General features: G+C 41.0%; 1 long non-coding RNA gene across 1 annotated transcript; it reads left to right on the forward strand.

Moving 5' to 3' along the window:
• The first annotated feature begins 16,412 nt into the window (after positions 1-16,412).
• Positions 16,413-45,683, forward strand: LOC137445455 (uncharacterized). Its single transcript, XR_010988410.1, has 3 exons — positions 16,413-16,667; positions 19,527-19,651; positions 45,349-45,683. It is a non-coding gene; the product is annotated as an uncharacterized lncRNA (long non-coding RNA).
• Positions 45,684-72,089: the final 26,406 nt, after the last annotated feature.

The following is a 72,089-nucleotide window of genomic DNA, read 5'->3' on the forward strand; positions in this document are numbered from 1 at the left end:
TTATTTTGACCATCATACTTAATTGAAATAAGAAAGGGTAAATTTTCTGTAAGACTAAAACTGATGGAAATACCATAATATAGCTGCAATTTTGTCTGTGTTAATTCTCCTTTATAAGCCTGAATCTCCACCTCATTACTTAACATTAATGTGTCAATGCCACACAAGGTTCAGCTAAGAGAAATGATAAAGAAATAAATGAACAAACTAAAGCAGCAATGAAATTGTCATCTGAAGAAAAAAACTTACATAATTCACCATGTCAGGGAAGGTAAAGGAATAATTGGTTATATGGGTCACTGCTCCTACTGTGATGTATCAAAAATCCCTGGATCAGTCTCATGCACACACATCACTGGAGTGAGTGTAACTAGAACAGTGACTTTCCTGGGAGAAAAAACAATGCTGAGAACATTTGTCTCCATACATTGTCAGTTCCACACATAATGACAAGTCTTCGGAGCATGTGGATTAAAATCTTTCATTGTAAACTACATTCAGTTATTCTTTTATCACATCAAATTCTGTTAATTTTAGCAACTCAGGCTATAGTTATAGTGGATGGTAAAAAATGAGAATGCTGTAAATGGAAAAAGAGGGTGATAGAAACATAAAAACTCCCATCCTTGGAGATGCTCAAGATCAGATTTCTTATGGAACGGAGCAGCCTGATTTAGTTGGAGGTATCCCTGCACACTGCAGGGGAGTTGGACAAAAAGATCTTTGAGGGTCCCTTCCACCCCAAAGCAATCTGTGCATCTGTTGGAAGCATTAAAAGTTGGTGGGACTGATGATCTTGGAGGTGAGTGTCTTTTAATTTTATTGGTGCCAGTAGCCTCCTGATTTAGGCACCAGGTATGTACTGAGTTTAGAAGGATAAATCCAGACTTGGCCTTCCTAACTTAGATGCTAAATATGGAGTTTGTAAGTATGAAATGACATCCCAACCCCCCTGGAATATGTCTGAGTTTGCATGTGGAAATATGCTGCTTTAGTTCCTAAGGAAATGTGGAGCTGAGAATGACCCTTTGAATCTTGTCATCATCAGTGCATGACGCAGACAAATATTCCTTCCTTCACTAGAACCATTACCTTGTACCCTAAAGGCCAGTCTCAAAACTGCTGGGCTAATGGAGGCCTCTTTGGTCTTCTAAAGTTACAAGATTTGCATTGGGAATGCTTAACTGAAATTTCCTCTTACAAATCTCAGGTCTGATAGAAACTGTAGTTGAAAAGATGGTTCTACGTGCCTGCAAGGAGAAAACGAAATAGCTCAGAAGAAGCAGAAGGGGTTAGTTTTCACTGAAAACCAGGGCAAGGAGCTCACTTCTTTTCACATATCTCCCATGAACTGAAAGGAACACTTTTTGTTTATAAGTAATGTGAGAAGAGAGGCTGAGTGCTTTTCTACATTAACCATTTAGCCAAAGTGACAGAAGAGAGTCAAATCATTAATACTTGTGAATTTTTTTTTAAAGACTAGTGACTAACTCTCTAGTACATTGTGGCACTTGTGTCAGCTTCTGTTAGACTTATCAGAGGTATAGTAAAGCATTAAGAATACTAGCTGAAGCTGTGATTTACCCTCCTGTTACAATCCTCTGTACCTATACCCCAATGGAAACCTTATTCTGCTGAGCATTTTATACAAAAAATATCAATCAGCTATGCACAATTTGATTTTAACACTGTTCCTTCTCGATTCCATAACTGCAGATTCAAAAGGTCATGGAAGGGTTGCTTAAGATCTAAATTACACATCTTCTGGCTATTTTACCATAATTTTAAAACCAGCTGTAAAAGTCTTGTGATGGGTACAGAGAAGCCTGAATCATTTTCTGTGTGTTTGCTTGTACTTTGCTTTAGTTTGTGTAAAAGTGAGTAGTGCAAGTATTGCATAACTTCTAAGTGATAGTAAACCACAATTGCAGTACTTAAAATCCAGCAATTAGTTCAACAAGTAATTTTTGCTTAGGTTTTAATAAGCATACAATGAACAAGAGAACAATGAAAGAGGCTCATGAGACAGAAGAGCTAAAATGAATGATCCATCAAGTCTGTCAAACTTTATGTACTATGTTTCTCATTTGCTACTTCTATTTATGTTCCAATCAGAAATAAAAGGGATTTCTCTCTCTCTCTCTCTCTCCACTCCCCCCTCCCTCCTAAACTAGAGTAGAACACACAGATTGTTATTGTCCTGTGTTGAACAGCTACACTGAAAAGCCAAGAGTTGATTTTTATGGTGTATTTAAATGTATAAATCATCTTTATCTCTCTAACAAGTCACCCTTTCTTCCTCCCATTCACCCAGCTTTATGTCAGTTATTTCACATGAAGGTCAGGATGCATTGTAAATTCATTGCTATCACGCACAGATACCTAAGGTACTACCTTAGCTCTGTGGTCTTACAGGGTGGGCAGACTAGCATGTCACATGCCAACATGGTTTGGGAGAGGAGTGGCTGCTTTTTAGTTCCACAGTTGTATCCTTTTTCTGATTTACATTCAGCTCTTGTGCACACTTTCTGCAGAAGCACTACATAATTTAGTGTAGGGAAGACAACACCAGGCTAGCTCTACATACGGTAAAAATCTGGTGTGTTATTTTTCCTCTGCCTAGGAGAGGGTAGGGTTGCAGAGGGGATGAGATAGGAACATGATTATGTCTTGCCACTCATTTGATTTTTTTTCCTCATCATGAATATGTTTTTTCCTTATGACCCCTGCAAAATGGCATTACCATTAGATGGTAAGTGAGCAGGCCTCTCTAAAAATATAACACTTTAACAAATTGTTTAGCAATGACTGCATGCAGCCATCAGGCAAAAACACTGACAGAATTTCAATACAGAATGTGAAAGTATTAAAATAATCTGAGGACTGACTGGAAAAGAAAAGCCTGATTAAATTTTCTTGATAGCTTCTGAGGCAGAAAAGAAACTAGACGGCTCTGTGTCTATATTTATTACTGGAACCTCTGTTCATTCTTTCTTGCTACTGTAATAGAGGGGGGATATTGTCGCCTCTTGGTAACTGAGAGTCTCAGCCTGGAAGATATTGCCACTGTTCTGCTACTGAGTCTGAATTTTTGTTTTTATGAGACATTGGGAAAAGTCTTCTCAGCCTTTGCCCCAACTAAGATAAAATCTGCTAACTATTTCCCCCCTATTTGCAGAGATGAGAAGCACTGAAATACCATAAAAGTGGCAGTTTTGAACATTCTGAAGTCCAGGCCAAACAGTGTTAAGGAAGATGAAGGGGTGTCTAAACCTGATTCCTGGAAGAAAAAGAAGTGGAAGCATTCAGATAAGTGTCCAAGTTATCTTTTTAATTTTAATTAGAGCAAGCATTTTAAGGTTCACTCATCACTAGTTCCCATGAAACATCTTAACAGCCACCTCAAACTCATCTTAAAGCATATTTGATATTTTTTTTTCCTTTCATTTCCATGGTTTCAGCCAGCCTTTGCACTAGCCAAAACTGTGTGAAGAAATGACAGATGAAACATATAATCTCATATTTCAGCTTTAAACAGTTTTTATTGAAGGGTATGGCAGAGGAAATGAGAAAAATCAGTAAATGATCTAGATAACTGCTAGAATATCAGCTAAATGGAGACAAAAATGTTGTAAAAATTTTTCTATGGAATAATATTTAAATTGAAATCTAAGCCACATAGTGTAGGACTCCATTTTCTTACCTTTTAGGCATATACAATGTGGATGGCTAATTGGAGTCTGATGCTCTCCTCTAGCGTATATTAGATTGGTATTTTGCCTGCCATTTTTACCAATCTTAATATATAAGACTTTACTAGTCTTAAATGTAAGACTATTATAATTTTTCAAGTGTAAACCTGCCCTTTGTGTGAGAAAAAGAAAAGCTTACAGTGACAGCTGAGGCATAGGAGAGACACCTCTGGAAGCATCTGCGTTTAATGAGATTAATCTTTCTTGTGATACTTATTTGACATGGACTTGTGGCACACACACTTCCAATCTTTCAGGACTCTTGAGAGCAGCTGAAAAAGGTGCCATAATATTACCAATATAGTGGAGTCTAAAACCATCTGTGTTAGCATTTTTTTTCATTATGGCTATGCCAGTTAGAGGATTAATGTTTAGTGACATTTTTATACTGACAAAACCAGCAATATAAGCAACTATATTTGCAACTTCAACTGTTGTGAACACAGTCAGCACAAAATTCTTTCCAAAATATCACTTTTGCTGGCAAGAGATGAATCTCTGCTAAGAGGAGTTTCCAATTCATTGAGAAGCCCCTTGTAATGGAGGAAAGATCTAAGAGAGGGAGAAGATAATGCTTTCTCTAAAATGTAGTTTGTTATGATTGTTTTGTCCTCAAGCTGACCATCTTGAAATATTCTGTCTAATGTTGTGTGGTTCCTCTTTGCTGAGGGGAAACAAAACAGAACAAGAGATACTGACAGGTCTGAGAAGCAGCATGAGTGAAAATCACAGGGAGGAATATGCTCCTGAATGTTTTGCAGAAAAATATTCCATTTATTAAACTGCTTCTTAAAAGAAAGCTTCTAAGACCAGGGGAAAAAAAAGGTTAAATAGCCTTATGCTTCTTGGAGGAAAAAATATCAGAAATTGTTCTGATTTTCTCTCCTAATACTGAGCTAGTCTCATGTTTCCAAATATTAGTGTAATTTAATTATGGTAGGGTTGAATTTATGGGGTGGAAAGATATCAAATTCCTAAAATGAAGAAATCCACCAAATCCTGAATAAAGTGAATAGAGCCAGCTCTAATCTTTTCAGTCAGTATTTGCTATTACCATAAGAAGATGCTAAACGTGCTGAGACTGTTCTCTAACAGTGGCCAGTTGCACAGAGCAGTCAAATGTGCACATTTTCAAACTCTCTTACTCTACAAAGCAAAGGGCTGCACAAAAATTACTTGTTGGATATGATCTCTAGTGTTGGATTTATGCCTTTAACTGTTTGTACAGCACTTGATGACGTGAGTCTATGCTGTTCCAGTGAACATGCTTAAACAGTACAGCTATTTGGGTGCCAGTATCCAGCAAGGACCTTATTGCTTTTTTATGTAGATTATTTTGCTATCTCCCTTCCTCCCTGCCTATCTATCTATCTACCTACCTACCTACCTACCTACCCACCCACCCATCCATCCATCCATCCATCCATCCATCCATCCATCCATCCATCCATCCATCCATCCATCTATCTATCTATCTATCTATCTATCTATCTATCTATCTATCTATCTATCTATCTATCTATCTATCTATCTATCTGTCTATCTTATCTGTCTATCTGTCTATCATCTATGTAATCTATCTCTTTATCATCTATTTCTCTGAGAAAGTTTTCACATGAAGTGATGTTTCTGGACTTGGTGATTTTGCAAACAGCAACAGTGTTAACTGATTCTTACTTGCACAGATAGGAACACTTTTAACAGCTGTGGAAAGCTGTTTGCCTAAATGGACATCATCTTTCTCATTGTCCCAAGTGTGCAGAATTTCAGGGTGGTTTGCTTCAAAACGTTGAATGTGAGAGAAGCTAGGGAAAAGTAGATGTAAATGCCAGAGTCTACTATGAAATCAGACAATAGTGTGAAAGTGTAAAACCAATTGAGGGTGAATGGAATGTGATCTGCCTTCCAGCACTTTACCAACACACTAAGGCAGTGTTGTGTGTTTTGGGCCCAATGCCATGAAAATTTTAACAGTTCAAATGATGTGTTTTCATTTTCATATCTCACAAACAAACAAAATCAAACAACTTTCATACATATGAAATAGAAGCTAGATTTTTCTATTGACACAGAAGGAAGACTGCAATGTAATGTCTCGTCTCCTGCAACAGATTCTGTCTCTGTAGAATTTCTAAGTTCTAGTTGATGCTATCATGGGATTTCTTTGCTTTGGCAATGTCTTCAGGTGAAAAAACAGTCCAGTATATCTGAAATGTTTTTTGTAGAAGCTCCTTGTGCTTTAAAGACAATATTGGGTTGCTGGTCATATGGGTTTTTTGTTGTTTTGGTTTTTTTTGGGGGGTGGAAACAACTTACAACTGCAGATTAAATGCATCTTATGAAAATCAGAGATAGTTCTGGATATCTCTGTGGATGGCTGATATTTGAGCACTAAGAAAATATCTAGAGACAGAAGAAAAGCACATAAATACTGACATATAAACTGTAGAGATTCATTAAGACATGGGGGAAATGAAAGAGGTGATGAATAAAGAGGTTTCATAGTAGAAAATGGATAAGGAGAGAAGAAGGTGAACTGGTGAAGTAATGAACATGACCATGCAAGATCCAAAGGAAAGATCTGAGATCTGTTCAAAAGAAAAACCCTAATTTAGAGGAAAAGGATCACTGACAACCTTGGAGAATGTGTAAGGGTGCTGGGAAAGGAGAAGGGTAAGAAATCAAAGTCAGGGATTGTGCAGATACACATATTTCTTATGCTGCTAAATAGAGATTGACGGAGCTTCAGACTTCACTGTGTGCATCACACCTGTGTGTGAAATGCGTATGAATATCAAATGTGCATGACAATGCCAGACTACAGACAGGACAATTAATTCCCTCACTGGACTCTGCAAAGAGAGTGTACAAGCTTCTTGGGAACATGGGAATAGAAGAAAATAGCATTTTGTTTAACTCCTACATACCTACAGCTCAAGTTAGTGCCTGAAGTCTTCCTTTCTCCAAGAAATTAAGGGCAGGTGTGAGTCTGCATTTGGCTCCCTTCACAGCAATATTTATCAGGGAGAGGTCAATGACATGTGTAACTACCTGCTGGCCACTTATTCCTCCATCCATGAGGCTCTGCTTTTCCTGTAATCTCACAGCTCGGAGGGGTACAGTTGATTGGCTCTCCTTCTGTTCAGTTCCTTTTCTTTGATTTACAGCCGTCTCACACATCTTTTTCACAGGCCCTTTTCTGACTTCGCTGATAAGGAATTTCTCTGTGTCCAATTAGTAAGGGTAGTGTATCAGGCTGGAACTAGATAATTAAAAGAATGAAAAGAGGCAGAATGACCTTGGTTTGCAAACCTCCATGGGCAATTTATAAAACTTTAAAGACTTCAAGAAAATATATTAATACTGTTATTATACCTCTTCATCAGAAACAGTCCAATTGTTCTTATATAACTTCAAGGCCTCTCTAAACTCAAGAAAAAAGTAAATGATTTTATTTTTTATTTTTATTTAAACCATCATTTTGATAATTATTGATTTCTAGGACAAGAGTTCACTCTTCAGGTTTTCCAATGAGGGGTAGGCTTTACAACATTTTGTTTTTAAAGCATATTGTTTGTCTTGAAGACACAACAGGTTAATATGTTTCTTACCTGCTAGCTAAAACATGATGAATGGCACCATTCAGGCAGAGGTTGGTCTCTTCTCCCAGGCAACCCAGCACCAGAACAAGAGGACACAGTCTCAGGCTGCACCAGGTGAGGTTTAGGCTGGAGGTTAGGAGGAAGTTCTACACAGAGATTGTGAGTGCCCATTGGAATTGGCTGCCCGAGGAGGTGGTAGAGTCACCATCACTGGAGGTGTTCAGGAGGAGACTTGATGGGGTGCTTGGTTGCATGGTTTAGTTGATTAGGTGGTGTTGGATGATAGGTTGGACATGATGATCTTGAAGGTCTCTTCCAACCTGGTTTATTCTATTCTATTCTCATGATAAATCCAGAGCAAAGGTAACCACAAGAAGCAGGAAATCTTACACTCATTTCATCTTACACTTCATATTCCTGTACTCAGCACTGGTTAGGCCACACCTTGAGTACTGTATCCAGTTCTGGGCCCCTCAGTTTAGGAAAGATGTTGACTTGCTGAAACGTGTCCAGAGAAGGTCAACAAAGCTGGGGAGGTGTTTGGAGCACAAGCCCTCTGAGGAGAGGCTGAGGGAGCTGGGGTTGTTTAGCCTTGAGAAGAGGAGACTCAGGAAGGACCTCCTTGCTCTCTACAACTACCTGAAGAGAGGTTGTAGCCAGGTGGGGGTTGGTCTCTTCTCCCAGGCAACCAATAACAGAACAAGAGGACACAGTCTCAAGCTGCGCCAGGGGAGGTTTATGCTGGAGGTGAGGAGAAAGTTCTTCACAGTAAGTGATTGGCTATTGGAATGGGCTGCCCAGGGAGGTGGTGGAGTCACTGTCCCTGGACATGTTGAAAAGGGTATTGGATGTGGCACTTGAAGCCATGGTTTAGCTGTCATGAGGTGTTAGGTAATAGGTAGTAAGTTGGACATGATGATCTCTGAGGTCTTTACAAACATGGTTGGTTGAGTCTATGATTCTATTGCTTGCCCTCAAAGATTTCTTTCAGAGGAACAAGAGAGAGAAAGATGTGCTACCTAGGGTAAAAGAAACCTTGTGGTGCAGTATATATTTGGCTCTTCTACGTATGCAATTTAAACAATGGAGTATTTGTGCCTTCAGCAAAGAACAAGTGTGTGATGATACAAATTGCCAAAGAGTAATAAGGGGGGCGTAATGTTTAGGCTGGGAATTACTCTTACCTAGATGTAACCAACTAGAAGAGAGAGATGTGGTTCAGGCTTCAGTGATAGTTGGAATAGAAAGATAGGCAGCGCTATGCAGAGCTGTTTTATCACAAAAAGAGTTGTCTGGGAAAGACTTTGTAGATGTGCCCTTCTCTGCTTGGCTGCTTGTCTCTCTTTTGGTTATAAATGTGGGCCAGATGGCTAGCGTAGACTAGATGCTTCATTTTTGTTTAGTTGTCTAAACTCAGGGAAGATAGAAGATTGGGCTGATACACCACTCTGTTTGCATACAAGTTTAAAGAGATATTTTGATTAATGGAGTGTGTGTGAATTCTCTTAAAGTCATGTGTTTGAGCATTTGTCACCAATTTTTTTTATACTATAAGCACATAACTAATACAAGTAATCTCTTGTTATCAGAGGTGTAGGTCAACAGATGTGAAAGGAGGAAGGAAAATACTTATTACTGAAGGCACATCCTTGGCTTTTAGAAATCTTAAGTTTCCCGTAGAATTGGATTATTTAGTCTCTCTTTGTGTGTCCATTTGATTGCAGGTATCATGTTGTGCTCTATTTGCTGGGCTAAATTATTTTTCTTTCCTCTGTGTATGTGTCTCTGTGTGTGTGTGTCTCTCCTCTGTGTGTGTGTTTTCACTTGTGTTTGCTCATAGGATGAAGTCTGATCAGTAAACTAAGTCTAGATATCTTGGGTGAAAACAAATAGAATGATAGAACGGTCTGGGTTTGAAGGGGCCTCCTTAGGTCCAACACACCCTGCAGACAGCAGGGACAAATACAAGTGTAAATATAAATATTTCTGTTCTCAAAAAGAAAAAAAACAACAACCCACAAATCAAACAAAAAACAACCCCAAAAAACACCCCCCAAAAAAAACCCCCACAAACCCACAAACAAACAACAAAAAACCCCAACCCACAAAAATCCCACAAAACCCAACCAACCAAAAACCAAACCAAAACAACCCCCCCAAACCAACCAAACAAAAAACCCCAAACCCAAACAACTGAGACTAATCTCTTGATCATTACACAAGAACTGCCCATTACATGAAAGTTGTCTCATTTCAGCTGCAGAGGAATGGAATTTATCCATTTCCAGAAGCAGCACTTAACTCACAAATGTAAATACTTTTGCTGTCTTAATTCCTTATAAAAGCCTCTGAAAATAGATACTGTGCTAAAAAAAAACAGCATGAAAATACTCACATCTCTATTTAGATGTCCCTGTGTGTATGTACCTCAAGGCTGAAGCCAAAATGGTTTGCAAAAGCCCTTCCTTGAAATATTTCGAGAAATAACCCCATCATCATTAAAATGGTTATGTTTCATTGTCCAGAAATAAGAACAATTTTCAGTCATGTGTCTCACCTCTGGGGTTTTGTTGTCGCTCGTTCTGATTTTTCACATCTGCTTACTTTCAAGACATATCACAAATCTTGGACAGAAGGGTTTTGCTATGGTATGCAGGCATAGTGTGTGTCCCAGATTTTTAGCACCAAGCATCATTCTACTACTAGAGAAAAGTAACAGCTGATTTCTTACAAACAATGAAGTATCAACATTTTACTGGTAGGTACTGTTTAAGGTTCCACTTAAGACTTAATGGCAGACATAAAAGTGTGCCTTTAAAAACCACTGCTGCTCCTAAATCTTCCCTACAGCTTTCAAATTTCCTTCCCTGTAGGTTAACACTATTTCTTTTAGTGTTACAGTCTCTCTGTGCAGTTTTTGCTGGTTTTGAAATAAACCTTCCAATTTGCAATCTGTCTATTACTGGCACTGAATTATTAAATCCTTCTCAATTAAGTCATTCTGGTGTCTTGAGAGTTTATTAGCTAGGCATTAACTCTTTGTTCACACATTTGCTATCTGTGCCACAGTCCCCAGAGACTTTCTTCATAGATGTTGTTATTCCATAATGCTAATTGGTGCCAGTGGAGGATACTTAAATGCCAAGCTATTTTCAGTTGATCTACAGCTATTTCACTAATGAACTTGTACCATAAGCAGTATAAAGCTACAGCTCCAGCAGAAATGTATGTATTTGGATTTCTCACAAATGCTTCTGTTGAATTGGCGAAAGAGTACACTTACAAAACGCATGAACAAATTTCAGCTGGCCAATCAACATCTGCTATAGGGATAAATGTGAGCCAAAATTTCTCATTTTAATACTCAGTATTTGGCCCAGAAAGGATGATTATTTAAACTTTTCATGGCTGGGTCCCAAATGCAATCTCAAAGCCAGCTAAGCCAGCTACCAGAAAGGTAGGCCATGTTCCATGTCCTGCTGGAAGAATACTTGCTAACATCTTGGGTTTCTTTTAGTTCTGCCTTTTTGGTTTTTAAACCTGAATTCTCACTGGCAGCATAATAGCACTTTGAAGGCTTAATAGATGGCATTGTGTCGATTACAAATTCTGTATAACAGAATATGCAAGTAGTCAGATTCTTTGCTGACGTTTGGGTATAGGTCTTTGTAGAAGCTATGCATATGAGAAGTTCGATAACAAATTCTGACTAAAAGCAGGGTTTGAATGAATAACATATTTCCAGGAGAGATACTGATTTCAATGTTTGTGTTCAAAATATTAATATTTCAGAAGAAAAGCTCAAAGATGATAAAATATCTTCTTCAGTACTTTTTCTCATGTGACAATTTTAAAACTCTCCAATTTCATGACAAAGGCCTGTATCAAAATACTGTCATTTTCTCTGGATACAGTTTCGATGTTCTGAGCTGATCCTCTATAAACTTTTTCATTTCCTGTGCCTCTCATATTGGAACAATAGGTTAGATACCGAGTTGCTTTTTCCTGAACAAACTAAGAAAGAAAAACATTTCCACTGGGAGACACTGCACTGCCTGCAGTGCTCTGTCCTGCAGCCTACATTAAATTATCTTTGAAGGTTATCAGTAATATTCTGAATATCAAGAGGTGTCACTGTTGAGCAGTAAAATGACTTCCCCTTAGCTGAGTGAGCTGCCCTTGAGAGGTTTCAATTTTAGCTTTTTTCTTGCAGCTGTAGAAAATGGTCTCCAAACCAACTGCTTATTAATTCTGAAACAACTTCACTTATTGTTGAAAGCACCCATAGAACACAATAAACAAATTACCCTTGCTATAGTGGTCAAGGGGCAAAAAACATCTGAGGTCTTTAGTCTAACTTCAACATTAATGTCATTTTAAAAGGGTCAAAGTGTAGTTTATATAGAGAAGTATGGGTAGAGACATTCTTATTGAACCAAACAGACACATAGAGATGACCTTCTAAGAACTCTGAAACTGTCTGTTTTTATGAAAAGAACAGTCCAAAGCAGAACAGAATGTAAGTGGAGATTGCAGTCCAACCTCTGGGGTGCTAGAAGCCCCAGGGCAGACTATGGGTTAGATCCTGAACATCATGACATGTTCATGTAATTTGGCACCATTGGCTTTTACAAAGAGATTTCCTTTTTGTCCCTGGAATCTTAGCTAACACTACCCAGACACTCTATATTTTGAGATTTCACTTCTCATTTATAAGAATAAAGAAAATTCTCCCATATTCATTATGCCAACCCTTAGGTCCCATAAGATTGGATTTTAGCTCATGTTATGATCTTAATTTTTCTCCACAGAAGCAGGTGATGGGAGAAATGGAATATGACCCAAGTGCATTCTTCTTTCATTTCCTGACTTGAAAAAAGATGAATCTTTGCCCTTAAGTTTCCCATAGGATAGATTGACTAGAACTGGAATCCTGGAATCTCGGGGCCAAAACCACTTTCAAGTACAGAAGGACCAGCCAGTGTTCCAATTCTCAGCCAGTCTGAATAGTTTCATAGTTTCATTCAGGGTTGGAAGGGACCACAAGGATCATCTAGTTCCAACCCCCCTGCCATGGGCAGGGATACCCCACACTAGATCAGGCTGGACAGAGCCTCATCCAGGCTATTTCTTTGATTACTGTCAGATTGATGCAGTTGCTGAACACTCACTTGCACTTCACTTTGTTTACTTTAGGCTTAATGTTTTTCAAAGCTTTCATGTTACCGATAGGATCTCTTTCATCTGCCGTGGCGTAAATATAAAGTTTCTCATTGTTCAGTTCAAAATCATGTTCCTTTTTGAAGGGCTTCATTGAAGACTCTCTTAGCTTGAGGTTATTCTATACCAAACAGCACATGTAGAAGCTTAAACAGGATAGAATAATTATTATTAATGTATTAAAATCAGCATCTAAATGTTCCATCCTTACTCCCTTTAGACTGACATGGAAACAAAGTGAAGTAGGCTTGTCTGAAAGTATATTGAGCCATTGATGTATGAAAATTTTATCTTGATGGGGTATCTTCAAAAGGAACAAAATCTTCCTCATGGGAAAAAAAGTAAAAGGTTTTTGCCTTTTAATATAGTTATGAGGAAGGACAGCAGTCAAATGTTTTTCCTTATATGTATACAGTTATGGAGCCACAAGTCTTTCACTAAATTTAAATCTTAGAGTGGAAAGTCTTTGATGAGCATACAGAGTTGCTTTCAGATTTTTGCCACCTTTTTGACATGGGAGATTGTGTACAGCTGAAGATCTAAAGACTGAGAAAACTCAGAATAAGATCAGCCACATACAAAGGCATACATATCTCCCTGTGAGGAAAAGCTTAGTCCTACTGACCTAGCAAGGTCCAGTCAAACTGTAAGACAAATACTCTAAGAGCTAAAGGCTAACTCTGTGTCAGGGAGGTTTTTCACCCCTTTGTGGCTTTGTGGCCCCTGGTATGACAGCAGATTTCAAGGCACACTGACCCTGGAACCTGGGAAAACACTGGCAGAGGGAGCTGAGGGGCAAACAGCCAGTGTTTCATGGCATCACTGCCCAGATTTATGAAAGGAGATAAAGTCAAAATACTTCCATACAAATGTTTCTGTTTTGTTTTTGTTCTAAGAAATTTTGGCCTCTGGACTTTTGTATATGCAAGGGGCAAGTGGCAGGGGATTTTCAGGATGTTTTCTCCCCTCTGTCCCAATTGTATATTTAAATTTTCTCTCTCTTCACACTGGTGAGAGATGCCTTATGAACTAAGGCTCAGTAATGTAAGGGGGCTTCCCAGACGTGCTTACCACCAGTTCTGTGCCGGAACTTTACAGTGAGTTGCTTGGATAACACAGTACTTACACAAGTTTCCCTGTCTGTGTGGATTTAATTCTTTGGCCCTCTTGTGGGAGATAAGGCATTCATCTACAATTTCCACAGCATTTTTTTGTTTTGAATGCGTAGGCTGATTCGGATGGTCTGCTTCTCTACACCGGCAGCTTCAGCCCTCTATCCTGCAAGCCCAGAGAAGCTGATGGCATTAACTAACTCTTCTGTGCTGTCTTTTGGGGCTGAGGTCACCTGGGTTTTTCTTGTGACAAAGGAAAAGAACTTGCTCAAAGTTTGTCTAGGTTTCTTTGACAAACAGAGACCTTCTTACACTGCATAACTTGTTCAATAGAGACAGACAAAGCTGTGATACAAGCTTATAAAAATACTAATAAAATCCCAGGACCGTTTCCTACCTCTTTACATGTACCTCTGCTTTGACCTGGGTTTTCATGTTATTCTGAACCCTGGGAAGCTTAAAAGGCCACATCACTGAAGTAAGATTGCCTTCCTTTTGTCCATTTTTATCAAAAGAATAGGGTTAATGCACTGATACAACTTCTCCTGCTGGAGTCTGCATTAATAATAAATCAAGCATCACTAACATATGTTCAAGAATGTTTGGGAGTATTTAAATTCCTTTTTAGATGAAGTGACAGATCATCTGAAGTCACTACTGTAAAGGATACTGCTACACCATACAGGCATCGATCAAAGTGGGGACTGAAAAATAAACCATCAGGTATGTCATTATGTTTAGAAGTACATTTTAAATATAGAAATCCTTAACATAGGGTTCATGGTCTTAGTTAAAACCAGACTGAAGTAGTGGTCATGGATTTAAGTATCTAATCTGAAGAGTCCATTTCTGAAAAAATCTTTTCTTGGGGTCATCTTAATATTATGACAAAACAGGCATTATGTGAACCTGCATGTGGAAACAGGTTAAGCTGTAAATAGAATTAAACAACTGGCTCTGCATTTCAGTGTATGGATTACTGGCTGCATTTCACAGTGTTGGAAACTGAAGAGTGTGAAGGGAAAAATCACAAATATGGTCTGTGGGAAGAAATTGCCTGCAAGGAAAGACCTGAAGGCTTTAGCCAGTTTGAGCTCTTGAAAAGGAGTCAGAGACAACTTGCTTACAATGTTTACTGGTGATTTAGGAAAACAAACCAGAGAAAGACCAAAATATGAAAGCAAAAGGAGAAGATATAATAAAGAAAATAAATTCCTAAAATCTTCATAACATTGTTATTAAGCTGAAGGAAATATTAGATTCATGGTTTAGTAGATAGTTTTGGATGATAGGTTGGACTTGATGGTATCAAAGGTCTCTTCCAACCTAGTCTGGTCTATTCCATTCCATTCCATTCCATTCCATTCCATTCCATTCCATTCCATTCCATTCCATTCCATTCCATTCCATTCTTCACAGCCTCATGTAAAGGCTGGATGTCTTTCCAGAAAGTATGTTTCAGTCAAGCATAACAGCAAGTGTAGCTGGCTGAAGCTTAATGGCCTATGGACTACAAGATACCCAGTTGTTTGTTAGCTTTTTATGTATGCACAAATCTGCAATGAATGGTGAAACAAGGATTTCATAGATACCCCTTTGATTTCAATGGACCTTCATGAATGAAGGTTAACAAAAAATATAATAATTGTATTCTAAGAATAGGACCTTGCTTTATGATTATCTATGGTGCTATGGAAAAATGGCAAGGATTATTAGAAACCCTTATAAAATAGAGGGTCCTATAGTTAATAAAAAAAATAAATATGTGAAGTAGGGCCTGATTTTAAGGAAGGTGCCTTCTGCTCTGCATGAATGCAAACTTCTAAAAGGCCTGTGAATGTAGACCAGGGATATGGGGACACCTACATAATCTGGAAAATCTCAACTGTAACATTAAACAACCATTCCTCCTAGACTATTTTGGAAGAATGTATATCAGAAGTCCTGTGGTGCAGTTTCTTTTTACGACTTCATGAGCCATTATCCAAGAAACTGATACCACTTAAAGCAATATATGTATATTGCATAACTTGGAAAGCCAAGCAATCCAACATCTCCACCACAGCTTGCAAGCAGGAGATCCAGTGGCTCCTGAGGGACTCATTGCTCCCCTTCATGAGAGGCAGAATGGCTCTGAATGTGCCGCAGTTTAAGTGACCCACAGACATTGAAGTTGCACTGTGTTGGCACCCTTTCTTCCACTGCTCATCACACAACAGCTGTTATAACCGATCCTGAAGTTTCTCCACTAAGCAAAGGACCAAAGAGCATATAATTTTGTAAATTTAACCTGGGATGCAGTATAGAGACAGTGCCAAGGCACTAGAAACTTGGCTGTTGTGTTTAGTACAGACTGTAATATGGGGAAGCTACCTTATGTATCCTCAGAAATTATTCCCTTTCATCAAAATACCAGACAAACAGCCCCTAAGCACAGAAGTAAGAAAGTTCTTTATCTAAGACTGAAAAAAAGAATGAATGATTGCTTGAATGTGCAACTGTTGATGATGGCATAGACATAGAAAAAATTGTTATCCCTTTAGTGAAGAAAAATTGGTCTTATCTCTGAGAATATCTACTACATATATGCCTTCATTGTGATTCCTTTCAAAAAGTTTAATGGAAAGTTTGAGTGTGCTTTCTGCTTTTTATTCTCTTACTTTTTCAAGTCCAGTAATTTATTTGTTTTTTTCATGTGTTTTTCTTCTAATTAGGAGAGAGATTCTTCTCCTCCCTTCTGCACTGTTTTCAAAAGGACTAAGAAAAGGCCTGTTTATTTCTGTTGTGCTAATCCCTTTTTCATATGGTTGTGCACAGTGCCTAAAATGATGAGAGCATCTGCATGCAGTCTCTGAATATATTTATTTTGACAAGCTCTCAGGAGACGAAACATGGAAATTACCATATTCTACTTTCTTATCTGTTCTGAGTTTCCAGTTTCAACATTCATCTGCACCAACATCAGATCTTCATTTCTAATGGTAAAACTTCAATCAGCTGTATTTATTTATTTTGTAATGGGCAAAATATTCTGTTCTTGCTTCCCTAGGGCTCATGTTTGTGGGAAAGGTACAATCACACAATTGTAGTCTGTGAGGGGTCCCAGGGGCACCTTGTGTGAAGAGCTGAGAACCACTTGCTGCCTGGTTGTGTTACTTTAGATGCAGGGCTATGAACTAAATGCAGTTTTAGCTGAAAGTGATTTGCCCTGCATTGAGTTTAGTGGGGAGAAAGAAGAGAAAATAAGTTACTCAGAAGGATGCTTTTGGGGGGCCATGGAGGTGGAATATCTAAGCATAAAAACAGAGAGCCCTAATATGTTGCATCTTTTTTCTACCTTGGACAGAGACTAAGGCCTCAACCTTGTGAATGATGGTCTCTTACACTGAGGTTTCAGACAAGCCAAAGTACTTTGTATAGTAGTATGGGCTCTGGGGCAGTTACTGTTGGAGTGAAGCTAAACTACGGATTTGCAATGAAACATGAAGTACTTGCAACTGACAGATAATAGTAAAGGCCTTTGATTTAGAGGAAAACAGGTAGATTGATCTGAGACTTACCTGTTGAGGATCAACCTACTTGCTAATTAGTGTGGACTCATTTTTTAGAGCAATTCTCTTGCAACACTTCTCACCATGATTAATAGGTTCTCCTTTGGTCTCCTCTCTTCTCTACTCTTGCTTTACAAGTCAATGCCAGTCATCTAATATGAATGGACAAATATGTGTCCATGGTGCTCTTTGTCTTCTCTTCCTTTCTTACAACATTGTGCATCTGATTTTTTGCATGGAATTTTGCATCTGAGTTTTTGACTGCCTCTGAAGGCTATAATATTGCCATCCCATTACAGACATTCTGTCTATCCATTCTTACCTTCTGCCAGAGGTTCCATCCATGTAATAGAAATAGTAAAGAGCACTATTCCCCAAGTTTCAGTTATTTCAAACAGTGGTGGTGAAGATAAATGATATGCCTTCTACTGTCTGCCACTCTGCCATAATAGAAATATCTTGAAGCAGATAAGCTAAGAGGAATGGAAATACCTTGAAAAAGTTAGCTGCAGTGGCACATGTTAGTAACTTCTATGTGTACTTAACATTGTCATCAGCTGGAAGAAGAATTCAGTTCCTTCAGCCTACCGTCTTGTTGGAAGTAGAGGATGGAGATCCATGCAACAGCAGAGATGTAAGCATTATTGATGTGTTAGAAACCACCAACGTGGTTACTTTAACAATATCAACAACAAAAAAAGGGCTAAGGAAAATCTCCATCCTTTATTGGATGTAGGGGGAAAAATGACAAAGACTGAGGTAAAAGGCTGCAGCACTTAGTGCTGGCTTGAATTCCATCTTTAGTAGTAAAACCACTGATGTTTCTTTGTTGTTGTTTGGGACCCAGACCCCTGAGCTGGAAGACACAGATGGAGAGTGGAATAAATCCCTCATAATCCAAAATGAAATGGTCAGTGACCTACTACACTATGTGTGTGTAAGTAGTGTAGTCTATGTTAGTTTATGAGGCTGGATAGGATTTACCCAATGGAACTAAAGGAGCTGGAGGAAGTTTTCAGACAAGCCATTTTCCATCATTTAACAGCATACATCCTAGATAACTGGGGAGATCCCAGAGATGATCTCTTGAGTGTCAAACAGGACAACTAGGCAATCACACTCAGTCACCATGCATTTATGAAAGGCAAGGCTAACCTGATTTCCTTTTATGACAAGGTGATCTGCTTAGTGGATAAGGGAAAAGCTGTGATTGTTGTCAGCCTAGACTTTAGAAAAGCATTTGAAACCATTTTCCAGAGCATTCTACTGGAGAAAATGGCTGTTTATGGCTTGAATGAGTAAACTCTTTTCTGGATAAAAAAGTGGCTGGATTGTTGGGCCCTAAGAGAAGTGATAAATGGAGTTAAATACAGCTGGTGGCTGGTCACAAGTGGTGTTCCCCAGGGCTCAGTACTGGGGGCAGTTCTTTTTAATATCTTTACCAGCAATTTGGATGAGGGGATCTAGTGCACCCCTAAGAAGTTTGCAGACAACATCTGGTTGGGTGGGAGTGTTAAGCTGATTGAGGGAAGGCTCTACAGAGAGATCTGGACAGGGTGGATTGATGGGCTCAGGCTAGTTGTATGAGGTACATGAAGGCCTAATGCCAGGTCCGGCAATTGAGTCACAATGTTGGGCAATTTTACATGTTTGGGGAACAGTGCCTGGAAAGCTGCTTTGGTGTTGATCACCTCTGAAAATGAGCCAGTAATGTGCTCAGGTGGCTATGAAGGTCAAAAACACCCCAGCTTGTATGAGAAAAAAATGAGGCCAGAAGGTCTAATGATGTGATTAGTGCCCTAGTGAAGCTGCATCTCAAATCCTGGGTTCAGTGTTGGGCTCCTCAACAAAACAAAGACATTGAGGTGCTAGAGTATGTCCAGAGTGGGCCAATGAGGCCTAGAGAACAAGTTTTAAGAGCTGGAGCTGAGGGAACTGAGGTTGTTTAATCTGAAGAAAAGAAGGCTGAGGGGAGAGCTTATTGCTCTCTATGACTATCTGAAAGGAGGTTGTAGCTAGGTGTCCTCTTCAAGTAACAAGCAATAGCCAAGAGGAAATGGCCTCAGGTTTTATCAGGTTGGATATTGTGGTAAAATTTCTTCACTGAAATAATTGTCAAACATTGGAATTAGCTGCCCATCCCTGGAGGTATTTAAAAGACCTGTAGATGTATCATTTTGGGACATAGTTTTGTGGTGAACTTGGCAGTGGTAGATTAACAGAAAGACTTGATGACCTCAAAGGTCTTTTCCAAACTAAAGGATTCTATGATTCTCTAATTCTCTGTAGATTAATTGCAAATATGCTTGAAGAAGGTGGAAGAATACAGGCCCAGGCATGTATCCTTATCTATGCCAGAGTGTTGGGACTAGAAATAAGATCAAATCTGGAAAGGGTCACCATCAAGAAGGCAGGTAAGTTCCTGTTCTTATGAGAGCTCATGAATCTAGGTAATACTTTGGTCAATCTAACCTGCTTTTCTTGCATATGGAGAGGTCAAGTTCTATCATCAAATTCTAGTTTTCATTAAGTGTGATTCTGGTGAAATAAATGGATGCACACAATTCTTAATGACATCAAACTGCATTCTGAAATCCTCTTACTCTATGACACCTGGGGACTCTGACTCATTGCATGAAGAGGATGATTCCTTTTTCCCATAACATCCTTTCTAAGGCTGCATTCACCCCTGTGGATGAAACATTGGACAGGAAATAGGAATGCATTGAGAAAAAGCAACAGGAAAGTAACACATCTGCAAATGCATCAGAAAACCACTTAAAAAACATACCTAGCTGAGCAGAAATCACAACATTTGATATTAAAACAGACTATTGCCTTCAAACTCTTGGAGTCATTTACTAGGAATGAGAATATTGTCCTTTTGCTACAGAGAACAATCCAAGATAGTGATCTGCCCTGGAGCACATGCAAGGCAACGGTAAGACAAAAATACTATTAAACACTGTTTCCTGGGACATGTGGATGCATCTTGCTCCATCTTCTTATTCTGAGATGCCAACAAACTTTGTGGCTGCTTTGTAGGAAAAGGAGGGAACAAAGAATGTAATGAATATTAACAGGAGACAACTGCAAAAATGTGTGCTTACCTTTTTTGAAAGCCTAAATTTGGGATTGACAAGAAAGGAACCTGTGTCAAAAACCCCACATAATTGTAGTCCCTCTCCAAAAATGACTTTGTGAGCTGTTCTTCCAGTGGTGAACTAAAAGGGAGTAGCCAGATGTGAAGAAGCTCACAAATAAACAGAAGAGAACTAAAAGTGGAAAAGACTGAAATTCAACAGAATTTTGTTGAACTAGAAGAAAATCACTGGGATATGAAATGGTATTTACAGAGTGAGCAGCAGTAAAGAATAACAAATGTACTCTGGATTCCAGGGTTGTCTGAACTGGAACCATAAATTAGCAGGCTGTTTTAAGCAGTCTGGATCACTTTTTCACTATAGAAGGGCTTCCTCCCAGAAATATTTTCTTTTTGTTTGCTAGTTTGGAAAAAAATAGAATAGAATAAACCAGATTGGAAGAGACCTTCAAGATCATCGTGTCCAACCCATAAACCAATCCAACCCACCTAAACAACTAACCCATGGCACCAAGCACCCCATCAAGTCTCCTCCTGAACACCTCCAATGACGGCGACTCCACCACTTGCTTGGGCAGCACATTCCAATGGCCAATCACTCTCTCTGTATATAATTTCTTCCTAACATCCAGCCTAAACTGGCTGCCTTCTCCCAGGCAGCCAGTAGCAGAACAAGAGGACACAGTCTCAGGCTGCACCAGTGGAGGTTCAGGTTGGATGTTAGGAAGAAGTTCTACACAGAGAGAGTGATTGCCCCTTGGAATGGGCTGCCCAAGGAGGTGGTGGAGTCGCCGTCATTGGAGGTGTTCAGGAGGAGACTTGATGGGGTGCTTGGTGCCATGGGTTAGTTGTTTAGGTGGGTTGGATTGGTTAATGGGTTGGACATGATGATCTTGAAGGTCTCTTCCAACCTGGTTTGGTTTATTCTAAATAAATAAAGGTTTGGTTTATTCTAAACCTCCCCTGGTGCAGCTTGAGACTGTGTCTTCTTGCTCTGGTACTGGCTGCCTGGGAGAAGAGACCAACATCTGCCTGCCTACAACCTCCCTTCAGGTAGTTGTAGAGAGCAAGAAGGTCACCCCTGAGTCTCCTCTTCTCCAGGCTTAACAACCCCAGCTCCCTCAGCCTCTCCTCATAGGGCTTGTGTTCCAAACCCCTCACTAACTTCGTTGCCCTTCTCTGGACATGCTCCAGCAAGTCAACATCCTTCCTAAACTGGGGGACCCAGAATTGGACACAGTACTTGAGGCCACTGTTCCTGCTGGCCACACTGTTCCTGATGCAGGCCAGGATGCCATTTGCCCTCTTGGCTGCCTGGGCACACTGCAGGCTCATGTTCAGCCTACCATCAACCAGCACCCCCAGGTCACTCTCTACCTCGCTGTTCTCCAGCCACTCTGACCCCAGCCTGTAGCACTGCATGGGGTTGTTGTGGCCAGTGTGCAGAACCCGGCACTTGGATGTGTTCAATCTCATGCCGTTGGACTCTGCCCATCTGTCCAGCCTGGCAAGGTCCCTCTGCAGATCCTCTCTACTCTCCAGCAGATCAACTCCTGCCCCCAGCTTGGTGTCATCAGCAAATTTACTGATGATGGACTCAATGCCCTCATCCAGATCATCAATAAAGATGTTAAAGAGCACAGGGCCCAGCACTGATCCTTGGGGCACACCACTAGTGACTGGCCACCAGCTGGATGTGGCACCAGTGTGTGCTTCATGAATCCCTATGGCTCTTCACTGGAATCAAATGTGCAAAGGAACAGTTATTGCTCACAAGGAATTATTGAATTTCAAGGTGTATCAACAGCTGCATAGCTACTGCATTTTCTTTTTGCAAATAGGGCATAAAATGCTAAGTTCCTTTATGTGTAGGGTGGTAAAATGTCATCTTTGAAAATAACAATGTAAGAGTGGTTTTGAATTACAGAATTATAAAAAAGAAAAAAAAAAAAAAAGAAGGAAAAAATTCCATGTCTACAGAAGTTTGGTTGCTTTTTTTTTTCACCTGGTCTATGTTCTCTGGGGGAAAAGAATTTCGTTTGAGCTGAAACCTTGTAGGCTGTTTCAACTTGAGGTGAATTTGTTCAGCCGCTCAGAAGGTAAAGGAGTTCCAAAGTGGATTTAAAATGAAAAAGTTGGTAGATCCTTAACTTCAGCAGTTCATATAGACACTTCTAAAAGATGGGAAAAAGTTATTTGAAAGAGTTTTTGTGAAGCAAATTTGTAAGTGAAGTTCAAATAGAGCTTTTTTTTTTTCTTCATTCCATCTTCCCTTGATGGCTCACATCTAACTAGCTAATTAATCAGCTCTACCTGGTTGCTAATTAAACAGTTGGAGAAATGGCTTTGAAAAATAATTTGGTTCAAAATGATACAAGGAAAGCATAATAGGTGAGCTGTAAAGCATCAGTAGTAGTTAAGGCCCAGTCCTCTGAAATATTGCTTATTATGAGCAGGTGGTAATGTGACATAAAAGCCAAGTTGTACTCAGAACAACAATTACAAATGCTGAAGTTCTCAGCCATTATGCAGTAGAGAGAAGAAAATAACCTCAGTACTCAGAATGATTGTGGCTCTTGTGACAGTGTGGATGTGATTTTTAGTATTGTGAGATCACAATACTAAAAACACAACTAAAACACTTGGAACACAAGCCCTATGAGGAGAGGCTGAGGGAACTGGGGTTGCTCAGCCTGGAGAAGAGGAGACTCAGGGGTGACCTTATCACTCTCTACAACTACCTGAAGGGAGGTTGTAGACAGGTGGATGATGGTCTCTTCTCCCAGGCACCCAGTACCAGAACAAGAGGACACAGTCTCAGGCTGCGCCAGGGGAGGTTCAGGTTGGATGTTAGGAAGAAGTTCTATACAGAAAGAGTGATTGCCCATTGGAATGGGTTGCCCGGGGAGGTGGTGGAGTCGCTGTCATTGAAGGTGTTCAGAAGGAGACTTGATGGGGTGCTTGGTGCCATGGGTTAGCTGTTTGGGTGTGTTGGATTGGTTGATGGGTTGGACACGATGATCTTGAAGGTCTCTTCCAGCCTGGTTTTGTTTATTCTAATAAAGGTTTATTCTAATCAAGGTGTCAGACCCAATGAAGTGGTTGCTAATGAATATATTGTAAAAAAATAATCCAGTTTTCCCATTTAAACTATTTTTCCCCCAAGTCACTATTTTTTGCTAACTGTTGTTTGATACTTCTTGTGACTTTCTGAGCACTGCAGAATAATCCTGATGACCTTCCTTTTAATATACAGTGTTCATCCTGTGGTGGATGGCATTGCTCTCTACCAGGTAGGGTGTGGCGTGTGGCTTTTGCTCATGCAGTGCCATGGTCTTTAACTTTGACTAACCTAACAACAGTAAAAGCTCAGAGGAACACATACCAAATCCCTACTCTTTAGCTGGTATATTTTGAATGCTTATATTTCCTTTACCTACCAAAACTTGCAAAAATCTAATATGCAGTAGAAGATTGTCAGATAATTTGGGATGATTACAGGATCACAGGATGTTAGGGGTTGGAAGGGACCTCTGAAGATCATTGAGTCCAACCCTCCTGCCAGAGCAGGACCATAGAATCTACCACAGGTCACACAGGAATACACCCAGCTGGGTCTTAAAAGTCTCCAGAGACGAAGACTCCACCACCTCTCTGGGGAGCCTGTTCCAGTGCTCTGTGACCTTCACAGTGAAGAAGTTCCTTCTCATGTTGAGGTAGAATCTCCTGGGCTGTAGTTTATATCCATTGCCCCTTGTCCTATCACAGGGCACAAGTGAGAAGACCCTGTCCATTCCTCCTTGACACCCAGCCCTCAGATATTTACAAACATTTATTAAATCCCCTCTCAGTCTTCTCTTCTCCAGACTGAAAAGCCCCAGGACTCTCAGCCTCTCCTCACAGAGCACATGCTCTAGTCCCTTAATATTACCTTGCTGCACAAGTGTATGTTCAGTCTTAATGAATTTGTTTAGCTAAACAGGGCCTAGGCAACTTTATTTAAGTTTAAAGTCAGTCCTTTTTTTGAGAAGAGGATTAGAATAAATAATTCATAGAGGTCTAACCTCATCTAACTCTTTCTATCATTCTGAATTACTTGTACATGTAGCTTTGTTGGAGAGTGACCGTATCAGTAACGTTCTTTTTGAAGACACTTTTATGATGTCAGGCCCATTCTAATTTTTACAGTCTGTTGTACTAATCAGGACTGAAGAAGACATAGCCTATTTTTTATTTTCTTTTATTGGTTTTGAATATCTGCCAATTAGATGGCTGAAACCGAAGAATCTGTACTTCTCTAGATTCATATCAGATATCTGTAAGTGTTGCAAACCAGATATCATGCATTTTAAGCAAGCTTAGCTAGGAAACATATGTGAAAGTGTCTTCATGCATGAATTACAATATTATTAATAGGAGTCTTGTTACAGTTATACAATACAGAGCACTGCTTAGGCTGGTAGTCAGGAATTCCTGGAGAATGCAGTTACAGCTTTCTTCAAGTGCTTCTAGTTATCAGCAAAAAACAGATGGGGAATTATTTTCTTGAGCCTTATTGTCTGAACTGCAACAGGTTTTATATAACCTTTAACTAGAACAGCGATCAGATTATTTTAAATTAACTAGGCTTACGGTGCAAAACTCCTGTTTGCCCCTGCTGATTCTGAAGCTGAATGCCTTGGCACCCTGTTTTGAGAAATGCCTGCCCTACAGCTTGCTATGGTCATCATCCCTGTTGCACCGTGATGCATAGGTTGAGATTGTTAAGAATATTTACAAGTTGTTCTACTAGCTAGTGCAACATATGCTTCACTTGATGCCAAGGACTTGCTATCACCGGCAAAAATATGTTATGTTAGAATATGTAGATGTGTGGTCTAAGTGAAAGAGGGTACAGTGTCAGTCGAGCTTCAACATTTAAAACAAGCAACAAAAAAATTATTAAAACCTCATGTGTCAGTCTAGTGCCTTTTACCCTTCCTGAATTCTTCAACTCTTTTGATACAAATTTAATATTTTCCTGTTTGACCAGACCCTCACTGACAGCACATCAATGGTGTAGCATGCTTGTACCCTTTGTGGTAAAATGCTTCTAATCTAAAATCTAGAAATCTAAGTATGTATATTACTTTTATTCCCCTTTCCCTTCTCCCTTTCCCTTTCCCTTCTTCCTTTCCCTTTCCCTTCTCCCTTTCCCTTCTCCCTTTCCCTTCTCCCTTCTCCCTTTCCCTTTCCCTTCTCCCTTTCCCTTCTCCCTTTCCCTTTCCCTTCTCCCTTTCCCTTTCCCTTCTCCCTTCCCCTTCTCCCTTTCCCTTTCCCTTCTCCCTTTCGCTTTCCCTTCTCCCTTTCGCTTTCCCTTCTCCCTTCTCCCTTTCCCTTCTCCCTTTCCCTTTCCCTTCTCCCTTCCCCTTCTCCCTTCCCCTTCTCCCTTCCCCTTCCCCTTCCCCTTCCCCTTCCCCTTCCCCTTCCCCTTCCCCTTCCCCTTCCCCTTCCCCTTCCCCCTTCCCCTTCCCCTTCCCCCTTTCCTTTCCCCTTCCCCCTTTCCCTTCCCCTTCTCCCTTTCCCTTCTCCCTTCTCCCTTTCCCTTTCCCTTCTCCCTTTCCCTTCTCCCTTTCCCTTTCCCTTCTCCCTTTCCCTTTCCCTTCTCCCTTCCCCTTCTCCCTTTCCCTTTCCCTTCTCCCTTTCGCTTTCCCTTCTCCCTTTCGCTTTCCCTTCTCCCTTCTCCCTTTCCCTTCTCCCTTTCCCTTTCCCTTCTCCCTTCCCCTTCTCCCTTCCCCTTCTCCCTTCCCCTTCCCCTTCCCCTTCCCCTTCCCCTTCTCCTTCCCCTTCCCCTTCCCCTTCCCCTTCCCCTTCCCCCTTCCCCTTCCCCTTCCCCCTTTCCTTTCCCCTTCCCCCTTTCCCTTCCCCTTCTCCCTTCCCCTTCTCCCTTTCCCTTCTCCCTTTCCCTTCCCCTTCTCCCTTCCCCTTCCCCTTCTCCCTTCCCCTCCTCCCGTCCCCTCCTCCCTTCCCCTTCTCTCTTCCCCTTCCCCTTCCCTTCCCTTCCCTTCCCTTCCCTTCCCTTCCCTTCCCTTCCCTTCCCTTCCCTTCCCTTCCCTTCCCTTCCCTTCCCTTCCCTTCCCTTCCCTTCCCTTCCCTTCCCTTCCCTTCCCTTCCCTTCCCTTCCCTTCCCTTCCCTTCCCTTCCCTTCCCTTCCCTTCCCTTCCCTTCCCTTCCCTTCCCTTCTTCAGGCTTTTCAGATCCATATTCTTAAATGTAAATCAGTAGTAATTAATATATTAACGATTTCAGACTCATATTGGATATTTAAAAATATATTTAGGGACCACTTAGTGCATAAGAAATTGATTGGATGGTCACAAGAGTTGCAGTCAATGGCTCAACATCCAGATAGGGACCAGCAGTGAGTGGTGATCCTTATGGGTCAGTACTAGGACTGGTGCTGTTTAACATCTTTATTGGTGGATGTGGACACTGGGTTTCAGAGCACACTCATCAGGTTTATCAATTATACCAAACTGTGTGATACAGTTGACATGCTGGAGTGTCAAGAAGCCATCCAGAGGGACCTTGAGAAGCTTGAGATGTGGCCCTGTACAAACATCATGAAGTTCAACAAGGCCAAATACAAGGTCCTGCATCTGGACCAAGGCAATCCTAAGAATGAGTAAAGGCTGAGTGATAAGCAAATTGAGAACAAATCTTCAGAGAATGACTTGAGAATGTTGATAGATGAAAAACTAAATATAAGCCATCAAAGTTCACTCATAGCCCAGAAAATCAGTTGTACCTTGGGCTGCTTCCAGAGAAGTGTGGTTAGCAGAGGAAGATGGGGGATTCTGCCCCTCTACTCCACTTTTGTGAGACCCCCATCTGGAGTCATGTGCTCAGCTTCGGTGTCTCCAGCATCAGAAAGATATGAACATGCTTTAGTGGACTTTGAGCCTCCTGGTCTTTTGGAAGGTGTCCCTAACCTCATCAAGGGGGCTGGAACAAGATGATATTTAAGGTCTCCTCCAGCACAAACCATTCTATGATTCTGTGATCTAGGGACTTTCTAAAGCATTTTGGCTAAGAAACTAAAAAGTAAACATGTTGAAGATGGGTGTGTAAGACTGAAAAATGTCTCCAGGAAAGCTCTTTTGAATCTACTCATGCACTTGCAAAGCTACAGGCAGAAGCAACCAAAGCTTTGTCGAAAAGTTAATTTAGGTGACAGAAGTCCTACTACTGAACATATTGAGATGTACTGCTCTTTAACTAAGCAGTGCACCTGGGTGTGTGTCTCTGGATGATGCCCTTTAGAAAAGTAGTAATCAGGGACTCCTTTGCAGCTATCTGCTTGGCAGCCTGGACACGTGTTAATAGCATTCACTTCTGTCCAAAGCTTGCAGGCTGATGGTGATGCTGTTAGCTGGCTTTTATGCAGCATCTATGAGGCTGGAGCATTTACCTTGGAGGCAGGAGACTCACTTTTGCTGTTGACCTCATTTTGAGATTACTCTCTTGAAAAACAGCCCTGGCTTCCTGGTCAGTTAGTTATCGTAGGCTGAGCACAGCCATGACTAAATTTCATTAAAATGCCTGAGCTGTAGTTCATAAAAGCCAGAAGTGAAAACAGATGATCATGAGGCTGGGGAAAAATTGCTAGGTCTCAGTGATCTGAAAAATGAAAAGATGGTGCAGATTATTATAAATTCTCAGGCATTACCTGTGTGGGATTATACTTCTATGTACAGCCACAGTGAAACTTTGACTTCCCTCCTCTCTTGCTGGTTGGTCACATTTACAATCCCTCCAACTGCCACGGCTCCCAAATTTGTTTGTAAAGCATGAACTTGAATGCTGCTGCTCACTAGCATCTCCTCATCTTGAATCACAGCAGCTGTAGGTCTTGGAGTTAATGTACTTTTACCCTCCTTTGACATTTCCATCAGAAGAATGCTCCATGCTGTCTGTAGCTGTGCTCCCACCAGTACTTTGCACTCCAGGGAATTTGCTTACTACCTTATATATAAACTCCAATGTTATGTTTTCAACCAGTCCAACAAGTTAAACTTAGTTACCAGAGTAATGGGAAACTTGAGCTTTTACTATATTAAGTAAGCAACAAAAGGAGCATATGTTTTACTACACTGAATTAGACTTGGGCAATATTTCATCTAGGAAAAAAAGTAAAAGAATTTTCAGAGAACAGCATCAGCAGTGTTGTAGACAGCTATGGAATAACCCATCAAAACAATAACTTTTCTTGTAAGATCAGGACACACAACATCCCTTATCTAAGAGGGAACCTCTTCTTATATAATAGTATTCCACATAGACACAGGTATTTTGCAGGGTGAGCCAAACACCTCCCTTAGATCCACCATTGATGGGTAGAACTGCTTTAGCACTTCTCTTAGGAAGATGGATGAGGGGGTAGACTCAGTCATCAGTAAGTTTGCAGATGACACCAAGTTAGGGGCAGATGTTAGTCAGTTAGAGGGTTGAAAGGCTCTGCAGAGGGACCTCGACCGACTGGACAGATGGGCAGAGTCCAATGGGATGGCATTCAACAAGTCCAAGTGCCGAGTGCTGCACTTTGGCTACGGCAATCCCATGCAGAGCTACAGGCTGGGGTCAGAGTGGCTGGAGAGCTCCCAAACAGAGAGGGACCTAGGGGTGCTGATTGACAGCCACCTGAATATGAGCCAACAGTGTGCCCAGGTGGCCAGGAGGGCCAATGGCATCCTGGCCTGCATTAGGAATAGTGTGGCCAGCAGGAGCAGGGAGGTCATTGTGCCCCTGTACTCTGCTTTGGTTAGGCCGCACCTTGAGTACTGTGTCCAGTTCTGGGCCCCTCAGTTTAAGAAGGACATTGAGACACTTGAACGTGTCCAGAGAAGGGCAACAAGGCTGGGGAGAGGCCTTGAGCACAAGCCCTATGAGGAGAGGCTGAGGGGGCTGGGATTGTTTAGCCTGGAGAAGAGGAGGCTCAGGGGTGACCTCATGGCCCTCTACAACTACCTGAAAGGTGGTTGTAGCCAGGAAGGGGTTGGCCTCTTCTCCCAGGCAACCAGCACCAGAACAAGAGGACACAGTCTCAAGCTGCGCCAGGGGAGGTTTAGACTCGAGGTGAGGAGGAAGTTCTTCACCGAGCGAGTCGTTCATCATTGGAACGGGTTACCCAGGAAGGTGGTTGAGTCATAGACCTTGGAGGCGTTCAAGAGGAGATTGGACATGGCACTTGGTGCCATGGTCTAGTCATGGGGTCTGTGTTGATAGGTTGGAGTCAATGATCCTCGAGGTCCTTTCCAACCTAAGTTATCCTGTGATACTGTGAAAGAACATAATCAAAATTGTCCCAAATATGATACTGAAATATGGAAAATATAAAAAAAGATTGCAAATAAAACCAACTGTACCTATCATAGCAGAAGTTAACCAGTTAAAGTTGTGCCACGGGATAATAATAGTTCTTTTTATTGTGCAATGTGTGGAACTATTTTAACCTTTAGCAACATGGTATTGCATTGTATTGCTTTTGTCCTAAAAATTAGCTATTTTTTACTTGTTTTTTATTGTTTTTCTTTGTTTTAAAAGCAGAAAATTCACCCCAACAAATTAAAAAACAAATGAAAAAAACTATTAAACAAACAAATATTTGCTTTGAGTGTAAAAGCAGTGTAATATTGCTCAAAGTTAAGGTACTCTTTTTCCTGAATGGTGTAATAGATATCCATATCTTTAAATACTATTTAGAATAGAATAGAATAGAATAGAATAGAATAGAATAGAATAGAATAGAATAGAATAGAATAGAATAGAATTAATCAGGTTGGAAAAGACCTTTGAGATCATCAAGTCCAACCTATCATCCAACACCATCTAATCAACTAAACCATGGCACCAAGCACCCCATCCAGTCTCTTCCTAAACACCTCCAGTGATGGTGACTCCACCACCTCCCTGGGCAGCCCATTCCAATGGCCAATCACTCTTTCTGTGATGAACTTCTTCCTAACAGAAAAACATTTAGAAGAACAATAAGAAGTTGATCTGACAGCATAAGGCTTTATTTTTCTATACTACAGGAAGGTATGCTTGGTAACAGTGTGGGTCTTCTGATAGTGCCTCACCTTTTTGTGATTGACATGGAAAATGTCTTTTCACTTCAGTTGCTGAATTAAAAGTGGATACAGCCTTTAATCACTATCAGTTAATGTGAATTTAAAGTAAGATAATAGTAGTGAAAAGGAGTGAATTTACCATCAATACTCTATCCACTTCCACAAAGAATGAATGTGCAGTGTAAAATACACACCTCTATGAAACCTTGTGTTTTGCTTTTCAATATATGTGTGTTTCTTTAACATAACAGAGATCTATCCTGTCTTCTCTCAAGAAAGAAAGATAAAAACTTCAATAAAGTAGATCATATTCTGACATCCCGTCCGTGTTTCAGACTTTCATTGAAATTCTCATTAATAGAGCAAATGCCATTGAAAGTTGACCTATGTAATAGCATGCCATTACTGTAAGAAATAAAGAGGGAAGCTGCTCTTACAGTTGCTGAAACTGCACTGAATTAGGATTTAAAAAGCCACACTTCCTTATTCTTGCAATCCTTTCTCAAGTGCTGTATTCTCCAGCCATGTGGGAACTAAACAGATGAGCGATGCAAATGCTACAGCTGGCCAGATGTTACATTTATTTGTTTGTTCCTTTCCTCTCTGCTTTGTGTATCTTTTGCTGCAATACATCTATTTGGGAGCATTTGGGTCTACTTGGGGGCATGGATTTCTTTTAGGTATCAATTTTTCTTAACAGAACTGTGCACTTTCAGAAAACTCTGCAGTTTCATAGTGTTTCTCTAGACTGCACAGGAATTCCTTGGGAAGGTTTCCTAAGTAATGACTTGGCTAGATCCTGCTTAGCTGGTGAAATCTTCCAAACTATGGCCTCACACGTCCATCTTGGTGTTTCTTTATTAGATATGCCTATACATAAGAGGTCATCATGCATACTAAGAGGGGCTGCAGGGGATTGCATGTTCCAAGATGTACTTGCTTTAGAGTGCACCTCATGAAGGGTTCAAACTGCACTCTCTTCCACAGAGAGAGGAAGGATAGAGCTTCTTGTACCTTCAATGCACACTTTTAACTGGAATCTGCCCCCTTTTGTAAATCACATTTGTCCTTTTGGGGGGAGAGACCACACTGCAAATTACTCAGTGTTTGTACTCCTCCTGCCCATTTGTTCTCTTACAAATGACTTCTCCTTTCCTTTAAAGGCTTCGTAATAAGGTAGGCAGAACATTAGAATGCAGTTAGAGTGAGGGATGATGCTAAACCCTTTCTTTTAACAAAAACATTTCCATTGGCTCTAATTATTAGTTCAAACCCTAATGCATGGGTGGCTGTGGAGGGAACGATGAAAAGCAAAGCTATTCACAGATTTCACTTTAAAACACTATAGATTTCCATGGATTTTACCCCTCCTCTCTATAGATTTTATTTTTCTTTTTTCCCTTTGAAAACCTTCACAGGCTTCACTTCAAATATATTTATGGTGGCCTCTCTTCTGACCCCAAGCAGGTTAATCTGGTGATGCATATTATATAATGTGATTACAGAAGGTAAAACCTGGCTAATAAGGTACAGTGTGTGGAGTTCTTTAGTGGCTTTGATGTGTATCTTTCAATTTTCCATCTTGCCTGTAGAAAGCAATAAAACCCTCCTCAGTTCCAGCAGCGCTTGTACTCCCTGTTTCACATTGCTGTGGTATTGTAGGCTGACACGCACTTTACCTGCCTTGTTTCTCACAGGCATGTCCCTTTGGTCTTTTCAAAGTTATGAATACTTGAGACACTCCTACAAATTACTGTGCTGATTAAAAATCCTTGATCATATCATCTTCTGGCTTTTTCAAATGTGCCGGCAAACAATAGAATCAGGAATACAGGGCTGCTGCAGTTATTTCATATTAATGCTTCAAGTTCAAACAAAGTGTCAAGATGACTAAGTACAAGGGATTTTCAGAATGCTTTAATGTTGCCTCATTTCAAATCACTTCATAAGCAGCTTGGTAATGAGCTCAATAAATTCTCCTGGAAAAAAAAAATAAGGGGGAAAAAAAAAAAGCTCTCTAGGAAAAAAAAAAAGTAGGTTGTTGCTATTTTATAATTAGCCCTCTGGGCTACTGTGAAGGAGTCTTATTTCCTGTTTGAAATCCACTTTGTTAGTGCTGATATGGAGATGGCTAAATGAGTATGAAATATTGTAATTAAGTACATCACAAGCTGTTTATCTTATCAGCAGTGTTTTTCTTTAAAGTGTGGCTTGCTGACCACTGGTGTATTATCACAAATTTTCTCTGCTTTTCCAACTTAATAGACAGAAGTTTACCAAATACTGCAGGGGCAAAGGATGGCAGAAAGAAAGCAAACAAATACAACTGAAGCTGAGTAGCTCTGTTTTGACAGAGCTGGTATCTTTCCATTTGCTCTCAGCTGTTTAATCACCCAATTGAGTACTGAATCCTTCTCTAAACTTGATGAAAGAATGGTCCATGGAGGGTTTTGGGGCTGTATGGTGGGTCTTTGCATGCCTTGATGAGCAGCCTGCCTTTGCTCATGACATAAGCAGGAACTTTATTTTACCATTGGAGAAATGAAGTGGTTTGTTGTTGATGAGAATCTCAGCCACTGCTCTTCCCTTTACTCCGTTCTGTTGTTCTAAAGACTTCCTATGGTAATCTTCGGACAGCCCATAACACATTTCATAGTTTCATAGTTTCATTCAGGGTTGGAAGGGACCACAAGGATCATCTAGTTCCAACCCCCCTGCCATGGGCAGGGACACCCCACACTAGATCAGGCTGGACAGAGCCTCATCCAGCCTGCTCTTAAACACCCCCAGGGACGGGGCCTCGACCACCTCCCTGGACAACCCATTCCAGGGTTTCACCACTCTCATGGTGAAGAACCTCCTCCTCACATCCAGCCTGAATCTCCCCACCTCCAGCTTCACTCCATTCCCCCTAGTCCTATCACTACCTGAGATCCTGAGAAGTCCTTCCCCTGCCTTCCTGTAGGCCCCCTTCAGATACTGGAAGGCGACAATTAGGTCACCTCGGAGCCTTCTCTTCTGCAGACTGAACAGCCCCAACTCCTTCAGTCTGTCCTCATAGGAGAGGTGCTCCAGCCCTCTGATCATCCTCGTGGCCCTTCTCTGGACACGTTCCAGCACCTCCACATCCCTCTTGTAATAGGGGCTCCAGAACTGGACACAGTACTCCAGGTGGGGTCTCACCAGGGCTGAGTAGAGGGGGAGGATCACCTCCCTCGACCTGCTAGCCACACTTCTCCTGATGCAGCCCAGGATCTGATTGGCTTTGCGGGCTGCAAGTGCACACTGAGAGCTCATGTTGAGCTTTTTGTCCACCAGCACCCCCAAGTCTCTCTCCTCAGGGCTACTTTCCAGCCAGTCACTGCCCAGCCTGTATTTGTGCCTGGGATTGCCTCGACCCAGATGCAGGACCCTGCACTTGCTCTTATTGAACTTCATGAGGTTGGCCTGTGCCCACCTCTCCAGCCTGTCAAGGTCCCTCTGGATGGCCTCCCTTCCCTCCAGCGTGCGTTTCTTGCAAGGATCTCTTGAGAAGTTTGCCTGGGGGCTGCATCTTGCCACTGTGATTGAGTGAAGTGTTTAAGAATGCTTGTGCAGTTTACATGAACTTTACACAGCTCAATTCTTCTAAGTGCGGGTACCAGTTTGTCTGTGCATAGGTCCCTCAAAAAGGTATTCTGAGTGTTTTCCTGTATTTCCTCACAGTAGGACTAGGGGCAATGGAAAAACAGTAGAAATGGGTAGATTCAGATTGGTTGTTAGGAAGAAATTCTTCACCATGAGGGTGGTGACACCCCGGAACAGGTTGCCCAGGGAGGTGGTGGAAGCCCCATCCCTGGAGGTTTTCAAGGACAGGCTAGATGTAGCTCTGAGCAGCCTGATCCAGTGTGAGGTGTCCCTGCCCATGACAGGGGGATTGGAACTAGATGATCCTTGTGGACCCTTCCAACCCTCACAATTTTAAGATTCTATGATTCTATTTACTCAGATTTATCTGACATAGGGTTGGATCTCTGACAATGATGTCCTGAATTATTGGGGCATCCTTCACCATGGGATTGTTCATATTGGCTAATGGATATTTGAGGTATGGTTTCCTGCTTCAGGAGCTGTGCTCCCAGTTCCCAATTATATCACATTTATCCTTGTGTCTACTCATCTTCCTTCTCACATTAATTTCAACAAATTTGTGAAGTGAGGAATTCAGACTGATAGGAAGTTTTCCACATTCACCCTTACAGTATTTTTTTTTTTAATTATTATTCCTTTGGCAGCAAGTCAGGTTTAATTTTAAATGGCAAGCACAGTTTATAATCCACCAATAAAGAATTCTTTCAGAACTTGAGTTAATACTGCAGGGTCTAGGAGATTTGTTACTGCATATTTTACTACTCTCTTCTGAAACTTCTCCTGTTGGCACTTTAGTTTAATATAGTTTCCCTCCACCCCAAAATAGGTTACTCCTCCAATATGAAGATGAGTACCAAGAATTTATTAAGTATTTCTTCTACAGCTTTATTTCCTTTGGATGTCTTCACACCTTGATCACATCTGTCATCTTACTGACAGGCTTTCTGTTTCAAATAGGTTTAAAGGAAACATTCATTAATGGTTTTATGCATCTACCAGGAGTTTCCCCATCATTTTTTCTTGACTCTTCTTTGGTGGCTTTACATGTAACTTGTCAAATTTCACAGAATCACAGAATCACCAAGGTTGGAAGAGACCTCAAAGATCATCAAGTCCAACCTGTCACCACAGACCTCATGACTAAACCATGGCACCAAGTAATTTTATGCTCTAAGCTTTGTTTTCCTCATTTAGACATGTCTTTCCTTTTTTTCCCTTTTCTAATATTGCCTTTTAATTTTCTCTCCTTTGCTTATCTTTTCATGTATGTTTTTAATCTTTTGTGATTTTTAATAAGCAGTATAAAGTTACTCTAAGAATCAAACACAGAAGATGTGAGCCGTCCCCACCTAGACAAAATACTACAGAGTAAAATATTTTTCACTTCCCTTCAAATTCTCTGAGAATATTTACTTAATTTTATAAACTCAACTTGTCTAAAGACAGGTATTCCTGAAATGCAGAAGTTTGTTCACTTGTCATTCTTATGAAGACACTGGATTAGAGTAAATAATGTTTACTATTGAAGCACGGTCCTTGACTTACATCTTCATATAAGTTCTGCACAGTACTCGGGTTAAAGCAGTAACATCTTTTCCTCTTCTTCTGTGACACTTGTGACTCCTTTAGTGACTCAGGCTTTAGCACTACTCATTGTAGCCAGGTAGGGGTTGGTCTCTTCTCCCAGGCAGCCAGCACCAGAACGAGAGGACACAGTCTCAAGCTGCACTAGGGGAGGTTTAGGCTGGATGTTAGGAAGAAGTTCTTCACAGAAAGAGAGATTGGCTATTGGAATGTGCTGCCCAGGGAGGTGGTGGAGTCGCCATCACTGGTGGTGTTTAGGAAGAGACTGGATGGGGCACTTGGTGCCATGGTTTAGTTGATTAGATAGTGTTGGATGATAGGTTGGACTTGATGATCTCAAAGGTCTTTTCCAACCTGGTTAATTCTATATTCTATTCTATTCTAGTCTAGTCTAGTCTAGTCAGTATGTTATCTGAAGGAATTAGCTTTGCTGTTAGGGTTTTTTGATCATGAGCAGAAGTTTTATTTGTATGATCTCATGCAATATTGGTGGTAAACATATAATTCTTTGCTTGATTTTTCTAACAGACTTTTGCTTTCATTTTAGAACAGACCCTTGATTCTTCCAAACCAGCCTTGTACTTTTCATAATAGGCTTTTCTTAAGGATATACTGCAGGGTGGGAAAAAAGAAGTGGAGATTAATTGCACCTATAATTCTCCTGTATATCTCAGGCAGCTCCCTTTCTGTGATAGTCCACAACAAACTAAACCACTCTGAGTTTCTGGCAGCCCTGAGTGTACTGCTGGGCCCTAATTATGCTGACAAGCCTGTAAGAATCTTTTCTGTAGTTTTACTTCACAAGCTCTCTTCTCCTCATACCTTTTGTGTTATCTACAAAAACATCTTAATCTCTATTCTGAAGTGTGAAGTGCATATCTATAAGAACTTGCACACCAATATCATAGAATCACAAAATAACCAGGTTGGAAAAGACCTCAGAGATCATCAAGTCCAACCTATTACCTAATACCTAACACCTCATGACAACTAAACCATGGCTTCAAGTGCTACGTCCAATCCTTTTTTGAATATTTCCAGGGACAGGGACTCCACTACCTCCCTGGGCAGCCCATTCCAATGCCCAATTCTGTGAAGAACTTTCTCCTCACCTTGAGCCAAACTTCCCACTTCCCCTGGTGCAGCTTGAGACTGCTGTGATATGGTGTGGTCTGTTCACAGCACAGCATACACCAGCATTGCTGACAGGGTGCAGAAGTAAATCACATTCCTAGCACTGAGCACAATGAAAATCAAGATCATCAATAGCATAAAGTGCTGATACTCTGTCTGGACTGCAGGAACATTCCTGGGTTTCCTTTTCATTTTCCAGTAGGTATGAGTCAGCAATCTGGAGTACAGCAAATATCACAGTATCACAGTATAACTTAGGTTGGAAAGGACCTCGAGGATCATCGAGTCCAACCTATCAACACAGACCCCATGACTAGACCATGGCACCAAGTGCCACGTCCAATCTCCTCTTGAACGCCTCCAGGGACGATGACTCAACCACCTCCCTGGGCAGCCCGTTCCAATGATGAATGACTCGCTCAGTGAAGAATTTCCTCCTCACCTCGAGTCTAAACCTCCCCTGGTGCAGCTTGAGACTGTGTCCCCTTGTTCTGGTGCTGGTTGCCTGGGAGAAGAGGCCAACCCCTTCCTGGCTGCAACCACCTTTCAGGTAGTTGTAGAGGGCAATGAGGTCACCCCTGAGCCTCCTCTTCTCCAGGCTAATTTTCTACCACAGCATGATTTCAAGAGGGAAATGGTTACAGTTAATCAGGACAGTTAGAACATCTTGATGATCAGATGATCATGACAGAGTTTTACCACCTCTATACATGCACCTCTCTTTGCCTTCACCTTTGCATCCATATCCATAAACTTATAAATCAGGATGCAGGTGCCTAAATATAGTGTCTCTGGCCTGTGGTGATGCTTGTGACATCTGCACAGGTGGGAAGTTTATGAAGCAGGAGACTTGTGTCTTGGAAACCAGGTATGACACCCTATGTTTTCTAATATGACTCTGCGAACCTATACATAAGTAAATGAATCCCATCAAAAATTGAACTACATGATTACTGGTGATGACAATTTTGTTCATAGTTTAGGAACTAAAACTTTTTTGTCTCCTAAGTGAGACAGTCTTCATCATTTTTGTAGTTGTTAGATTAAAATAAGCATGTCCAGAAGTGAGTTTTTCTTTTGGTTAATGAATGACATGAATTATTCTAGTTGGTTACCTGCTCTTCCTCACTGACTATAGGACTCAAGAGGGGCTAGCTTAGTATCACAGTATCATTAAGGTTGGAAGAGACCTCAAAGATCATTGAGTCCAACCTATCACCACAGACCTCATGACTAAGACCATGGCACCAAGTGCCACGTCCAATCCCCTCTTGAACACCTCCAGGGACGGCGACTCCACCACCTCCCTGGGCAGCCCATTCCAATGGCTAACAACTCTCTCTGTGAAGAACTTTCTCCTCACCTCGAGCCTAAATAACTTACTATAGCCTAAATAACTGCTATTCAGACATCTCTAGGAAGATAGAGTAATCTAAACACAGGCTTCTAATGTAATTTCAAATGTAATATATCTCACACCTTTACAGAGCTGGCAGAAATGACATAGAGAATACTCTTGATCCTCTCAAGTAACATCTGGAAGCTATGAGATGCCATGGTATGTGGAATGGCTCTACATGGGATTTTAGGCAACTGAATTCCACACTGGGGAGAGGTCCAGCTCCTGATTAAGGCGTGACAGTTATGTATTTATATATAAGGGTCTGCACAGATACCTGAGCCATCTTTATAGTCAGTGGAGAACTAATCAGTTTAGGCACTAAAACCTGGAGTGCAATTCAGATGAAGTTTGCACCTTGGGTGAAATTTCATAGCCTAAAAAGTGTCTAATAACAGATCTTCCTGACAATCCTTGCCATGACTTTTATTACATTTGAAGGGAGAAGCCATAAGTTCACACACTGAGTTAATACAGTGAGGCATGGGAGCAAGTTTCCTTTGCTAGGAGCATTTTCAAATGCAACCACAACTTGGACTTCATTCCTTTGTGTAGTCTGGATTATACACTGAAATTAGATCTCATGAGAAGCTTTCTGTAGTTGTTGATGATGGATTTATCTAAATATGGGCATATCATTATTCAGTACCATGTATGACTAACTTTACTTAGTTACTTCATTAAAATCCCCCCAAATCTATGCTCTCATTAGCCAGTTCATTGTTAAAAAATAAGCTACAATTCATGGTTAATGCTAGACATAGGCTCACATAATGATGGCTTCTCCCATTGATTCAACCAACAAAAGCGTTGTGTTCTGGAGAGAGTGACTTCCTTGTGCAGAGCCATACATGTTGCACATGGAGTTTCCTCTCTTTACTGTATCCACTTTCTTCTGGAGCCTTTTCTGTAACCATCTGACTGGTGGTGTGATCACAGTATCACAGTATCACACAGTATCACTTAGGTTGGAAAGGACCTCGAGGATCATCGAGTCCAACCTGACACCACAGACCCCATGACTAGACCATGGCACCAAGTGCCACGTCCAATCTCCCCTTGAACGCCTCCAGGGTCGATGACTCAACCACCTCCCTGGGCAACCCATTCCAATGCCGAATGACTCGCTCGGTGAAGAACTTCCTCCTCACCTCGAGTCTGAACCTCCCCTGGTGCAGCTTGAGACTGTGTCCCCTTGTTCTGGTGCTGGTTGCCTGGGAGAAGAGGCCAACTCCCTCCTGGCTACAACCACCCTTCAGGTAGTTATAGAGGGCAATAAGGTCACCCCTGAGCCTCCTCTTCTCCAGGCTAAACAATCCCAGCTCCCTCAGCCTCTCCTCATAGGGCTTGTGTTCAAGGCCTCTCACCAGCCTTGTTGCCCTTCTCTGGACACGTTCAAGTGTCTCAATGTCCTTCTTAAACTGAGGAGCCCAGAACTGGACACAGTACTCAAGGTGCGGCCTAACCAGAGCAGAGTACAGGGGCACTATGACCTCCCTGCTCCTGCTGGCCACACTATTCCTAATGCAGGCCAGAATGCTATTGGCCCTCCTGGCCACCTGAGCACACTGCTGGCTCATATTCAGGTGGCTGTCGATCAGCACACCCAGGTCCCTCTCTGTCTGGGAGCTCTCCAGCCACTCCGACCCCAGCCTATAGCTCTGCATGGGATTGCCATAGCCAAAGTGCAGCACTCGGCACTTGGACTTGTTGAAAGCCATCCCATTGGACTCTGCCCATCTTTCCAGTCGGTCGAGGTCCCTCTGCAGAGCCTTTCTACCCTCTAATTGACTAACATCTGCCCCTAACTTTGTGTCATCTGCAAACTTGCTGATGACTGACTCTACCCCTTCATCCAGATCATCAACGAATATGTTGAAGAGGACAGGGCCCAGCACTGATCCCTGGGGGACACCACTGGTGACTGGCCTCCAGCTGGATGCGGCACCGTTCACGACCACTCTCTGGGCTTGGCCCTCCAGCCAGTTCCTAACCCAGCACAGAGTGTAGTGGTCCAATCCACAGGCTGACAGCTTAGTCAGCAGTTTGCTGTGGGGGACGGTGTCAAAGGCCTTGCTGAAGTCTAGGTAGACCACATCCACAGGCCTCCCCACATCCACCAGGCGGGTCACCTGATCATAGAAAGAGATCAGGTTGGAGAGGCAGGATCTGCCCTTCCTGAATCCATGTTGGCTGGACCTGAGCCCTTGGCCATCCTTCAGGTGCGCAGTTATTGCCGCCAGGATAATCTGCTCCATCACTTTCCCTGGCACTGAGGTCAGGCTGACCGGCCTGTAGTTTCCAGGTTCCTCCATCCGACCCTTCTTGTGGATGGGGACCACGTTGGCCAGTTTCCAGTCATCTGGGACCTCACCAGTGAGCCAGGACTGGAGGAAAATGATGGAGAGTGGCCTAGCTAGCACATCCGCCAGCTCTCTCAGCATATTGTGATATTACAAGCTAGTATGCTTATTGAGGATATATTACTGGTTTTATTGGGCATTTATATAGTCAGAAACCCTCAGAATAGGATAAATTTTAGATTATGAATATGAATTAGCTTGTGCCTGTGTAATTTTGGATTCATCCTGCCTTCACATTTGGATTTGTGACAATTTAGTTACCTAAATACTTATACACAAGCATCGTAATCTCCTATTTTAAGGCAAAGTAGCATAGAAAATAAGTTCTTCTGCAATTGCCTACCATGATGCTTGTCACAAGTTCACTGTGTGAAACCAGAAAAAGCAGGACCTTTATCCATTGTATGTACACATTTTTATTTTCAATTTCTTTGTAGCCTGCAAGGGATTTTAAAGCAGATTCAAGATGTTTAGGAAACTGAGGTCTACCTGTAGAGATCGCTGAATCCCACTACTAATTGAAGTATGAGGTCCACAAGGGTTTAAATTGCAGCTAGTGACATTTAGGACAGGTAAAAGCAGCAAAGGTAGTTGATTGTAGAAATAGATTACCTAAGGCACATTGTGGAATTTCTGTCATGCAAGGCTTTAAACAAAAGGTTAGACAAATGTTTGTGTGGAGTACTTCAGCTGTAGTTTACTCTTTCTTTGGCAATGAGATGTATTAAACCACCCCTCAGTATCTTTTCTAGTCTTATTTTCATTCAGACTATTTGAATTTTCTATTAATTTAGAAACAAGACACAAAATGCAGATATTTTAAACTAAGACCAGTAAAAGGTGTAAAATGTTGTAACTTTATCTGAAGAGTGTGATCACACACAAAGCCTCTAAGCCATTATTAAAGTTACTTCTGAACTTAGTCTTGGGGTGATGGATTTAAAATTTTAGCACTAACCACAGAAGATTCTGTAATCAATAATGCAGTTCTTTATGAGAACAAGCATGCTATGAATGTGTCCAACTACTGTATCTAATGGCTTTTTCATGACCAGTAAATACAACTCTTCTCAAAATCCATGTGCTGTATGAGTCAGATTCTGCTGTCCTTACTAACATACCCTGTGCCAAAAATACTGTGCAGACCAATTGACTTCTTGTTTATGTGAGGAAAGCCAGCTGGATATGTACTGCAGAATCTTATCCTGGCTCTTTTGAAGAAAGCTCTTATTAAATAAATCATTCACAGATAGATAAATCCGAACTTGAGTACCTGAAAGTTAGCAATGATTCTCCTTTGCAACAAAGAGACAATCAAAATTCACTCCACTATACACAGCTGAGATAGAGTTATATCATCTAAGCATTTGTACTCTGGTGATCACTGCTATCAGAGTAAAGAGGAAGGTTCAAGTCCCATTTTAGGCAATAGTGATTCTAGGGAGAAAATGAAATTACTAAAGCATTTTCTGGAGGAAATTCTGGATCTAACATTGGAAGCTTTATTCTGTGTGTCAAAAGTGCAAATATAACTATGGAGAAAAATGATTCTGCCCTGTAATGATTCCCACCTAACACTCCATCTCTAAACTATTGCATAATTAATAGCTCATGCATTGGTAAGTGCATTGTCATCATTCAGCCATGGTGGTCAAACACACCAGGATTAGATTATTCTGTTCTGCACTTTTTAAAGCTATGGGTATTTGCTGTGATACAGCTGAGTAGAATGATCATTCTGAAAGATATCCTCAACGTTACCACTGTATCAATAAAAATGGTGAAAGAAACCTCTGAAAAGAACAGCAATAGATTTGGAGTTACTGTTGCCAAGTATGAAGCCAGAAAAAAATGAAAGTGAATCAAATACAGAATTGTGGTGGGTTGAAAATTCCCCCCAGCATTAAATTTGCCAGACCAGCTCAGTTGGAAGCAAATGAAAGCTGTATTTACAAGCAAAACTACAATCTACAATGGAATGCAATGAATATGTACAAAATACAAAGGATTTACAATATTTACAGGTATTTACAATTAATGAACAACACAAGGATCCCCCTGGTCAAAGACCGGGGAAGCTAATAGCTTCTCCCTCCCTGTTCCCCCTTACCCCATACCCCGTACATAAAAGGGACAAAAGAAAGGAGATGAGAGATGTTAGACTTAGCCAAAACAGAGCAACCAAGGACAAGCAGAAGCGAGTTAAGTATCTCTCCCAGAGTGAAGAAGTGAGGAGATAAATTGTTTACAGTAATAGCTTAAATCCCCTGTCTTGGTGGTGGAATTCTGATGGAACTATCATTATTTTCCTTTTTACACCCAATAGTGATTTATTTACATTTTGCTACTTTCTGTTCAAGATGTGTGGAAAATTCTTAAAGGCATAGCCTAAAACTACCGCAGAAATGCACTTTAAGAGTCATACGAGTAATTATGTACCATTTAAAAGAACAGGTTCCCTTACCCCTTCACTTACTCTTTCAAAGTCTTTCCCTTGTCAATCACTATTATTTTGGTTTTATTTAGACTGAACATCATCTAATTCACACCATCCATGTAATTTTATCACATCTCTCCAGCACCATAAGGCAAAGACACTTATACATATGCTTGATGAAAAGCAGGTGAAGAGTTTATGCTATTTTAATATTACTTATTATTATATTTTCACAGATTAATATTTCCAAATTAAATATTAGCATTTACAGAATAGCTTTTCTTTTCCCTCTCCTCTCCTCTCCTCTCCTCTCCTCTCCTCTCCTCTCCTCTCCTCTCCTCTCCTCTCCTCTCCTCTCCTCTCCTCTCCTCTCCTCTCCTCTCCTCTCCTCTCCTCTCCTCTCCTCTCCTCTCCTCTCCTCTCCTCTCCGAACCTCTTCTCTCCTCTCCTCTCCTCTCCTCTCCTCTCCTCTCCTCTCCGAACCTCTCCGAACCTCTCCTCTCCGAACCTCTCCTCTCCGAACCTCTCCTCTCCGAACCTCTCCTCTCCTCTCCGAACCTCTCCGAACCTCTCCTCTCCTTTCCTCTCTGAACCTCTCCGAACCTCTCTGAACCTCTCCTCTCTGAACCTCTCCTCTCTGAACCTCTCCTCTCCTTTCCTCTCTGAACCTCTCCTCTCCTCTCTGAACCTCTCCTCTCTGAACCTCTCCTCTCCTTTCTGAACCTCTCCTCTCTGAACCTCTCCTCTCCTCTCTGAACCTCTCCTCTCCTCTCCGAACCTCTCTGAACCTCTCCGAACCTCTCCTCTCTGAACCTCTCCTCTCTAAACCTCTCCTCTCTTCTCTTCTTCTCTCTTCTCCTTTCCCTTTTTCTTTCTGGTTTTCTTTCCATTTTTCTTTTTCTGTTTTGATAGACCTATTTCTCTTCCAGTCTGCCTTTCATGGGTCCATTTGCCCATTCTCTTGGAAGGTGCTTGTATAAGCATAGTAGCTGTAAGTTTAACAGGGCAGGTGATATGCTGGCAAAATACAAAGCTATGCATACCAGTATGTACTGAGCTCAGGAAAAACTATGCATTGACACCAGTCACTTCTGTAATGCTCTACTGACATTCAGGTAACTGCATAGCTAATGATATCAGTGGTTGTTGACATATGTACACATTTCAGCAAGGACTCTCCACTGTCTCTTCAAGAATGACACCATGAACTGCAGGCTGTTGTTCACTATTCACTGCTAAAGCACGTTGCTGAGGTTGCTATGCAAGAAGAATAACAGAAAACCTTAGTTGAAGTGGAACTATTCTCTCTTGTTTATTTTGTTACCTCTCTTCCAAAACACATGACAGTTACCACATACACACAAACCCCCACAACAAACAGCAAAAAGAATCAAGCAACCAAACAAAACTCAACCCAAACCAAACAAAACCACCAACAAGAAAACCTTTTTCCTTCTTCTTCACAGAAGCTTAACTCTAGATTCTGTCTCTGTGTAAATTCAGCTGAACAGAAAGACAGTTTTGTTTCTCACCCTAAAACTCACTACTGGTTTTTGGTATCTTCATGAGTGGATTTCCTCCTCTGAACTACACAGACTGTAAGATTTGTTTGGCTTCCAAGTGCATTCATGTTGTAAGGACAAAGGCTGCCCTCAACAGCCATCTTTGACTCAATATATTTCTGAAACTCAATGCAAATCATTGCAGTGAAAGATGAATTGCAGAGAAATGGTTGATTTGAACATCTTTACCCTGAGAAGTTTCATTTCATCTTAGCTCATCACAACAAGCTCCTCTGGGGTGAAAATGTAGCAAAATACATTCCTAAATAGAACCAGGGAGCAGTCATCTAATTCTTTCTGAGAGAGCTCTCAATCTTCCTGTCAGCCTAATCTTCTGAGAAGAATTCTTTCCCCTAGAATAATTATAATCAATAATCTTATATGCTAGTGATATAACTTCTGCACTATTGTTTACCTGCCTGCCTTTGGGATTGGAACCGTATTGCACTTAGACTGCTGAAATTTTGTAAAATGTCATTATTTGACAGTTTAGCCATCTGCCCTCATCCAGATGCTACCATTCTCCTAGACTGATCTGTCACTGGATGAATGCTAAAAGCACAGCAGCCTCCAGAACCCAGTTACTGTGAAGAAGTGTATGTTACTGTTTGCTAGCTCAGCTTTTTGCTCTCAAATATTATGCATATTCATTACTCTTCTGAATATGTTGTCTAAAAAGCTATTTGGAACACATTTAAAAAAAAAAATGGAATTACTATGCAAATTAGCAATTTTTGAGCCACAAATTCCTTCTTTCTTCCCCCCGCCCCCGCTGTCCCATTTCCTCCAGGTGAATGACACTCTTTGGATCCTGCCCTGAACTGTGAAAAAGTACCAGCAGTCTTTGTACAGAAGCTAAAGAGAAGATCTTGAGACGATGACTACCTTCTGCAGTAGTTCAGAGCTTTTCTTCTTTCTTAAACATCCTCAGTTTTTATCTAGTCATGATAACATCAGCAGTTCCTTTGGGACATTATTTTGCTGAAGTGGCATGCTAAGTCATGTCTTTCAAACCTTTTTGATTTGTACCTTTCTTTCTTCCATGTACTGAGGGGTTTGAAGCACAAGCCCTATAAGGAGCCCTAAGGGAGCTGGGGTTGCTTAGCCTGGAGAGGAGGAGGCTCAGGGGAGACCTTATTGCTCTCTACAACTACCTGAAGAGAGGTTGTAGACAGGTGGGGGCTGGTCTCTTCTCCCAGGCAACCAGTACCAGAACAAGAGGACACAGTCTCAGGCTGCACCAGGGGCGGTTTGGACTGGTTGTTAGGAAGAAGTTCTTCACAGAGAGAGTGATTGCCCATTAGAATGGGCTGTCCAGGGTGGTGGTGGAGTCGCCATCATTGGAGGTGTTTAGGAGGAGACTTGATAAGGTGCTTGGTTGCATGGTTTAGTTGATTAGGTGGTGTTGGATGATGGGTTGGACGTGATGATCTTGAAGGTCTCTTCCAACCTGGTCTGGCCTATTCTATTCTATTCTATTCTATTCTATTCTATTCTATTCTATTCACCTGAGTAATTGCTTTTCCAGGGAAACAAAAAAAACCAAAACTCCAAGAACCGCAACAAAAAACCCAAACCAACTAGCCAACCAAAACAAACCCCAAACCAAAGCAAATGCCCAAAACACCAAACACCCACCCCCAAAAAGCCCTAACAAACAAAAATACCCCCCCCCCCACTAAAGCCCAACCTTGTACATAAGCATTTCATTAAAAAAAAAAGGGAAAAAAGCAGAAGTTTAAAAACAAGGTCACCCAGTTATTTTATAAACCTTCTTAAAAAAAGAGAACCCTTCTGGGAGGAATGAGGCATGCAGTTTTGGGATGTAGCAGGAACCTTTCAACATGAAGAAAAACAACTGTACAGAGGATTAAGGGTAGAGGAACTTACTTATTTCCTCAGTTCTTAACACATGGCATCAGCCTAAAGGTTATGTGGAGGGTCACAGAGGCTATAGAAGGTATATTTAGGATTTAGGCTTACACATCAATAAGTAACTGCCTTAGAGATGTGGCTGGCAGGCAAAAGGATACAACTAATGGTCTTAGGAAAAAAGAAATACAAATCCTGCTAGGTTAATCATGAACTTAGAGGAAGGAATAAATCTCATTTTCATGTTCTTTACTTAACTGGTGTTATTATTCACCAGTGGGGGAGAGGCTTGAATTCTTGAAAAGGTTGATAGGATCATCTCTGTATCTCTATGCCTAGGTACTTAAGCAGTTCTTAGCACTGCAGTGTGTGAGTGACTTCCAAACACTGAGAAATAAAAATAATAGCTCATGTGTTTTTCTGTCATCTAAGATTTTAAAAGAGGTAAGTTGGGTGTTACAAAAGAAGGAGCTGCATGTGTCTGGGTAGATGCCAATAAGGCATGCACAATATAGCATATCGTCCAGAGAAGGGCAACGAAGTTGGTGAGGGGCTTGGAACACAAGCCCTATGAGGAGAGGCTGAGGGAGCTGGAGCTGCTTAGCCTGGAGAGAAGGAGATTCAGGGGTGACCTTATTGCTCTCTACAACTACCTGAAGGGGGGTTGTAAACAGGCAGAGGTTGGTCTCTTCTCCCAGGCAGCCAGCACCAGAACAAGAGGACACAGTCTCAGGCTGCACCAGGGGAAGTTCAGGCTGGAGGTCAGGAGGAAGTTTTACACAGAGAGAGTGATTGCCCATTGGAATGGACTGCCCGGGGAGGTGGTGGAGTCGCCGTCACTGGAGGTGTTCAGGAGGAGACTTGACAGGGTGCTGGGTTGCATGGGTTAGTTGATTAGGTGGGGTTGGATGATAGGTTGGACGCTATGATCTTGAAGGTTGTAGGAAAGCAGAAAGTATCTATGGAAGGTTTCAGGACAAGAAAGAACAACAGGCCACTGATACTGGAAGGATGGCTTGATGATAAAGAAGAGCTGACCATGGTAAACAACCTGACGTGCCAGTCAAGAGGACGCTTGTCTCCATGCTGGAGAAGACCAACCTGATATGGGATGAAGATAACAATGGACAGCTGCATATCAAAGGAGAAAACCCAATTAGCAGCAGTGGTGCAAGAATGTCAGGGAATTGCTTACCCTGCTCGATTTTTCCTATATAAGCTGCTTGTTCTGTACCAATAAACGATTCCTGCCTCACCAACATGGGAGTCTGTGCATGCTTTCCGAAAGAAGGTCTCTTCCAACCTGGTTTATTCTATTCTATTCTATTCTATCTACTTGAGAAATCTAGACATTTTTGTTTACTCCCCATGAAAAAAGAATGACAGAAGAAACACCAATAGAAATAGAGAAAGAAAAAATGAGGGAGTGCTGGCTGAGGAAAGAGAAGGATGAAAGTGCATTTCGCCAGCAGCAAAATTAATTCAAATATGCAGAGGGTGAGAGTTCACATGGTCAGTGTTAGTCAGTGGACACTGTGATATTTATCCTAGCAATAGAAGCTAAAAATAAAGTGTCTGTATCAGACAGAGGCAGTTATCACTAGAGGAAAAGACACACTGAATATGGCCTCTACCTAAATAAATCAAAAATGGATGCATTTTTTAATCCCTCTCTGGCAAAGCATTGCACTAACATGCTAACTAAAAAAGATAAGTTTTAGTCACGGATACGCTGGCTGGCAAGTTGCCTACATGGAAGCCAGTAATGGATTTACCCTGTTCTATTTCCACAGTTGCTTCTTAGAGAACTAAAATAAAGCTCATTTTCGTGATCTTGCACCCTGCCGCTGTTTATTAATATTTAATGGTATTAATTGCTTTCTCATTCACTAATAGATATTCACCTTGGGAGAAATTTCAAAAGCAGAAAAAAGAATAATTTGGTATATAGAATCATAGAAAGGTTGGAAAAGACCTCAAAGATCATCAAGTTCAACCTGTCACCCAAGACCTCATGACTACTAAACCAGGGCATCAAGTGCCACATCCAATCCCCGCTTGAACACCTCCAGGGATGGTGATGCCACCACCTCCCTGGGCAGCACATTCCAATGGCTAACAATTCTCTCTGTGAAGAACTTTCTCCTCACCTCGAGCCTAAACTTCCCCTGGCACAGATTGATACTGTGTCCTTTTGTTCTGGTGGTGCTTGCCTGGGAGAAGAGATCACCCCCCTCCTGGCTACAATCTCCCTTCAGGTAGTTGTAGACAGCAATAAGGTCTCCCCTGAGCCTCCTGTTCTCCAGGCTAAACAATCCCAGCTCTCTCAGTCTCTCCTCGGAGGGCTTATGCTCGAGGCCTCTCACCAGCCTCGTTATACACTGAGAATAAACCGAAACCTTGTGAGCCTGTGTTGTTTTCTTATCTCTTTCTTGTCTCCTCATACTTCTTTCTGCCACCTCACTTCTTTGTTATTTGCATAAGTGTCATGAAGACTGTGTTGAATGTTGCATAGTTTTCACTCTTGGGTTGGAGGCTATCTCTCAGGCTGTGAGTCTGAAGGGAAATAAGGCCAAGAGTGAAAACTGAAAAATGGATCCTCATTCTCAAACTCATATCAATTAGCATATATTTGACACTAAGGCTAAAACTGACCCATATATACTTTTATTGAATTCAGGCATGCTATATGTATGTGTAAAATTATATATGCTGGCTTAATTGTAGTTTTGGGTTTGGAGAAGAGGAAACTGTAATCTTATAGAACAAACTCACAAAGAAAACATTCTTAATATAGATAACACCATGCACTGCTAGCACTGTTGATTACCACTAATTACAACAAACCTGAACATTTAAATCTGCAAGAGGTTATTCCTCAGGCAAGTTCTCTTTGTCTGCCAGACCTAGTAAATGGATAACACTGCAGGCTTCTGTAAGCTCTCTGACAGCCCTGTACCTGTATGTCCATTGACAGCAACTATATCTTGCTACTTTCCTCCGCAGCAAACTTTGACTTCCATTGAGTGTTCAGCATGCAGATCTGAAGGTCCAAAGGCACTTCTTGACTTGCTGCCTGCTACTTGTTTGCCTGTAATGACTCTTGGGTCAAAATACTCCTTTTCCATATTGGATTCTTTTGACTTGTAGGTGATAAGACTAGGGAGAATGGAGCAAAACTAGAAGTGGGTAGATTCAGATTGGATGTTAGGAAAATGTTCTTCACCATGGGGATCATGAGACACTGGAACAGGTTGTCCAGGGAGGTGATAGAAGCCCCATCCCTGGAAGTTTTCAGGGCCAGGCTGGATGGGGCTCTGAGCAACCTGATATAGTGTGAGGTGTCCCTTCCCATGACAAGGTGTTGGAACTAGAGGATTTGTGACGTTCCTTCCAACTCTGACAATTCTGTGAAGTATTTGTTTTAAAGAACTGATACAGCAGGTTGCAGAGATGCAGCATAAAGGCATGAGGAGTAGATAGAAGCTGAGTGAGTATACTGCTGAACTGCATTGTATCTGTCAGTATTGATATCTTCACTTTGTTATAGAGTGAATATCAGGCTCTATAAGCCTCATTGCATAAATGGGCTATGAGGTGCTTGTGAGAAAAAAATGCACCTGGGAGACAGCACAGAGCAGGAAAAAGTAGTGTGCTGTCTAAATTTCCCTGTAGCACATTTTCATGATGATAACAAGCAAGAGCAGGTTGTTAATTATGAGCACCCATGTTAGACAGAGTTTATATTTCATGCTCCTCCTTTTTGAGCAATGTTCCTGCTTTGTGACAATTCATCCCGTTTCTAGCTCTAAAAATTTCCCCAAACTTTAGCTCAGAGATCCTCTCTGTTATGTTCCTGTCTTTATCTCCCCACCTTTCACCACTCCTGTTCTACTTCTTACTCACAGTGTCAGCAGTGCCATCAGTCAGCTCCCCACAGTCATCTGTGATTTTATTCTTCTCATCCAAAATTGTAATTAATTTAATTCATTGCATCTGCTTGGTCTGGTGGCTTTCTTCTGTGTTGTGATCTCTCTGCCTACACCCTCATATCTTGAACCCTTTTCTACCTTCTACCAAAATGGTTTCAATTTTTGTTTGAACTTGGTTGCCTCTGTCCTTAGGTGACCTCCAGTTCCCAGCTATCTGCATAAGCTTTACCATTGATTCTAGGCTGTCCCTTGGGGCTGTAGATTTTTGAGGTCACAGTTCTGCAATTTCTCGGCTGAAGGATCCTCATCGCTAAGGTTTCAATTTGTTTCTGTTAAAACAAAACATTAGATTGGGGAACTGGAGTGAAGTGAACAGATACTGGATTAATATCACAAACTGACAGTTTTTTAACACTGCAGGGAAAATGTAGCCATAGCAGCCCCAAATCACTTTTAAATCTGGTTGATAATAAAGCGGTGTCTCCATTTAATGAAGAATTCAATATGTAATGAAGGCATAGTTCTACAAAGAGTACTAAGGAGATACAGAGCTCAGTGGATTAAGTCAGCTGTACCTTTTCATGTGTACAGTGGGGAATATATGTGCCCTCCTGTAGCAAGCTAGTTTTCTTGAAGAATATGGGGTAGTTTTATGAACTTTTCATTTAATTTATGAAGTGTCTTTCTCCAGGAAAAATAAACTTACCTCCTTGTTGTGGAATTTCAAATAAATGGGTAGAAGTACACAGATAAAGTTGAGTGCATGGCATTAAAATGTGTGTTTAGATACAGAGCAACTTCCATCTCCAATGCCTGCTCTTGGCAATATTTTTACAGGGGGAAATAAAGAATTCCTCAAAGCTAGTTCCTTCCTTTCTACATTTTCAACTCTGATAGTTCCTTGCTTTCCACTTTTTCAACTCTGATAAGCACTACTCCACCAGCCATCAATTTCTTTCCTTTAAGTCACTTCCAACAGCCATTCTGGGGATCCATTACACAGATAACAATAGCTAGAGCCTCTGAACAGTTCAGAAGCTTCTGAGTAAAGCTATGTTTTCTCCTGGAAAATTTGTCTTCCCTGCATTATGAAAGGTAATATGAACCAGGTACTGTAGCTCTGTGTTTTTTCCAGGGAGAGTTGTTTCTCGTAGGTGTTTATTCAGTTTATTCTCTGATTTTGCTAGCTGGGTGACGAGAAAAATAAATCTATTGAACTGAAAAATCCCTGGAAGCTGATGGTTTGGACTACTAGATGTGGTAGTCCCTAGGATGCTCAAGCTTGGGATTTTTTAGACTAGTTTCCAGAGTAATTCTATGTTAAGTTCTTTAGCACCGTATTAATCTTGAAAAGACTGATTTTTTTCAAGATTGAATACTGTGTCCAGTTCTGGGCCACTCAATTTAGGAAGGATGTTGACTTGATGGAACATGTCCAAAGAAGAGGCTGAGGGAGCTGGGGTTGCTTAGCCTGGAAGCAGGAGGCTCAGGGGAGACCTTATTGCTCTCCACAACTACCTGAAGGGAGGTTGTAGCCAGATGGGGCCTGGTCTCTTCTCCCAGGCAACCAGCACCAGAACAAAAGGACGTAATCTCAAGCTGCACCAGGGAAGTTTTAGGCTGGAGGTTAGGAAGAAATTCTATACAGAGAGAGTGATTGCCCATTGGAATGGTCTGCCTGGGGAGGTGGTGGAGTCACCATCACTGGAGGTGTTCAGGATGAGACTTGATAGGGTGCTTGGTTTAGTTGACTAGGTCGGTTGGATAACAGGTTGGATGTGATGATCTTGAGGGTCTTTTCCAACCTGGTCTGGTCTATTCTATTCTATTCTACTCCTATTCTATTTCTATTCTATTCTATTCTATTCTATTCTATTCTATTCTATTCTATTCTATTCTATTCTATTCCATTCTATTCCATTCTATTCTATTCTGTTCTGTTCTGTTCTGTTCTGTTCTGTTCTATCCAATCCAAAGATGCATTTGAAAATCTTTGCAGACTTCCTTAAACACCATGATTCTCTCTTCTTCGGGGCTAATATCTTATTGCATGCTAATTCAAGTCCTATCCACGGTCTGCTGTGCCTTGGCTGACCTTCTTTGAGAGGTGAAGATTGCCTTCTGTCTTTGTTCTTATGGTTCTGTCTTACAGCTCTGCCTTTTTTCACCTGTGAGAGGTACACTGGTGTACTTGTGATGGGCTAAAATTTTCCCCCCAACATTAACTTTGCCAGACAAGCCCAGTTGGAAGCAAATGAAAGCTGTATTTACAGGCAAAACCACAATCTACAATGAAATGCAATGAATATGTACAAAATATACAGGATTTACAAACAGAACAAGAGCCACCCTGGTCTACTAACTTCTACTAAATACTAGCTTCTCCTTTTCTGTCCCTGTCCCCATCCCCCTGTGCAAAATAAAGGAGAAAGGAGCAGACAATGTTACTATTAGACTTAACCACAACAATGTAGCCAAGGGAAAACAGAAGCAAGCTACTATCTCTCCAGAGTGAAGAAGCAAGAAGAGAACTGCTTTGGTACCACTGGTCTGATGTCAGATATCTCTCCAAAGGGATTGTTCAGAATTTTCTTTGTTTTCCTTTTTATACCCAATAGTGATTTATTTACATTTTACTACTTTTCTGTTCAAGATCTGTGAAAAATTTTTAAGGCATAGCCTAAAATTACCTCAGTACTCTACACAAATTATTTGATTCCTGGGCAGGATGTGTTGGTATATCAGAAAAAAAATCCTCTGTCCAAACAACACCAAACAGTAAATTATATGGGACAGGAGGGAATTAATAACAGTTGCTCATATTTTACTCAAACTGAAAGCCCAGTCTGGACATGATTCAGCAATGTACTGAGCACTTAGCTACAAATCCGTCAAAGAGTGCAATCAGGTTGATTTTGAAGGGGAACATCAAGATTTAATTTTCTGATGACATTACCCCTGCTTACCACATTCCAGTCACAAGCACAGAGAATAAGCCTACTATGGCATTGAATAAGGCCAGTATCTTAAAAGGAAATGCCCATTTTCTCCATTTCAGATTACTTTCACAAATTCTGGAAATGCTAATTTATTATAGTAGATTAGTTTAGAAAATGCCAGAAAAATCTAACAGCTCATCAGCAGTCAGATTCATCTTGCAAGCATGGGTGTTCATGTACATGCTTCATCAGTTCTTATTAGATGAAATACAGTTTATAGTGCAGGGGACACTGAATACCTCACAATATCTAGACTACAATATTTTTACTTCCTTCTCATTCTAAGTACAGTCCTTAAAACCACCTGGATTTCTAAAGGATCAGTTTTAATCATGAGTTAATTTCCATGTTCAAAGGTGGTTCAGGTGCTAAAATCTAAATATGCAGCAGAAGCTTTATGAAGTAAAAAGCTTAGTTTGATGATGTATATGTTTCCATTCAAACCATAGTGCTTGTTAAGGTGCAGAAAGAGATAAGTTCTTAAGCTGGTTTTCGTGACTTTCTGTACACTGAAAAGAGCTCCTGCAGAGAATTGCCTTGGTTATCCCAGTTTGTGAAACCTCATGAGGTTAAGGACATGCTTCCAGGTGGCATTAGACCATCAGCACTTTGCCTCTTTTCAGCAGTGCAGGTTGAAAAGCCTGATGTATCTTGGATATTGCTCATTCTTGTCCCAAAAATACTCATGTGTGAGATGTGTAGATCTATGGCCACTTCTAATGACAGAAACATACTTGTGGGCATAAGCAAACTTGTGGATGTGTAAGCCTTTTTTTACACTTAATTCTTCTCAGCTGAGGCTGTGGTTTTTAGCAATCCATTGGTGCTTATGTGGCAGACATGCTTTCAAAACTTCTTAGACACCTGTACTCTTAGGCTGCAATTAATTTTACCCAACTTGACTATTTAAATGTTTACTTGTGTGAGCCTAAACTCATAAGCCTAACATCCCCTTTTTTTGGCCAATAAACAGGCATGTGCAGAGGGCAGTTACTCTAGGAGATAAATAGGACAAGCTGCCCTCTTGAGATGTCTAATTACCAGTCTTAGGTGATCCTGCTTTGGCCGGGGGATTGGACTAAATGGTCTCCATAGGTCCCTTTCAATCCCTACTATTCTGTGATTCCATGATTCTCTGACTCAGGTGACTGGCTGAGGTTCTGAAGATGAATTTACACACAACAAAACACTCATAGGAATTGGGATTTGGATGAAGATGCTAAAATTTCAGTCCACATCAAAACTGAATTCTGAAGAAAAAAGCCTGTTGACATTACTGAAGACAGATTTTGAATCTAAGAGCCCAGTGATATGCTTGCAGCACAAAGATGCAGGTACCAGTCATATCAGCACAACTTTCTCAATTTGCCAGTAGCAATGTGTGGTAGTTTCAGGCTGTGCCTTGAAAATTTTCCACAGATCTTGAACAGAAAGTAGTAGAATGTAAAAGAAATCATCATTGGATGTAAAAAGAAAATAATCACAGAATCACACAGAATCACAGAATCACCAAGGTTGGAAGAGACCTCAAAGATCATCGAGTCCAACCTGTCACCACAGACCTCATGACTAGACCATGGCACCAAGTGCCACATCCAATCTCCTCTTGAACACCTCCAGGGAGGTGACTCCATCACCTCCCTGGGCAGCACATTCCAATGGCTAACAACTCTCCCTGTGAAGAACTTTCTCCTCACCTCGAGCCTAAACTTCCCCTGGTGCAGCTTGAGACTGCCCTCTTACCCATTCCAATGGCTAACAACTCTCTCAGTGAAGAGACTTGAGACTGTGTCCTCTTGCTCTGGTGCTGCTTGCCTGGGAGAAGAGACCAACCCCCACCTGGCTACAACCACCCTTCAGGTAGTTGTAGACAGCAATAAGGTCTCCCCTGAACCTCCTCTCCTCCATGCTAAACAATCTCAGCTCACCCAGCCTCTCCTCCTAGGCTCGAGGCATCTCCCCAGCCTCATTGCCTTCTCTGGACATGTTCAAGAGTCTCAATGTCCTTCTTAAAGTGAGGGGCCCAGAACTGGACACAGTACTCAAGGTGTGGCCCTAACAGGGGCAGAATGACTTCCCTGCATGATGTGGCCCAGGGGTGCATCTCTTCAGAGTCCCATCCAAAACCTAAGGATGCTCCAGCAGGTGGATAGAAGCAGCAAATGATAAATTTCACGTCATTGCCTGCAGGTAATGGCCTGTACAGAAGCCAGTACAATCTGTGCTGGGACGAAAAGGAAGGGATGAATTATGAAAACCTCATCAGATATTTTTTTTTTTTACAGTGAGAAAATAGCTTGATGGAAGTTGCATCTGTAAAAAGCATAACAATTTGAAGATATCTTTTTCCTTTCAAAAAATATTTTCAGTTTTAACTTAAATAATGCTTTTGACTTTACTGGGTCCAGTTTTAAAAATATTACAAGGTTGTTTTGTGGTTTGTTTAATTTTTTTTTTTTAATCAGAAAAAGACTGAAGGTTCATTTATCTGCACTGCTAACCCTCAGAAAATCAAAGTGGTACTCTGGGAAAAGAAGGAATGCAGAAGAGAATGGCTTGATGGCTTGATGGCCGCACCCAAAGAGTGGCTGTCAATGGCTCCATGTCCCAGTGGAGGCCAGTGACAAGCGGAGTCCCTCAGGGATCAGTCCTGGGACCTGTCTTGTTCAACATCTTTGTGGGTGACATGGACAGTGGCACTGAGTGCACCCTCAGCAAGTTTGCTGATGACACCAAGCTGTGTGGTGCAGCAGACAGGCTGGAGGGAAGGGAGGCCATCCAGAGGGACCTTGACAGGCTGGAAGGTGGGCACAAGGCAATCTCATGAGGTTCAATAAGAGCAAGTGCAGGGTCCTGCATCTGGGTCAAGGCAATCCCAGGCACAAATATAGGCTGGGCAGTGACTGGCTGGAAAGTAGCCCTGAGGAGAGAGACTTGGGGGTGCTGGTGGACAAAAAGCTCAACAGGAGCTCTCAGTGTGTACTTGCAGCCCGCAAAGCCAATCAGATCCTGGGCTGCATCAGGAGAAGTGTGGCTAGCAGGTCAAGGGAGGTGATTCTCCCCCTCTACTCAGCCCTGGTGAGACCCCACCTGGAGTACTGTGTCCAGTTCTGGAGCCCCTATTACAAGAGGGATGTGGAGGTGCTGGAAGGTGTCCAGAGAAGGGCCACAAGGATGATCAGAGGGCTGGAGCACCTCTCCTATGAGGACAGACTGAAGGAGTTGGGGCTGTTCAGTCTGCAGAAGAGAAAGCTCTGAGGTGACCTAATTGTGGCCTTCCAGTATCTGAAGGGGGCCTACAGGAAGGCTGGGGAGGGACTTCTCAGGATCTCAGGTAGTGATAGGACTAGGGGGAATAGAATGAAGCTGGAGGTGGGGAGATTCAGGCTGGATGTGAGGAGGAGGTTCTTCACCATGAGAGTGGTGAAACCCTGGAATGGGTTGTCCAGGGAGGTGGTCGAGGCCCCATCCCTGGAGGTGTTTAAGAGCAGGCTGGACGAGGCTCTGTCCAGCCTGATCTAGTGTGGGGTGTCCCTGCCCATGGCAGGGGGGTTGGAACTAGATGATCCTTGTGGTCCCTTCCAACCCTGAATGATACTACGATACTATGATACTATGATAAGATGACTTGCAGATTTTCTCCTCACTTCTATTACTTGAATCCAGTTATTGAATCTATATGTCTTCTGTCATCATGATAACAGAAAACACTTTTCCATCACTTACATTTGACCAAGAGGTTGTAACATTTTCTTTCAGGTATGGAATGAAGCGCACATGACTTTGTCACTGCATGAGTAGATTACTGTAGAGTGCTCCTTTTTTTTTTTATGGAAAATTATTATAACAATTTCCTGCAGCAATTTTCCCTGATGCTATTGTCACATAACAGGGACAGTAGAGAGGCGTGTAACTCACTGAGTAGAACTGTTTGTCCATCAAGCAGCAAGGAGGTTTGATAGAGGTGTTACCAGGGGATTATATCCAAAGTACACGTTAAGGGAATTGTGGCTGAAGATGTATAGACACAGAAATAGCTGATGCCTGTCAGAGCTGCTAAAAATATTCTTGTTATTGTCAGGTTACACAATGGTTTAATTCCCCATGAAAGTCTGGGTGACATATTTTCTAGCTAAGTGAATAAAATGACAAATACTACCAGGGCTAATAATAAATGAATTTGCCTTTTGGATGGTAATCTTTCATGCTAGCTCATATGCCAGTGCTTAAGGCAAACTATTTAAAACACACTTCACTTAGTATGAATCTGGCAAAAACACACAAGGAAGAAAAATGAATCACAAGCTTTTTGTTTTTGACATATGTCTCTCTTTCCCTCATCTAGAAGCCATTTAACAGGCCATGGAATCAGGAATAAGAGCAGTTTTATGCAATAGATCAGTTTTCTAAATAATAATTTACCCAAAGAAAGAAAATAGTATCTATGTTGGTGTATAGTATGCCTCTATATATTATTTTCAGAGGAGATTTTTGTGATTTATATACATATATATGTGTGTCACATTCTGTGTTTGTCCAATATGCCTTTATACATGGATACCACAGAATCACAGAATTGTCAGGGTTTGAAAGGACCTCAAGGATCATCCAATTCCAACCCCCCCTGTCATGGGCAGGGACACCTCATACCTGATCAGGTTGCCCAGAGCCACATCCAGCTGGCCTTAAAAACTTCCAGGGTTGTATTAATTTAATATAAATTTCTTTGCATATATGGTGTAATAACTCCTGAAATGGATATATTTTTGTAATTCATTGGACTTTACAGACAAGTCATAGATAGTACAGACAAGTCATAGGTTTTGTTATAGTAATGCCACTGTGAAGATTTAAACATGCAAAAGTCATCTGCTTGGGGTCCAAAAGTAGCAGAAATCTGTTTCCCTACTGGAGTTCCTGGCCAGATTCTGTCAGCTATAGTTCTGGTGTGAGGAATTTAGAATTAAGGCAAATCTTTGTGCTTTGAAAAATGGAATATCATGATGGAACTGGAGTACCTTATTTGTTGAGTCAGAGTGTGAATAGAATAGAATAGAATAGAATAGAATAGAACAGAATAGAATAGAATAGAATAGAACAGAATTAACCAGGTTGGAAGAGAACTTTGAGATCATTGAGTCCAATCTATCATTCAACACTATCTAATCAACAAAACCATGGCACCAAGCACCCCATCCAGACTCCTCCTAAACACCCCCAGTGATGGTGACTTCACCACCTCCCTGGGCAACCCATTCCAATGGCCAGTCACTCTTTCTATGAAGAACAACTTCCTAACATCCAGCCTAAACCTCCCCTGGCACAGCTTGAGACTGTAACTGGTAAATGGAATGGGCCCCTCAGTTCAAGAACAGGGAAGTGATTGAAAACGTCCAGAACAGAGCCACAAAAATGATGAAGGGAGTGGAACATCTTCCTTGCAGGGAGAGACTGAGGGAGCTGGACTCTTTAGCTTGGAAAAGAGGAGACTGAGGGGTGACCTCGTTCATGTTTATGAATGTGTGAAGGCTGAGTGCCAAGAGGATGGAGTCAGGCTCTTCTGGGTGATGCTCAATGACAGGACAAGGGGCAATGGGCAGAAGTTGAGGCATAGCAAGTTCCATGGAAATGTAGGAAAATCTTTTCCCTGTGAAGGTGATGGAACACTGAAACAGGCTGCCCACGGGGTGGTGGAGTCTCCCTCTCTGGAGATATTTGGGAGCTGCCTGGATGTGTTCCTGTGTCATCTGCTCTAGGTGATCCTGGTCTGGCAGGGGATTGGACTAAATGATCTTTCGAGGTCCTTTCCAGCCCCTAACATTCTGTGATTCTGTGATTCTGTGATTCTGTGAATAGTTTACTTTCAATAGGCTGTACAGGGATCTGTTGATCTGTTTTCAGCAAGGAACATTGGTGATCTCAACCTAATCTGAGAAGGAGAATTGACCAGGCAACTGTTACATCAAGAAAACCCCAAAGCCCAAACCAAACACCCTCCTCCCCTACACACACACACACACACACAACACAAACCAACCCAAAAACCAAACAAAATCAAAAAAGGGAAATTTGGTAGCATATAGCTGGCAAAAGACCCAGTAGTGTTCATGTTTTTTTCTGCAATCCTGAAGTATTTAAAGATATAATGAAAGCATGATGAGGTTTGTAAAGCATACACAAATCTGAAAATCCCTTTGGGTTATGAAATTACAGTATCCCATAAACTGATCTGCTCTGATAGGTCAGTTGAATTACACTGAATATATATATTGTTTTGGTGATCTGTACTTGTATATTAATGTAGTATCTTGACTTCAGCTCATCTTCAATAAAGGGAGAAACTGAGACATTATCCCTAAACAAAATGCTTTGTTTTTTTTTTTGTCTCAGTACTGAGAAAAACAAATAATGCAAAGGGGAAACAAATGAATCTAAGTATCCTCTTAGAATTATTTCCCAGTTATTTTTTCTTTTCCTAATAGTCTTTGAAGTCTTCATTTGCTGTCCTTATCTTTCTTTATTTCCATTTTCTTTTGATCTTTTCTCTTTCTCCTCCATTGTATTTAAATCTCTTTTCCACTGGCTCATTCATGCAGCCAGATCTTTATTCCACATACTGTTGATTCCTCAAGTGCCAATTTTGCTTTCAAAGCTCTTAGTCTAACCCACACCATTCCTGAAATACACTCAGTCATTCCCTACTAGATGCTGCTGCTGATTCTGAGAGAAAATCGCCTGTGCAATATACATTAGGACACACACAGCCAGTGTTATAAGAGCGTGAGGATTCATCTATCCCCAAAAGAGGGAGAGAGGAGAAAGAGACCAAGAAAGAAATTTCATTTTCCTAACAAGCAATCATTAAGAAATCATTTTAAGACTCTGACAATAATTTCCCAGTGGCTGGCTGTGTGGGGAAAATAAATAAATAAAGCAGGCAAGAAATTGTGTTTCATGCAGAATACCAAGTAATTCTATATGACAATGTGAATCAAGCACTTGGGATGCTAAGAGAATACAAATTAAAGCTCACTCAGCCAACATGCTGCCTATCTTGATCAAAAATGTCTAGAGATTCTTAAAAAAAATAAACAACCAAAACTAAATCTCTTTTCATTTTGTTTTTACTTTTTTTCCCCTATTTTTCTTTTGTTATTTCCAGTGTCTGTCGAAGCACTGCACAGTTGAAATATAGTGCACATGCAAAGTAAGTTTTTATAAGCACTTCCATTTAACATTTAATGCATCTGAAAACAACTGCTCTTTACAGAATTGTAAAGAACATTGGGAGTCTATAGGGCACGAGCAGTCAGTCTAATTGTCCAGCACTGCCTAGCATCAGGCACCTTATCACTCCCCACCGACTCTTTACAGAATGCAGGTTCCTCATTTCCTATGCTTCTCATTGTCTAAAATTGACAATGTGAATATTCCCTTCTCCTTCCTTTACCCTTCACCTGATTTAGCTGTGGTCATGACAAAAAGCTAATCCATTAGAAGCAAAAGCCTTTGTACGATTTCATATAAAATGCTTTGTGAATTGCAACATATACTACTATGCACTTGTATTTTAAGTGTGCATTGTACAGAATAGTGCATGGAACTGCATTAAAAAAGAATATTTTCCCTGTAAGAAGGTATGTCTCTGCTGCGGCAAACAGAAAATGAGTGTGCTGTCCTATACACTGTGTTATCCATCTTGTATATTACATAAACATTAAAGTTACTGATTGCTCATTCTGTTTCTTTATATTGCTTCATTGTAAAAGAATGAAATCAGTAAGGTGACAGGCTTAGAGTACCGCAGGACTGCAAAATGACATCTGTAGGACATGGTCCACTACTTCAAAACTATCTTGAGTTAGAGTATTGCCTATCAGTAGAGTACCAAATAACATACTGACTCAGTGAGAAATAGAATGCATGCTCTTATATCTTTCTTCACAGGAAATGATAGAAATGATTATAAAACAGATTTTCTCTAGACCTAGTGGAGTCTTAGAAGCTCTTATTATGGGGAATTCTGACTTCATAGTGGCTGCAGCTCTGATGCATTATGTTTCCGAGTTCCTATGATTGCTTTTGTGAAACTGTTAAATATGAAATAACAAAATCGTGTGCAGCCATATTTATAATGAATAACACTGACAAAGCAGTCAGGAGCAGCTGCAGCTCTATATAAGTTCTTTTTTTATGTGTTTATATATATTCTTTTCTCTCTATTTTTGCCCATTGAACTGTCTGTAAGCAACAGAGTGGAAAATAACTCTCTGAGAGCTTAGAGTCAGAGAAAGAATCTATAAGGCTTCTCTAAAGTGTAAGAACTTCCAAATATCATCATTTAAAAGAAGAAGGAAAAAAAGCATTCTAGATTCCTGGAAAATGATGAAATTCCTAGATTTGTTTGCCAGATACTAAACTTTCTGAGGGAATATCTTTTTCATTTAGATGCTCAGCCCTCAGCCTGTTCTCCGACTATGTAGCACACCAAAATTATACAAACATATCGCTGTTCCTGACTTAGAATGGAATCTGTTTCTTTAGGCAAGTCAGTATGCTTGCAGCAGCAATCTTCTTTCATACATTTCCTGCATGAAAAATGGTTTGCTCTGATCTGTTGTTCTTCAATTTCCATTTATATCTGTCATTCTATAATCTATGTAAGAAAATTCCCTGTTAGAATTCTTTGTGGTATTTAAGGATTTTATACTTGTCAGTTTTAATCTTTTCCGTCTCTTCTATTTCATGGAATGAGGAGGTAGGTAATTTTTTTCATTATTCTCATCTCTTTCCTTCTAATCAAAGGATTTGTAAACTTGTAGCCTCACAGTATTCAGACAGAAGATTTTCTTGGTAAAGGTTACAAGTATTTTCACTTACATGTACCTGTCTCTGCTGTCAATAACTTTGACACAAAATCCAGGCTGGATAGGGAAATGGGCGTGATTGCTTGTAAAGCAAAGAACAGCATTTCTACAAGTTTCTAAGTAACAGATGCCAAACTTTTCTGAAACAAATTCATTAAATCTGTATGTTTACAAAAAATTACATTTGTCATTGTCTTCCTCCAAAAATATCATTTGGTCCATACTGTACGAGTTACAGAACAGTCATAACTTTTATTGTCAAATGCAAACAGTAGTTCCGGAAATTCCTGGGAAGCAATTTATCTGAACTATCTTAACGCAATCAGATGAATCTCCTTCTGGATTTATGCTTATCCTTTCTGAGGACTAGTGAGGAAGAAAAGCTAATCCAGTCACTTGCCTGTTCAATTTTATAAAATAAGTGGAAATGACTGCTGGAGAGAATTCAATAGAGTGCCATGAGGATAGTTAGAGGAGTTGAGCACATCCCATGTGAAGAGAGACTGAGAAATGAGGGGCTGTTTAGTCTTGAGAAGAGAAGACTGAGAGGGGATCTCATCAATGAGATCAGTCTATAAATGTCTGAGGGGTGGGTGTTGAGTGGATGGGCCAAGCTCTTTTCAGTATTGTGCAGTAATAAAGCAAGGAACAATCAGTACAAGCTTGAACATAGAAGATTTCACCTCAACAAGAGGAGAAACTTCTTTACAGTGAGGGTAATGGAGAACTGAAAGAGGCTGCCCAGAGAGGTTGTGGAGTCTCCTCTGGACACACTCAAAACCTGTCAGGATTCATTCCTGTGCAGACTACAACAGGTGATCCTACTTTGGCAGGGGGGGTTGGACCTGATGATCTCTGGAGGTCCCTTGCAACCTGTAATGTACCGTGACACAGTGATACTATGACTCCTCAGTACATTTCATGGTGAGAGAGGGGAGAAGAAAGAATCATCCTAGGGAATTTCCTCTGTTTAATAATTCTGTTGAAGATATTACTATGTCTATGATCCAAGATTATCACAGGCTTTTTCCATGAGCAAGAAATGAAACGAGAAAGGTTGTTCAATGGGAATAGTGCAATTATACAAAGGACACTGTGCACTAATATAAAGAGGTGCTATGTACAATGCACAAATATTTTTCATTTATCCAGGACACTGATAATGAAGAAGACATTTGCAGGTAAGCAAAAATTTCATTTACACCCACACTAAGTCTCCCTCATACTTCCACAGCAATGTAAAGGCTCTTAGTGCAAATGAGAAGTAGGCTCCAAAGAGCTTTTCATCTAATGATTGTGAAGTGGTTTATATTGCATTGCTACCACTGCCATTAATGATGAGAAGTTAGAAGGAATTGTGGGAGGTGGGCAGTTTTGTAAATTAGAGGTTGTGGAGACTCCTTTTTTGGAGACTTTTAAACCCCACCTTGATGTTTTCCTGTGCAGACTACCCTAGGTGACCCTGCTTTTGTCAGGGGTGTTGGACTGCATCTCTAGAGGTCCCTTCCAACCTCTAGAATTTGGTGATTCTGTGATACATGTACTGAGTAGTGGGCACCTGAAAACTGAGATAAGTGCTTAGATGTCACTCTGAAGTATCACAGAAAATCAGTGATTATATGGTATTAGCAGCCCTAATTTCTGCCTGTCTGCACCTCTAAAGAATAGAATAGAATAGAATAAACCAGGTTGGAAGAGATCTTCAAGGTCATCGCGCCCAACCTATCATCCAACACCACCTAATCAACTAAACCATGCAACCAAGCACCCTGTCAAGTCTCCTACTGAACACCTCCAGTGATGGCGATTCCACCACGTCCCCGGGCAGTCCATTCCAATGGGCAATCACTCTCTCTGTGTAAAACTTCCTCCTGACCTCCAGCCTGAACTTCCCCTGGCGCAGCCTGAGACTGTGTCCTCTTGTTCTGGTGCTGGCTGCCTGGAAGAAGAGACCAACCTCTGCCTGTTTACAACCCCCCTTCAGGTAGTTGTAGAGAGCAATAAGGTCACCCCTGAGTCTCCTCTCCAGGCTAAGCAGCCCCAGCTCTCTCAGTCTCTCCTCATAGGGCTTGTGTTCCAAGCCCCTCACCAACTTCATTGCCCTTCTCTGGACACGCTCCAGCAAGTCAACATCCTTCCTAAACTGAGGGGCCCAGAACTGGACACAGGACTCTAGGTGTGGCCTAACCAGTGCAGTGTACAGGGGCAGAATGACCTCCCTGCTCCTGCTGGCCACACGGTTCTTAATGCAGGCCAGGATGCCATTGGCCCTCCTGGCCGCCTGGGCACACTGCAGGCTCATATTCATCCTACCATCAACCGGCACCCCCAGGTCCCTCTCTGCCTGGCTGCTCTCCAGCCACTCTGACCCCAGCCTGTAGCACTGCATGGGGTTGTTGTGGCCGAGGTGCAGAACCCGGCACTTGGATGCGTTAAATCTCATGCCGTTGGATTCTGCCCATCTGTCCAGCCTGTCGACGTCTCTCTGCAGAGCCTGTCTAGCCTCCAGCAGATCAACTCCTGTCCCCAGCTTGGTGTCATCAGCAAATTTACTGATGATCAACTCAATGCCCTCATCCAGATCATCAATAAAGATGTTAAAGAGGATGGGTATAGCAGACTTCTCAAGTATTGAATAAAGACATTGGAAAATTTCTTCCTAATAAATCAGAAATGTACTGAAAGCATATTTTCCTAAAGTCATCCAAATCCTTGAAATGCTGTTTTACACATAAGATTTGAAGCACCATCATCCAATACTGTCCTATCTTTACAATTAACTAAAGATGGGTTGCATTAAATGTTTTGATATGGAACTTTCCATACATGGATCCTTGGAATCTAACAGACAAAAGGAACACAGAAAGATAAAAAATGTAAAGGCTTCTTAGGGAAAAAGGATGGGACAGTGGCAGAGGCATGAGACAAGACTGGGCAAGAACTTTCTGTGGAGAGACAGGACAGATTTCAACAGGTTGCCCAGAGCCTGGGAGGTCCATGCCAATATACACTTTGGGTGGTAACAAATCACTTACAGAAAGATTTTAACTTGCCTATTACTAGGTGACTGTGTAGAGAGAGCTACCAAATTAGCATACTCTCATCCTAAAACCTCAATAGATATATTACTTATGCAATAAGCATAGTATGAAATGACCTAAAGTCCGGTATGTATAACTAGTTCAAGTCAGTGATTCACTGCTTAGACACTTTCTTTCTTTAAATCCATTAACATGGTGAAACATGGCCCACATAAATGTGACTTCCACAAATAAACTGAATATAGTCAATGCTATTCCAAAGGCAAACAGATTCATTTAATGTGGCTAGGCATCAAAAAGGAGGTGTGATTAGTTGGGTTTAGTTGGGATATTTTGGTTTTGGTTTGGGTTTGGTTGCTTGGGGTTTTCTATGTGTGGGGTTTTTTTGTTTGTTTGTTTTGTGGGTGTTTTTTTTTCAGTAAAATTGAAACACAGAGTTATTTTATGAGTCCTACTCCAACTAGATGAGGTTTGCTTTGTTCAAATTTCAGTGGGGTTCTTTTGGAATTATATATACCCCTCTGAATTAATACTGGAAGAGTTCATCACAATTAATATCATTACAACAAATGCTGAAGGGATTAATAAGGATTTGCTACTTGTTGCAAAGTGTAGAAGCCCCAGGGGTTTTGCCATTGAAGAGCACTGGGGTGGCCTCATCTTGTCATATCTTTTGGATTAGAGATATTAAGTAAAAACATCTGTAAACTGCTACAAGATTTACATTCTCCTTTCTGTCACAAATGACATTGCTAACTCTACTGCTCTTCTGGGGAACCACTTAATTTTGCAGTTGCTTCAGAAAGCACTTCATAAAAAACATTTATTGAATTAATTGTGATATTTCTAATACACTATGCATTTATATGCTCGTCACCACCTGTAAACTCTTCTCCCAGTTGCCTTGTAGAGGCAAAACTGGAGCATTTTATGTGTGATTAAATTTAAAATTCCAGTAGCTCTAATTCTCTGGTCTCATCATGTAGCACTCTGCAGACATGTCAAGAATGAAGTTTGCTGGCATTTGATTTGTGCCTTCCTTCTAGTTGTCTTTTCTAAATGGGGGCCAAATATCTAATCCCCAAATCTCTCACACTTAATATTACCTGGGTTTGACAGCGTAGCTATTTGAGATAAAGGCTAATGAATTCTAAAACTTCTTGAAATACACTGCATATGGCTAAGCTTTGTAAGTAGCTACAAGCCTTATTTTGGCAAGAATTCAAAGCAACATCCTCCTGGTATAAGCAACTGTTTAGGAAATAGCAAAAAAAAATAGCAAAAACAACTGAAGAGTTTGAAGAGAAAAATATATTCGTTTTTTTGTGCACATGAGGAAAAGAGAACTTTAAGGGACTTTTCAATCATTCCTATGTGGCCTGGGTGGAGGCCTCTTCGTAAAAGTACAGTTGTATACTGGCTCTCTCCTCTATGCTGTTGTGAATGCACCATGGCTGCAGAGAATCCTTTCAGCCTGTGAAGATGACTGCTGAGTCTTTCCCTCTAGTCTCTGCAGTCATGCAGAAATAAGTACTACTTGCCTTAGTCTCAGCTTGAGTGTCATCTTAGTTGCCTTTTATTTGGTATCTGACCTAACTTGTCATTCAATCCCCCTCAAAACATGAACAGATAAGTATCTCCAGAGGACAGTAAATGTTAAAGATGTTAAAAATTAACAGAATATATAATTATTTGACACATTTTTTTTTACATCATTGATGTTGACAGGAATCTAGAGGACTTTCTTAGGCTACAGACTTAGAAGTGGCAGTCAGCTACCTAAAGACAGGTAACTATCAACACTGAAATGCCTTACTCTACATGAGACATGCACAACTGGAGGTCAGGCAAGATATTTATTTATTCACCCTTTTTTGGCTGAATCTCATCCTTACATTTTACATACCAACGTTGCAATGACATGAATCCTACCCTGTTGTAATACAAATTATATGCAAAAAAATTATCATCACTATCAGAGCCATTTTAAACAGATCTCTCACTTCAAGCCTTTGTTTGTGTCCTGCTTCAGGCACTGGTACAATGCAAGAACTAATTCTGCTCAGGGATATTTTCCAACTCCTATTTTCATTCATGAGTAACCTTGTAAAGAGCCTTGGAATAAGACTCTTCCATTAAAAAAAACCCTTGTATTCAGTATGAATGCAAAGATCTTATAAAGAGACAATTCTTAAGTCCCTGTGGGAAAACGTGAACATCCAACCATATGAAAACAATATGAGTGCAAAATGTTCTCTTGAGCTGTTCTGCACAACCATGAAAAAGGGCTCAATTATCATTACTGAATGAGGCTTTCCTGTGCATTTCTTCTGTAATTCTCTTGGCCTAAGCCTAGTTGCTCGAAGATCTGCTTCAAGTTTTATGCCTCTAAGGTAAAAGCGTAGTAAAAGACATTTGTGTCACTTTTACCATACAGAAATATCAGCCTGTTGTAGTATCCTATCAATCCCAATGTGAAATTTCAGTTTGCATAGCAGCTCCACACAGGACACATGTAAATGGTAAATCTAGAGCCCTTAACTGTTCATTCTTCCTAGGATATTATGCTTGAGATGACACAATAAATCCCTTCACAGCCCCAGGAGCCAAGAAATGAGAATTATGACATATGAAGTACAAATATGGCCTTTACAGCGTAGTAAACACACAATAAATTATATGGCTTTTAGTATGATGGTGTATAAGGCTATAAACAGTATTTTATCCTGCAGGTGTGAATGATGCCTGACATTTTGCTACCTCACTATTTGTGTGTAAATATAATAACTTGTGAGTAAAATAGGCTTTTCTAAAGTCCCATTTCTGGACGCTGTACAGCACAGAAGCTTTTGTACAAGATTCAACTCCAAAATACAAAGAAACATGCAATGAAGGAAACCATCTGGAGTGATCAGTGCGAGGATTGGCTTAGTATACGAGTTACAGTAACAGCTGGAAATCTGCATCAAATTATATCATGGAAGGATCAGTCGGTTCCTGTTGCTGTCAGTAACAGTAGCTGTGCAACAGTATAATAGTATGTTGCTGGCATAATTCTGATTAGTATGGCATCCATACCTACAGAAGCACAGGCAGGACCTGGAGACAAACTCATATTTGACAACTGAGATATGAGAGAGGTCAGGTTGCAGAGAGTATGTATGAATAAAATCCAACTTGCTTTTGTGATTATTAAAGATTAGTAACTTTATTTCTTCTAGAAAGAAACTAAAATACGGTTTCCTAAAGTGAACCACTTACTTTTAATGGATGAGCACATTTCTAGAACAAATGCAGTCTCTGGAAGATAACTTAATAGTGACCTGACACTTTTCTTCTCCTGAAATGACTTCTGGAAGTTTCCCTAATGGTTAATATGGTGACTCAGTCCCAAAATAAAGAGACACCACAGCAGCAGAACAGGTATTAATTGTGTTCAACTTTCAAAGGTTTTGAGCAGTGAGTACATTCACACCAGTAATGCAAATTTTGTTCATTGTGAGAGGGTTATAAAACACTTATTGAGCTATTAACATTTACCCCAAGTTCAGAAAAGTTCAAGAAGATAGATATGGCACTGGTGGACTTTAGTCTTCTCAAACACCATTGAGAGCACAAGCAAATGAGGAGGAAGAATGGTAGAGGAGATGATGGTGAATGGTCATAGCACTTAGGTTGGAGAGGGGAACAAGAAAAGAACTGAAGCAGAAAATTAAATGGTTTGATACTGATTTTGAATAATAGCTACGGGTCACCCTGCATCTTACTGTACTGGAAATGCATACATACAAACATCCCCCGCCTGTGATCCATTTAGTTAAGGTAAAAGACATCTTCTCTACCTCCATGTCCTCCCTCCCTTTCCTTATGTTAGTAAGGTTAGGTTAGTAAGGAAAATCTAGCCACTTAGAAGACTATTTCATAGCAAAATTTCCTTTTCAATCTTTTGGAAAATTTGGGTTCATTAACTCCTTCTGAAAAGTTGGTTCTCTTGTGAGTCCTTTACTCATCAGAATCTAATTATTATTGCCTTCCATTCAGGTTTGTCTGCTTGGGTCTAGCTATCAGAGATGGTCTCATGGGAAATCAGACTTGCTGAGATAATTGTTAGCACTGCCAGCTACCTCTCTAGTGGGAGGTGCTTTTTTCTGCTTCCATTAACTCTTTTCCTCTTTTCCTGCTGACCACTCTTTCAAACACACAATCATTGTATTCCCACAGTGAGCTGAGGCAGCAAAACACCCAAACCATGGATTTTGAATTGTAAAAATTATAGCTGGAAGAGATCAATTAGGTTATCCTACTAGTATTGAAAGATAATATCTCACACTATAGTTTCTATTGGTTTGTTCAGCCTAATTTTAAAAGCCTCAAGGGATGAGGATTCTACACTTCCCCTAGAAGAATTTTCAACAATTTAATATGATTTATTGCTTTTGTTTTCTTGTATGTATTCCACTGCATAATGCATTTCCATAAGCCTTCAGTTACATTCTTTCAAAGATACTTCAAATCAAATATTCTTCCTTGATGGTGTCTTGACTCTATATGAGGTTGTTCTTCTGCATAAATAATAGTGGCAAGGATTAGGGCTGGGTGCTAAATGAGTGATAGACACTCTTTATTGACCTCTCTCTATCACTTCCCAAAGAGAAAAAAAAAGTATAATAGGCTTTAATGGGGAAAAATATTAATAAAATGAAATATATTCCAATATATATAAACCCAATATTGAATCCAACTCCCTCTTATGGCAATTAGTCACCAACACCATTGACACTGTAGCAGAAGTCTCAGACTGGACTCAGTAGCAACAAGACCTAGAATCAGAAGTTAGATTCTGGAATATAATTTAAGAGCTCATGGGTCAGGATTGAAGGCAAAACAAACAGGATTCTCTTTGGATCCTGGCCATTGAAGAATAGAAGAAGAGAGCTCAACCCTCATGATCCCTTAGCTTTGTACCTGTGATTGTTTTAGGCTGTGCCTTTAAGAAAGGGACAGTGCTGGGACACTCTGGTTGAATGTTTTGGTATTAAAATGAAAACATTCAGATATTCTAAACAAATTTCATTGGTAGATAGGTAGAATGCAACTTTAAGTTTTAGTTCAGTTTGAGTCTCACTCTGTTCCAGTCTGTTCTGCCTTTCCAGCCTGTCGGCTTCTGAGCAACTAGCCGGAATGACCTTGGATAACAGATAAGAACTAATCCCTGCATGTGCTTTGAGGCCTAACAAAATTTCATCCTTATTAATTACCTTTTCTCTCTCTCTAGCCCTTTTTGTGAAAAAAGGGAGGTAGGTGGAGAGAGGGGGTAATGAGGGGGAGCCCTCCTCTGTCTGGAGGAGGGAATTTTGTTCTGATTGTTTTCTTCGCTGTGTATTTCTGTATATGTATATTGTAAATACTATATGTGTTGTGTGAAGGAGAACGGGTTGGCCTCTTCTCCCAGGCAACCAGCACCAGAACAAGGGGACACAGTCTCAAGCTGTGCCAGGGGAGGTTTAGACTCGAGGTGAGGAGGAAATTCTTCACCGAGCGAGTCATTCGTCATTGGAACGGGTTGCCCAGGGAGGTGGTTGAGTCATCGTCCCTGGAGGCGTTCAAGAGGAGATTGGACGTGGCACTTGGTGCCATGGTCTAGTCATGGGGTCTGTGTTGATAGGTTGGACTCGATGATCCTCGAGGTCCTTTCCAACCTAAGTTATACTGTGATACTGTGTATGCAGCCTGCATTCCATATTGCTTGTGGGTGCAGTTCTGCCCTTTGCTTCTCCAGCTGAGTCAGCCGTGGTTTCTTTCTTTGTGGGTGAGGGAGAGCTGGGCCTTCTCTCACCACCACAGTACCAAACATGAAGTAAATGCAATAGAATACCTCACTTGTCAGTTTAGGATCACCTGAACTGTTCAATCCTTCCTTCAGGTGTGGCCTTTTGCTCTGCACCCCTACTTAGTACACAGATTTTAGCCATGACCTTGGTCTGCACACCAATCCTTGACATTAGCGAGAAACATCAAGTGTTACCAGAACCAGAAGTGGACACTGCCAGCTAAAACATGCTCTTAACGTCAGAAAGTGCAGTTATTTAGAAATGACTGAGCTTAAAATTAAAATCACTGAAGTGAATGCTCTCTTCTAAGTCAGGCCAGGACAAATGGATGCCTGCTACGGAACACAGAAAACTTTTAGATTTTATTACATTCTTTTATTCTTTCAGAACTTTACCTGTGAAAGGACACTAAATATAATCCTTCTATGGCATTTCCTACCTAAGCAGCTCTTAGTGAAGAAATATAAGGGTTCCTGGATCTAGACAATCACATCTGGCTAAAATTTTCTGTCTAAAGTATCCTTCCCTAGAGTAAACTCACTCACTATATTCAACAGTTTCTTGCTTAATTTTTTCTTTATCACTTACTGTTTACATCTGGCGTTCTGTGTCCATGATCTGTCCTTGACAGTCACCACTTATGTTTCCTTTGTGAGTTTATAAGTCTTCTTCCCCCTCTTCGTTTTCCACCATCTACTCTCACTTCCAGTGATTTCCAATCTCGAGCATCATTCACACCATCTTCAACACTGGTAGCTGAGTCCTTTTGTTACAGCTCAGCTACTACTAGTAATGACATTCTCCTTTCCCATAGTTCACTACTTATGCTTAAAACTTTCTGTTCTATATCTAAAAAAATCACAGAAATTCAACTATTGATACTGTTCTTCTGACTCCCCTCCTACTCTGTATAGAGTTCCCTCCATGAACACATGTATTTCACAACTGTCTTGTAAACTTTTCTCTCTGCTCCATATTACCAATTCCTT

Source organism: Melanerpes formicivorus, unplaced genomic scaffold, assembly GCF_026170545.1.
Source record: "Melanerpes formicivorus ecotype bairdi unplaced genomic scaffold, bMelFor1.0.p_v2 SCAF_2, whole genome shotgun sequence".
Taxonomy (NCBI): Eukaryota; Metazoa; Chordata; class Aves; order Piciformes; family Picidae; genus Melanerpes; species Melanerpes formicivorus.